The 60,948-nt window shown below is 56.3% G+C and overlaps 1 protein-coding gene across 1 annotated transcript; it reads left to right on the top strand.

Annotated features, from left to right (window-relative positions):
- Nucleotides 1-525: 525 nt before the first annotated feature.
- UBE2D2 (ubiquitin conjugating enzyme E2 D2) lies at nucleotides 526-31,241 on the top strand. The gene is made up of 7 exons (XM_029052948.2): nucleotides 526-647; nucleotides 20,273-20,336; nucleotides 26,405-26,436; nucleotides 26,543-26,620; nucleotides 26,718-26,823; nucleotides 30,193-30,286; nucleotides 31,142-31,241. The coding sequence occupies exons 1-7, from the start codon at nucleotides 624-626 to the stop codon at nucleotides 31,185-31,187; spliced, it is 444 nt and encodes a 147-aa protein (XP_028908781.1). The 5' UTR covers nucleotides 526-623; the 3' UTR covers nucleotides 31,188-31,241.
- The last annotated feature ends 29,707 nt before the right edge of the window (nucleotides 31,242-60,948 follow it).

The following is a 60,948-nucleotide window of genomic DNA, read 5'->3' as shown; positions in this document are numbered from 1 at the left end:
ACCTGCATTCTAGGCGCTTAGCCCAGCGCTGTGCACACAGGAGGCGCTCAATAAATGGGCCTGAATGACTGGCCGAAGGAGGGAAGGCAAGGCCTCAAAGCCACCGCCCTTCAGGTTTCCGGCCGGGCGCCCCTCCCCCCCTCCCCCCTCCCGGCCGTGGCGGGCGCCCTGTTCTCGCGAGACCTGGGTGCGGTGACGTCACCAGGCGGAGCCGCGGCACGCCCCCCCCCCCGCCCGGCGGCGTATCCCTCCGCCCCCGCCGCCTCCCCGGAGCGGAGAACGGCGTCCGGGGAGCCGTCCCGGAGCGGGCGGAGGGGCGGCTTGGAGGCGGGGGCGGGGCGGCGCGTGCGGGGGCGGCGGGGAAGCGGCGGGGAAGCGGCGGGGAAGCGGCGGACTATTTGTCCCGAGGCGGCCGGGCTGAGGGGCGGAGGGATCCGCGGGCGGGGAGGAAGCGGCGGCGCCGCCATCGCGCTGGGGGGGGGGGGGCCGGGAGGCCGCCGCCGCCGCCGCCGCCACGGGCGCTTAGCGCAGGGCTCCGCGCCTGCGAGAGGGCGGCGGGGGCGTCGCCCAGCGGGGGGAGGCCCCTTCCGTGGCGCCGCCATCGCCGGCCGGCCCCACGCGCCATGGCTCTGAAGAGAATCCACAAGGTAAGCGGCGGGGGCGTCTCCCCCAGCCCCCCGCCGGGGGGGGGGCGGCCTCCTCATCCCCCTCACCCCCCCTCTGCCCGACCATTGTCCCCAGCCCCCCCCCCAAAAAAACCCTTTCCTCGAGGGGACCCAGCTGGTCCTGGTCCCCCCCCCCCTCCCTTTTTTATTTTAAAACCCAAACTGGTCCCCGCCTTTTTAATTTTAAAACCCAAACTAGGATCCCGCTTGGGCCCCCCCCTTTTTTGTTAATCCCCCCCCCCCCCAAAATGCTTTTCATTCCCCCAGGGCCCGGCGCCCTGTACAGAGCGAGCGTCCCCCTGAGTAGCAGGGAAAGGAGGAGGGACGGTCCTTGTGGGCCAAGCGTGCGTTCTCAGCGCTTAGCTCAGGGCTCTGCACATGGGAAGCGCTCAGTAAATAGGGCTGAATGAGTAAATGAAGGGAGGGATGGTCTCTGTTGGCCAGGTGTGCGTTCTGAGCGCTTAGGTCAGGGCCCTGCGCACGGGAAGCGCTCAGTAAATAGGACTGAATGAGTAAATAAAGGGAGGGATGGGCCCTGTGATCGGTGTGCGTTCTGAGCGCTTAGGTCAGGGCCCTGCACATGGGAAGCGCTCAATAAATAGGACTGAATGAATAAATAAAGGAAGGGATGGTCTCTGTTGGCCAAGTGTGCCTTCTGAGCGCTTAGCTCAGTGCCCTGCACATAGGAAGCGCTCAGTAAATAGGACTGAATGAGTAAATAAAGGGAGGGACGGGCCTTGTTGCGCGTGTGCATTCTGAGCGGTTAGGTCAGTGCTCTGCACACGGGAAGCGCTCAGTAAATAGGACTGAATGAGTAAATAAAGGGAAGGATGGGCCCTGTTGTCGGTGTGCGTTCTGAGCGCTTAGCTCAGTGCTCTGCACACCATAAGCGCTCAGTAAATAGGACTGAATGAGTAAATAAAGGGAAGGATGGGCCCTGTTGTCGGTGTGCGTTCTGAGCGCTTAGGCCAGTGCTCTGCACATAATAAGCACTCAATAAATAGGATTGAATGAATAAAGGAAGGAGGGACGGGCTCTGTTGGCCAAGTGTGCGTTCTGAGCGCTTAGCTCAGTGCTCTGCACACAATAAGCGCTCAGTAAACAGGACTGAATGAGTAAATAAAGGGAGGGATGGGCCCTGTGATCGGTGTGCGTTCTGAGCGCTTAGGTCAGTGCTCTGCACATGGGAAGCGCTCAATAAATAGGACTGAATGAATAAATAAAGGAAGGGATGGTCTCTGTTGGCCAAGTGTGCCTTCTGAGCGCTTAGGCCAGTGCTCTGCACACAATAAGCGCTCAATAAATAGGACTGAATGTATAAAGGGAGGGATGGGCCCTGTTGTGCATTCTGAGCGCTTAGGTCAGTGCTCTGCACACAATAAGCGCTCAATAAATAGGACTGAATGAGTAAATAAAGGGAGGGATGGGCCTTTTTGTCGGTGTGCATTTTAAGCGCTTAGGTCAGTGCTCTGCACACAGTAGGCGCGCAATAAGTAGGATTGAATGAATAAATGAAGGAGGGACGGGCTCTGTTGGCAGAGTGTGCATTCTGAGCTCTTAGGCCTGTGTTGGGCACACAGTAAGCGCTCAATAAATAGGACTGAATGAATAAATGGAGGGATGGTCTCTGTTGGCGAAGTGTGTATTCTAAGCGCTTAGGCCAGTGTTCTGCACACAGTAAGCGCTCAGTAAATAGGACTGAATGAGTAAATAAATGAAGGAGGGACGGTCTCTGTTGGCGAAGCGTGCGTTCTGAGCGCTTAGGTCAGTGCTCAGCACACAGGAAGCGCTCAGGAAATAGGACTGAGGAAATAAAGGGAGGGATGGGGCCTGTTGGCGGTGTGCATTCTGAGCGCTTAGGCCAGTGCCCTGCACATAATAAGCGCTCAATAAATAGGACTGAATGAATAAATGAAGGAGGGACGGTCTCTGTTGGCCAAGTGTGCATTCTAAGCGCTTAGCTCAGTGCTCTGCACATAGTAAGCGCTCAATAAATAGGACTGAATGAATAAATAAATGGGGAGATGGTCTCTGTTGGCAAAGTGTGCATTCTAAGCGCTTAGTCCAGTGCTCTGCACACAATAAGCGCTCAATAAATAGGACTGAATGAATAAATAAATGGGGAGATGGTCTCTGTTGGCAAAGTGTGCATTCTAAGCGCTTAGTCCAGTGCTCTGCACACAATAAGCGCTCAATAAATAGGACCGAATGTATAAATAAATGGAGAGGTGGGCCCCGTTGGTGTGCATTCTAAGCGCTTAGGCCAGTGCTCCGCACATAGCGCTCAATAAATAGGATTGAATTAATGAAGGAAGGAGGAATGGTCTCTGTTGGCAAAGTGTGCATTTCGAGCGCTTAGTCCAGTGCTCTGCACATAGGAAGCGCTCAATAAATAGGATTGAATTAATGAAGGAAGGAGGGACAGTCTCTTGCTGAAGTGTGCATTTCGAGCGCTTAGCTCAGTGCTCTGCAGATAGTAAGCGCTCAGTAAATAGGACTGAATGAGTAAATAAATGGAGGGATGGGCCCTTTGGTGTGCATTCCTAGCGCTTAGGCCACTGCTCTGCACACAGGACGCGCTCAATAAATAGGATTGAATGAATGAAGGAGGGATGGTCTCTGGCCAAGTGTGCATTTCAAGCGCTTAGTCCAGTGCTCTGCACATAGTAAGCGCTTCATAGGTAGGATTGAATTAATGAAGGAAGGAGCGATGGTCTCTGTTGCTGAAGTGTGCATTTCAAGTGTTTAGTCCAGTGCTTTGCACACAGTAAGCGCTCCATAAATAGGATTGAATGAAGGAGGGATGGTCTCTGTTGCAGAAGTGTGCCTTCCAAGCGCTTAGTCCAGTGCTCTGCCCACAGTAAATGCTCAATAAATAGGATTGAATGAATGAAGGAAGGAGGGATGGTCCCTGTCGGCAAAGTGTGCCTTCCAAGCGCTTAGCCCAGTGCTCCGCACACAGTAAATGCTCAATAAATAGGATTGAACGAAGGACGGGTGGTCTCTGTGGCCAAACGTGCATTCCAAGCGCTTAGTCCAGGGCTCAGTGTTCTCAGCCTCCATTTCCACAGGGAGAAGCCCAGCCCCCCCCCCCCCCCCAAAAAGCAGATTTTGAAAGCGGCCCCCAGTGTCCCAGAGAAGGGTCGGAGCGGGCATTTTCATTCAGTTATATTGAGCGCCTACTATGTGCAGAGCACTGGACTAAGCGCTTGGAATGTACAGTTGGGCAACGGATAGAGACCGTCCCTGTCCGGTGACGGACTCACAGTCTTCCTCCTCCATCTCGATAGTTCCCAATTCAGTCGAAGCCATCGAGCGCCTACGGGGTGCGGAGCACTGCTCTGAGCGCTTGCAGAACACTTAGAACAGCGCTTTACACATAGCAAGCACTTAAATGCCGTCATTATTGCTATCATTGTTATTCAGCAGCAACAATAAGTCTCTTGACGTGGGTTCTAATCCCGGCTCCGCCACTTACAGCTGTGTGACTCGGGGCAAGTCACTTCACCTCAGTTTCCTCATCTGGAACACGTGAGCCCCACGTGGGACCACCTGATTACCTTGTATCTCCCCCAGTGCTTAGAGCAGTGCTGGGCACGTGGGGCTGGAGAAATACCAAAATTCTTCTTATTATTGATGGGCTGGTCCGGTTTTGGGGGGGGCCAGGCTTGAGCAGGGGAACCTGTCGCTCTGGATCTGACCAAGAGCAAAAAGCTTCGCCCGCAACGCGCCCTGCCCGGTGTGGTCTCCCAAAAGTGACCTTAGGGAGGTAACCCGTTCAGAGTTTGACGCTTCGGCTGGTTTCAGATACAGATAGCGATTGGACGCCTGGGCCTTCACCCGGGGCCGTCGGGGCGGGACTCGGAAACATTTCGGGGCGAGTGTCGTTTCCCGGCCCCTCCGGCTCCATTTAAGAGAAACGGCCCCATTTTAGGCCCGGAGAACGGCCGTCGACAGCCAAGCGTCGTCCTCACGCCGGCCCGCAGGATTTTGAGGAGCGCGGCACGGCGGGTTGCCAAGGGGGCGGGCCGGGAAAATGAGAACGAGCACTGAGAACGCTGAGAAGCAGCGTGGCTCAGTGGAAAGAGCCCGGGCTTGGGTTCGAATCCCAGCTCCACCGCTTGTCAGCTGGGTGACTTCGGGCAAGTCACTTCTCTGAGCTTCAGTGACCTCATCTGTAAAACGGGGATGAAGCCTGTGAGCCCCACGTGGGACAGCCTCATCACCTTGTATCCCTCCAGCGCTTAGAACGGTGCTTTGCACATAGCGTTAACAAATTATTATCATTAGTTGGAAGCGAAGCAGAAGATCTCCCTCCCCTCCTCCTCCCGCCCCTCCGATTGGAATTCGGTTCGACTCTTCAAGACGAGTGAAGATTCCCGAGGTCTTGGCTCCGATCGCGTGTGGCTGATGAGCCGTAAGCCCGAAATCCATCGTGAAATCCGTTTGGGAGACGGGACTAGCCTTTCCGGGGGCTTTTAACTCTCCTGAAGCGAGCGTTTTAAGTTAACGTTTTCATTAAGCGGTGCCTTCCTCTTATTGCAGATTATCCAAATGAAAAGGAGAAGGGCCTCGCTAATGCCTGTAGAAATCCTTTTTTTCTTGAAGGTCTCGGGGGCTGGTCCCAGAGGCTCCCCTGCCTCAGAGAAGGGATGGTGAATAAAATTCAGACTGTCAACCCCACACTTCCGTCTTCCCAGCAAACTTGAATCTAATATCTTGAGGCGACTCTGCAAAACTTATGAATTTTTCCTTCAAAACGAGGTCTATGGCCATTGAGAGGGCGAATTGGGGCCACGGTGAGCTGGTTGCCTTAAAATTTTGTCCCTTTCACATCCTTAGAAACGGGAGCTAGGGAATTTTCCAGGTCAGGGTAACATGGCCTCAGTACTTTGAGACCGATAAGACTCCTTGATGTGATTCTTTTCTTCCGGCCGCCTTGGAGCACTTTTAGGAAGAATGTTGTTTGCGGGCGGGGGGGGAGGGGGGTTAGCGATTTGTAACCCTAATTTTTAAAATGGCAAATGGCTCAGTAGAAAGAGCGCGGGCCAGGGCATCAGGAGACTCTGTCAGAGGTCTGCCGTGTGACCTCGGGCAGGTCACTGAACCTCTCCAGGCCTCAGTTTCTTCACCTGTAAAATGGGGATCCTACACCTGTTCTCCTTCCCTCTGAGACTGTGAACCCTGTGCGGGGCAGGAACTGCGTCTGACCTGGTGACCGGTGCTTGTCCCAGGGACCGCTTGAAAAATATCATTGTTTTATCCCTTCTATCTAAAAGCTGCCCTTTCCTCACCATCCACAATGCTCCCACATGGGTCCAGGCACTTATCCTCCCCCGCCTGGATTGCCGTATCGGCCTCTTTGCTGACCTCCCTGCCTCCCGTCTCTCCCCACTCCGGTCCGTACTTCGCTCTGCGGCCAGGATCGTTTTTCTACAGAAACCTTCAGTCCATCTTTCCCCACTCGGATGCCCCGATGGTTTTTCTGCAGAATCGTTCCGTCCACGTTTCCCCACTCAAGAGCTTCCTGTGATTGCCCTTCTGCCTCTGCATCAAACCGAAACTCTTCATCACTGGCTTTAAAGCACTCAATTACCTCGCCCCCTCTTACCTCACTTCGCTGCTCTCCGACTACCACCCAGCCCGCACGCTTCGCTCCTCTAATGCCAACTTACTCACTGTACCACGATCTCTTCTCTCTTGCCATCGACCTCTCGCCCACGCCCCGCCTCTGGCCTAGAGCCCCCCTCCCTCTTCATATCCGACGGATGGTTCCTCTCCCCACCTTCAAAGCTTTATCGAAGGCCCGTCTCCTCCAAGAGGCCTTCCCTGACTGAGCCCCCTTTTCCTTTTCTCCCACTCCCCTGATTCGCTCCCTTCCCAACCCCCCTGCCCTTGTGAACGTCTCCATAATTTATAGTAGTGTCCGTTTCCCCCTCTGCTGTGGGCAGGGAATGAGTCTGTTCCATATGGTTATACGCTCCCGACCACTTAGACCGGTTCCCTGCACGAGTAAATCCTCACTCAATAGGACCAAATGATCCATTGTCATACCGGAGTCTCAGATTTGAGAGACGCCCCTTTTCAGTTCCGAGCTTTTACCCCCACCAAAGACCCCTTTAATCCGGTGTTTCTTCGCCCTTAATGTGGCTTGCCCCAGGGGCCCCAAGAGCTTCCGTTTGGAAAGAGGAATACCAACTGGTGTTTGTCATTCCTTCCCGAAGAAATGTGACCCGTGGCAGTTGTTACCATTGACTGATCTGTGCCTAGCAGGGGCCAAAGCTGATCTTTCTGGGGGAGAATTATATTCCTCGGTGCTCAGGAAAGAAGATCACAAAAATACAGAAGAATCCAAGCCATTCTGTTTCCTGGGCGGGTACCCTGACTTGAGGCCTTCTAAGGCATATTATCTTCTAAATAATAATTATTACCATTCTGGTTAAGTGCTTACTGTGTCCCAGTCGTTGGGGTAGGGAAGCGGTGTGGCTCAGTGGAAAGAGCCTGGGCTTTGGAGTCAGAGGTCATGGGTTCGACTCCGGGCTCTGCCACTTGTCAGCTGTGTGACTGTGGGCGAGTCACTTCACTGTGCCTCAGTTCCCTCATCTGTAAAATGGGGATTAACTGTGAGCCTCACGTGGGATGACCTGATTACCCTGTATCCCCCCCACTCTTAGAACAGTGCTCTGCACATAGTAAGCGCTTAACAAATACCAACATTATTATTACAAGCAAATCAGGTCGGACACAGTCCTTGTCCCATGTGGGGCTAGCAGGCTCAATCCCCATTTTACAGATGAGCCCAGTGCCTGGCACATAGTTAAGCGCTTAACAAATACCATCACCATTATTATTATGAGGTAACTGAGACCCAGAGAAGTTAAGTGACTTGCCCAAGGTCAGACAAGTGGTAGAGCGGGGATTAGGCCCCGTGAACTTCTGATTCGCGGGCCCGGGCTCTATTCACCGAAACATGCTGCTGCACTAAACGTTATGGTTATAGTTACATTTTATATCTTGCGAGAGCAAGAAACGGATCTTGTTTTTTTGATCCCGGTTACGAATGAGCGGCCTAGGTGGCGAAAGTGTCAAAGTTTAGAATAATTGTATTAACGCTTCCTTTGTGCCAAGCACCGTACTAAGCACTAGGATAGATACGAGATCGCCGGGTCCCACGTGGAGCTCACATCTTAAGTAGGAGGGAGGGCAGGTAGTGAATCCCCCCCTCGCAGCAGAGGGGAAGTGAGACGAAGTGGAGTGACTTGCTCAAGGTCACGCGGCAGGTGGGGGATGGGGCCGGGATTAGAACCCAGGTCCTCTGACTCCCACGCCCATGCCCGTTGCACCTGGCCACGCTGCTCCCGGGCAAGCCGGGGTTGATGCCGAAACCCCAACTTTAATCGAGCGGTAGTACTTATTGAGTGGTGACTGTGTGCAGAGCACTGGGCCAGGTGCTTGGGAGAGAACAATATAAGAGTGTTGGCAGACACGTTCCCCACCCACAGTGAACTCATAGTCTAGACGAGTCCTGGAGAGCTAGATTCTCTTGCCTGTTAAGTCTCCCTTTGCATCGATTTAAGGTTCAAATTAAGACCACGTCGCAGCCCAGAGGTGGTGGGACTTGGGTTCAAGGGCACGGGGAGAGGTGGCCTGATAGAAACATCGATCATGGATCCATCGTCAATTCCCTCCTGCCTTTAACCTCCCGCGTCTTTTCTCGATGCCGGGGTGACCCTCTCCCTCCTGTCTGGGTGGGCGAGGCGGGCCTGGGCCCCTTCAGGATTCTGCCCACTCTCCCCTTCCCCTCAGCACTGTGCTCATTTGTATATATTTTTATCACCCTATTTATTTTGTTAATGAGGTGTCCATCCCCTCGATTCTATTTATCGTGATTAAGTTGTCTTGTTTTTGTCTGTCTCCCCCGATTACACTGTAAACCCCTCAGTGGGCAGGGATGGTCTCTCTCTTGCCGAATTGGACATTCCAAGCGCTTAGTATAGTGCTCTTCACACAGTAAGCGCTCAATAAATACTATTGAATAAATGCCCACCCACCGAAAGGACACTCGTCTTTAGAGGGTCCCTTCCATCTTGCTTTCAGAGACATGTGGCAAGCAGGCTTTGTCAGTAGTCCAGAGGCTGCCATTTCAAGTTATGAGGCATTCACACTTGCCTCTCTCTCTCCCTCTCTCTCTCTCTGCCTCGGTGTTTTCACCTGTAAAATGGGAGGGTGAGCAGCAGTTCTCCCTCCTCCTTACTCCGCGAGCCCCACGCGGGCCGGGGACTGTGTCCGAGCTTCGCACGGTGCTGGGCGGATAGTGGTTAACAAATACCAGTAGCGCCCCACGTTTCCTTTCTAGACTCTAGGCTGCTTCGGCACCTGGAGGAAATGTCTACAGGAAGGCCGAATTGGCCACCTCGTAATCGGCCGTTGCAGAGCAGTTCTCGCAAAAAAGCACCTGGTGGTGCAGAATATGGATGTATTTTTTTTTTTAAGGGTGTTTAAGTGCTTACTATAGGCCCGGCACTCTACTAAGGCCTGAATTCGATAAGAGCTTTTCAGGTCGGACACAGTCCCTGTCCCACGTGGGCCTCACGGTCTTAATTCGGATTTTATTGGCAAGGTATCCGAGGCCCAGAGAAGTGGTTTGCCTAAGGTCAGGGAGCAGAGGTGCCGAGCTGGGATTAGAACCCGGGTTCTTCAGATTCCCAGTCCTATGCTCTAGGCCCCGCTGCTTCTTAGGGAAGGTCGTCTTGGGGGTGTTTGAGCACTTCGGGGAGAAACGTCCGGATGTCGCTCGGAGTCTGACCCATCAGTGCCCTCGGGTTTAGAGCCCTGCTATCTTTATTCCTCCGTCTCTTCCTAAGCAGCCAGTGGTTCGATGAGTGGGAATTTCAGAAACCGCTGGAATCCCTTCCTGGGAGCAGGGTGGAGTCCCTTTTAATCCCTTGAAGGCACTTAGATTCTCAGGGTCCTACTCTCCCCACACAGGCCCATGTCCTTAGCAAGCAGTTGCTCCTGAGATTTAAATCAAATAAGTGGCCCAGCTCAAAATGAGCCTCTTGGGGGGAGGAGGATTTGCCATCCTCAATACCCGGTGAGCGACGACATCCCGCCTCGGCTCACTCGCCATCCCAAGAAGAAATCGCCTTTCACCACAGTCCACGCGTGGTTCCAGGCTAAATGTCGGAGGATCCCAGAAGTCCGGAACGGTTTTCCTCTTGCAGTGCCTGGGCGCCTTCTCCGGCATTCTTGGGACAGCGATCGCATCCTGATAGCTGGAAATGGCTTTGCACCATTTCCATATGGTGCTGTCCACTACGGTTAAAAAAAATAACTCTCCCCCAGCCCCCCGCCCCCATCGAAACCTTCACCCACCTCTTTTGTCTGCCGGCAAAGTTTGCGGCATTCACCGCGCGTGCCGTGGTGGCCGAGATGTTGACTTTGTCTACTAAGGGTTATCCGACTCAACCTCTCCCCGGCTGTTTCAAAGCGGAGTTTTTGTTTGTTTTTGTTAAAAGGAAGCAGGAGTGGACTTCAGGTAGAAATAGTCCTTTAGAACCCTGTTTTGAGGTGTACTCCTGATAATTTTCCCAGCGTAATTGAGGAAAATCAGGGCTTTCAGTTCTCAAAACTGCAAATTTATGTTCCGTGACGTTGATCTTTTTTTGTTTGTTTGTAGTTTAGTAATCTAGTCTGGGCACTCTATATGGGTCGTTTTTGTTTTGTTTCGCTTCGTTTACTTGCCTTCCACCTAGCTAGATGCAGCATCCATTTCAGGGTTTGTGTTTTATTTGAAATCTTGTCCTTTGTTATAGACGGGCTGCTTACAAGCTCCAGCTCAGGCTTTTGATCTTGCATTTACGTAACCGCCCTGCAAGTGACTCTCCTCTTTCTGGGAAAGAAAGAGGCAGGGGGCCGCAGCGAAAAAGAGGTGTCGGTGTTTCACGTAAAGAAGCAGTCGTGTGTGCGATAAATACCCCGGGTGCAGCTCTTCGCCGTTCTTCGCACTGGTGGACTTGATGTTTTAATCTAACAGAGCTGGCATCCTCGGGACGTGGAGATGTATCCGATTGGCAAGTTCTTCAGGCCCCAGGGAAAGGCGGACCTTTTCCAAGGAAGGTGGTCCTTCTAGGCCTCATTTTTGTTACTAAATGGGAAAAGGGGTTCCCGCCCTTTGAGCCTTCCTTTAAAAAAACAAAACAAAACAACAACCAAAACACCTAACCAAAGCAAAAAAAAAAAAAAAAACACCCCAAACTGATTCTCAAAGATTTCCTGTAAATCTTGACTTTAGATTTACTCTAGATGGTAAGCCCCCTCTAGACTCTAGCTCGTTGAAGGCAGAGAATGTGTCTGCCAGTTATTCTCCCCATTTTCAAGGCCTTTTTGAAAGCACAACTCCTCTAAGAAGCCTTCCTTGACTAAGCCCTTATTTCCTCTTCTCCCACTCCTTTCTGCGTCACCTTTGCACCATTTTCACCCCTCCCTCAGCACCATAGCACTTAGGTACATATCCTTAATTTATTTATATTAATGTCTGTCTCCCTCTAGACTGTAAGCTCATTGTGGGCAGAGAACGTGGCTACACTCTGTTATATTGTACGCTCCCAAGCGCTTAGAGCAATGCTGTGCACACACTAAGCACTCAATAAATACAGTTGATTGAGATAATAGTAATTGTGGCATTTGTTAAGCGCTTAGAGTGCCAGGAACTGGACTAAGCGCTGGGGTAGCTCAGCCCCGTTTCCCTACAAACGGGAGCCTCTCTGGCAAAGTCCTCGGAAGCTTCGGGGCGGTGGTATTTCTAACCGGTGCATAATGATGATGATAATTGTGGCATTTAAGCACTTACCACGCTCCGGGCACTGTACTAAGCGCTGGGGTGAACACAAGTAAATTGGGTCGGACACAGTCCCCATCCCACGTGGGGCTCACGGTCTTAATCCCCATTTTACAGGGGAGGTAACTGAGGCCCAGAGAAGCGAAGTGACTTGCCTAAGGTCCCACAGCAGGCGAATGGCAGAGCCGGGATTAGAACCCAGATCCTTCTGCTTCCCAGACCCCGGCCTCTCCCCACTAGTCTAAACCCGGTGAGAGGGGCCAGAGTTTGGCGCTTCTGATTGTCAACAGGGGTGACTGTCCTTTTGAGGTCCCGGCTGGGCGCAGGCCACTCTTTGCGCCGTGGGCACTCAGTAGAGTGCTCTGCACACAGCGCTCAATAAATACGGTCGACCGATTGAGCGACATGAGGTGGAAACCCAGATGGGTCCTACGTGCTGTCCTACCTCTTCTAAAAATGGCAAGGGTCCCTGTCAACACCCTCCCTCTCTATATATAGTCGCTGTTGACGGAGGGTTGGGTGTGTATATGTATACCCTTCGTGTACATACACACACACCCCCTGTAGTCCTTCAGCCTGAAATTTAGCCCACATCTTCGGGGATGAACCGGGGTGGTTTAGAAGACTTTTGAGCAGGTCTCGACAGGACTCCTGACTCGATTATTCGCACTTAAAAAGCCAGATGGAAACCTTTGAAAGGAGACACTTTTGTGTTTCTGCGGAACCACTCAGTGGACCCTCAGACTGGACCTCCATTTCCTCATTTGTAAAATAGGGATTAAATCCTACTTAGACTGTGAGCCCCATGTGGGACAGGGACCAAGCTGATGCTCTGGTATCTACTCCAGGGCTTCGCCCAATGCTTCGCACATTGTCGTTGCGGGCGGGGACTGGATCCGTTTATTGTTGTACTCTCCCAAGCGCTTAGTACAGAAGCAGAGTGGCCCAGTAGAGATGTAGCTTGGTCTAGTGACTAGAGCATGGACCTGGGAAACAAAGTCATGGGTTCTGTTCCCAGCTCCACCACTTGTCTGCTGTGTGACCTTGGGCAAGTCTCTTCACTTCTCTCCCCTCTTCCTAATCCAAGCTCTTAGTAGAGCGCATCACACCCAGTGGCCGCTCAGATTGTGTCACTGCTACCGACCCTTGGCAACGGGCAAGCCTCCCTTCAGTGGGAATTTTAACACTCGTAACTGAATATCCGCACCTCGGGGGGTTTGGGACACTGACTTCCCCTTCGCCAAAGAACCTTGGAAGTCGCAAGTAATCGGTGCCACCAGAACGATTGCCGGCTCACGGTGGCCCCCGCCGCCTTCTTGCCGGAAAGCCAGGGTGGTCGGGGGCCTGCGGGTGAAATCTTTATTTCTCCCCAGACCCCATCAGGCAGAGACACACACAGATCCTTTGGAGGGCGAATGTTCTCTCAAAGGCCGGGCTATGATGGCCAAACTCCAACTCAGACTCCCCCAACTTAAGGGGTCGTAATTAGCGATATCTGTTCTTCCTCGTACTTGGTCCGTGAGCCCCATGTGGGACCTGATGGTCTTGTATCTACCCCAGCGCTTAGTACAGTGCTTGACAGTCAGCACTTAACAGATAGCACGATTCTCCTCCCAGGAGAGGAGGTTTCCGCTTCTGACTGCAGTACATCCGATCCAGACGACACCTGCTCATCCCCGGGTTTCTATCTGCCCGCATCCGTCCTCTATATTCAGATCCGGGGGTGGGAGTCCAGAGGCGTGGAAACGGGTTCCGATCCGGAGAGAGTCGGACTCCGGGATTTTACTGCGCTGGTGTATTAGATTTGATTATTTTAATAGCTTCGGGGAGAGTAATTTCCAGTAACCTCAGAACACGCACACCAGCTCTGTTCACGCGGCAAACGGCGCAAGCACATCTCCCCTGCAGCGAGGCCTCCTGAATTCGCTGTGGCTCTTTGGTCTCTTATAACTAGATCGCAAGAGACCGTGTCCGTAAGGGTACGACCTCCACAGGTTCCCTAAGGTTTTTCCAAATAGATGACGGAAAGTTACCGGCCCCCGGGGGCTACGGTGTGGATCTAGAGCTCGTCCCTGTGGCTGTTAGTTTGGGGACCGAGGAGCCGGGCGTGTACCCAGAGGGCATCTCCCAGTGGTCCCCCGATGGGCATTTGCAGGCGGGTGAACAGACGGTTTAATTTTAGGACCGCGAGGGACTAGGGCAGCGTCCGTGATTACGAGAGGATGTATTCAAGGGGAGCCTCAGAGCGGACCGAGGTTATGCCATCGGGTCCGGTTCCGATCCCGCCGGGACTTCCGGATTCGTCCCCGTTTTACAGATGGGGAAGCTCAAGTCTCTCTGGGGGGCGACTTGCCCAAAGGCCACACACGGAAGGCAGAGAGCCGGGAGGAGAACCCCGATCTTCCTGCCTCCCAGCCTCTCGCTCTTTCCACCAGGCCCGGCCGGACCAGGAGGAGGCATCTGAAGGCCGGGCAGGGAAACCGAGGCCCTGAGCGGGATATTCCCAGAAGCCCCCACGCTTGACATGATGAGCTCTAGCAAGGGGATGGGGGGGGAGGAGCAAACCATTTAGAGCAGCGGGCCTGTGGGTAGAAGATCCTGTTGGGAAATAGGTCCACGGCATCCTCACCCCAAATCAGGGCTCTTTAATCTTCCCTCCGTGGCAGGTCTTCTGTGCGAAACTTGAATTCCTTGGCTCTTTCCCAACTCTCCTTCCACCCTACAGGGCGGTGGCCGGGATCTGGGAAGAGGAACTCTTGGGTAGCTGAGCCCTTGGACTTTAAACCAATCCGTAATGCAACTTTTCGTGAGGGTCGTGCTGGAGAAAGCATCTCACTTTTGGCGAAGCCTCGGTATGGTGGTCTGGGGTCCGAGCTGAAGTTATTCGCCCTTCCCAGTCAGTTTCCGACCTCTCTTCATGGGACATTTTTGGGGGCTCGCGTGAGAGGGATCATGTCTCCCAACTCCTCTGCACTGGACTCTCCCAAGCATCGAGAAGCCGCCTGGCCTAGTGGATAGACCACGGACCTGGGTTCTAATTCGGGCTCTGCCACTTGTCTGTGACCTTGGGGAAGTCACTCTACTTCTGCCTCAGTTACCTCATCTGTAAAATGGGGATTGAGACTGGAAACCCCACGTGGGACAGGGACTGGATCCAACCTGATTAGCTTATCAGTGTTCAGTACAGTGCCTGGCACTTAGTAAGCACTTCACAAAAGCAATTTTTTTTTTTTTTTTTGGTAATAAAGCATCCAGCACCATGTTCTGCACGCGGTAAGTGCTCAATAAATACCACTGATCGTTGCTCTCCAGGTGACGCAGCCCAAGCGACCAAAGGGGCCAGTCGACCAGGCCGTGTTTGTTGAGCACTTAGGGTGTGCAGAGCACTGTACTAAGCGTTTGGGAGAATACAGTCCAGCAATATAACAGACGCATTCCCTGCCCTCCCTCTCGCAGACCGCCAGTCTGTCCAGTCTAGCTAGGTCAGCCCCGGGGTGGGCTCAGCAGCTTTCCCGCTGTGCCAACTGCCCACCAGGCCTGCGGAAAACTGCCCCCCCCCCCCCCCCCGGGTATCTCACCACCCTCTCCCCTGCTCAAACCTCTTCCAGGCCCCTGCCGCCTCGGAAACCAAGGGCTGTGCCGAGAACGGGGAAGAGAGCAGGGGGCGGGAGAACGGGCGCTTAATCCCCGTTTCACAGATGAGGAAACCGAGGCGCGGAAGTCGGGCGACCGGGCCGGGGTGTGGAAACCCAAACGTCTGAGGGGGACCGGTCGGGCGTTCGGCTCCTCTGCCTGCACGCCGTCTCCCTCTAACCTCCCACAGCCCGGCGTTGGCGACCTCGTCAGACCTTCGCATTTCACCTGGGGTCTCCGACGAGTCTCTTCAGCGGCTTCGCCTCAAAAAAGCCGGGGCTGAGGGAGGTGGAGGGAGAGGGGAGGGGCTCATAACTTTCTTCCAGAAATGACCCCGGGTACCTGCCTCCCCTGCCCCCTTTTTAAGTCACCTCAGAGAACTCTGTCAGCACCGGCCGCCTGCCGAGCCTGATACTGACGTAAATCACCACAGAAATTCTAGCAGCCGTAGCGCCGCCCACACTGACTCCATCATCCCATCTACCCACCGCTGGCATTTCTCGAGTTCTTACTGGGTGCGGGTCGCTGTGCTAAGCGCCCGGGAGAGTCGACAGTCCTCTAGCAGCAACCTCCATCTCCTCCGTCTCACCGCCGACCCCTCGCTCGTGTCCTTCCTCTGGCCCGGAGCTCCCTCCCCCTTCGCCTCAGACCGGTGTTCTCCCCACCTTCAAAACCTCTCCGAAAATCATATCCAGAAGGCCTTCCCTGACTGAATCCTCATTTCCCTCCCTCCTGCATCGTCTGAACGCTTCGATCCCTACCCTTTGAAGCCCTTGATAGCCACCCCACCTTCAGGACTGTGTACGTAGTCGTAATTTATTCGTTCATGTTACCGTCTGTCTCTCCCTCTCGATTGCGAGCTCACTGCGGGCAGGTGACGTATCTACCGGCTCTGCTATATCCCAGGCGCTTAGTTCGGAGCTCCGCGGACACAGTAAGCGCTCAGATATGATTAGTTGATCGAATAGTGCATTTATCAAGCACCGTTGTAAAAAAAAGTGCATCCGATCGGACATGTTGATTGGTTTGGTGGCTTGAGACTTCAGATGTGTTTCCCACCAAGTATCATCAGCGATGGGGTTTTTTTTAATGGCATTCGTTAAGCGCTTACTACATGCCAGACACTGTTCTAAGCCCTGGGGAAGATACAGAGTCATTAGGTTGGACACGGTCCGTGTCCCACAGGCGGCTCACAGTCTTAAGCCCCATTTTCCAGATGAGGTGACGGAGGCCCAGAGAAGTTAAGTGACTTGCCCAGGGCCACACAGCAGGCAAGGGGTGGAGCCAGGATTAGGACCCAGGCCCGTGCTCTATCCGTGAGGCCACACTGAGCCCCTATTATGTGCGGAGCTATGTACCGAGTGCTATGAGAAGCAGCGTGGCTCAGTGGAAAGAGCCCGGGCTTGGGAGTCAGAGGTCATGGGTTCGAATCCCAGCCCTGCCACCCGTCAGCTGTGTGACTGTGGGCAAGTCACTTCGCTTCTCTGGGCCTCAGTTCCCTCACCTGTAAAATGGGGATTAACTGTGAGCCTCACGTGGGACAACCTGATGACCCTGGATCTCCCCCAGTGCTTAGAACAGTGCCCTGCACATAGTAAGCGCTTAACAAATACCAACATTATTATTATGGGGAGAATTCAGTACAACAGAGTTGCCGGGGGCATCCCAGGGAGGGCCGCCGGAGTTCGCTTGTCGTGGCTCCCTGACTTCAGACTTGTCGATTCTAAATGGCAAAGAAATTAGCCCAGTTTGGGAGTTTCCAGGGGCCCTGGGCTCTGCTAAACAGAAACAGAGAGACCGGGATTCACCACTTCCGTTGGTGCGTGGAATGTGTTGTCATTACCTTGCTCGCAAATCCTCGTCCTCTCGGACAGTACACCGTTTGAAGAACCAGAGCGACAGGCTCCGTCGTTCGAGGATCGCTAGGGTCTACACAGAGAGCCGCACCGTGGTGGTGACCATGGGTGGGGTGTCTGACGAGGAGTCTTGGCAAGACGGAATCCGAAAAGGAGTTTCCGGCCAAGTTCCCACCCCACCGAAATAGCACTTCAAACTTAAATATGGGGGACAGCCTGCAAAGAGATGTCACACTCGTACAAAGCTTGGTGCGCTCTCTTGTCTCCGCTCTATTCCCGTGGCGCGTTCTCCTGTTGTGTCGTCCAGCCGCTCAGTACAGTGCGTTGTAGCAGCAGGCGCCCAATAAGTACCTTTGTAATCTCCTCAACTCCCAGTCTAGCGGTTCCAAAGGTTCGCTTTGTGGCCAAGTTATGGGCCTCACTTCCTTCTCCAGTTTGGGTCTGTTCCGGGGACACCGCCTCTCTCCATTGTCCATCAGTGATATTTATTGAACTCTTATTACGTGCAAAGTACTGTACTAAGCGGAACCGATCCCTGCCCACAAGGAATTTACAGTCTCTTGCCTCTCCCTCAAGCTTCCCATCAGCTTTCCCCTGCCAACCTCCTCCTCCTCTGTGAGGCCTAAAGTTTTACGTCGTGAGCGTCCTACTAGTGATTCTTGTGAGCAACAGCACTTTGAGTACCTCCTTAGGCCCAGAGCACCGTACTGGACGTCTGGGGGTATGGGCGATCTTGCGTCTTCAGTGGTATCTGATGTGAAGATTTCAGTGACCCAGCTGGGTTAATTAAGTCCAAGGGATTGAAAGACTCCCCCACCCTCCCCAGGTCGGGTTAAAATCGCCATGCGAGGAAAGGAGAATTGACCTGCCTTAAAAGAGGCTGATTTTGCACTTCTGATACCTTGTGTGATCTCCCCTTAGCCTGTAAGGTTTTTTTCGTTTTGGGGGTTTTGATATTTAAGCGCTTAGTGTGTCCCCGGCACAGTACTGAGCACTGGGATAGATCGAAGATGATCAGGTGGACACAGTCCAGGTCCCCATTTTGAGGCGGGTGGGAGCCGGGAGCCTTGAGCCTGCATTTGGACTCATTTTTACGTCCCCATTTTGCAGATGAGATACCTGAGGCAGAGAAGGAGTTGACGTGACTCGCCCAAGGGCACACAGCGGACAGGTGGCAGAGCCGGGGTTAGAATTTATGCCTTCTGACTCCCAGGCCCGTGTACTTTCCGCTGGGCGACGCTGCTTCCTGCCTCCTTTTGGGCAGAGAGCGTCTCCCAACTCTGTGGTACTGTACTCCCGCAAGCACAGTGCTCTGCACATAGCAAGGACCGTAGATTGATCCCTTAGACGAACCCAGGCTAGTAGACGCTCACTCAGTGGGCCTCTTCCCCCCCGGGGGTCTCCCGGAGCCTCTATGCTCCCCCATCTTCCCTCCCCCCGCATCCCCAACCTGGGGGAGGAATCACCAGCGTCCAGCCTATGCTCAGTGCTCTCAGGCCAGAGGAACCGAAAGGCGGTGGTCCTCCGGCCTCCACAGGACCCCGGGGGAGGCCGGCCAGCCTCCCGCTGGCCATCCCAAGCTCCAGCGGTGGAGACTGTTAATAATAATTTATAACAATTATTATTATTATGGTATTTCTTAAGCGCTGGAGTAGCCTCCTGCCACCTGTCAGCTGTGTGACTGTGGGCAAGTCGCTTAACTTCTCTGTGCCTCAGCTCATCTGTAAAATGGGGAATAAAACCGTGAGCCTCACGTGGGACAACCTGATTACCCTGTATCTACCCCAGCGCTCAGAACAGTGCTCTGCACATAGTAAGCGCTTAATAAATACTAACGTTATTAGATACAAGGTAATCGGGTTGGACACAGTTCCTGTCCCACAGAGGGCTCACGGTCTCGATCCCCATTTCACTGATGAGGGAACCGAGGCACAGAGACTTGCCCGAGGCCACGCGGCGGACAAGGGGCGGAGTCAGGATTAGAACCCAGGTCCTTCTGCCTCCCAGACCCGTGCACTACCCACTAGGCCATGTGGCTTCTTAGCAGAGGTTTCCTGCTTCCCTCCCCGGGCAAAACCCGGCCCCGGGGGGGCAGAGCCAGGCTCCTGATCCTCAAACGTCCTGTCTTTGACCCTCCTTGAACCAGCAAGGAAGGAAAATGCTTCCTTCCCCGGAAGGGTTTGGAAGAGAACCGTTACCAGCAGCGCTCCGATCCGACTGCTCCGTTCCCTTGGGAAACATCACGTCTTCCTCTCCACGACCTCCCCTTCCCCCCCGCCGCCCCCCAAAAATAATCTTCAAGAACGCTGGAATCGTTTTCTCAACCTCAGAGAGCACCGGCGGTGGGGATAGATAAGATCATCTGCAAATACCTTACGCCCGGGCAGCTCCGATCCATTATTTCCGCTCTTTAATTGTTAATTGCCCACCTCGGAGGCTTCTGTTAAACGACCAAAGCGGGCACCAGACATGAGCGTGGCATCGTGGTTTATAGTTGGCCCATCTGTCCAGCAAGCAAAAAGCGGAGCTGTTTTGGCAACGGGGTTGAAGGCTGACGCTCGATTCGAGCAAACACAGTCTTCTGGGTTTCTTCGGAATTCGAGGCGTTGGCGTGTGTTGCGTGGACTCCGATCTACCCTCTTTCGTCTCGGGGGCGGGGAGGTCTTCCGTAAGCTCGGGTTTTCTGCAAGAGGGGTCGTCCGGGACGTTCCCAGGAGCCGCGTGGGCTCGGAGATGGCGAATGCCATTTTGAAACTCGGCCCCGGGCGGCTCTCCCTTGCCTGACGCCTTCAACCGGCGTAGATCGAGCTCTAAAAGCTCTTTCCGTTGACCCCGACCCGCGGGCTGGCCCTCCGGACGCCCGTGAGGAGTCGCTCAGCTCTTTTCGACGCCCGCGTGACGCCGGGAGCCTCTGACCGAAGAGGAGAGGGCGGCCGGCTGCCTTTAAATCTGGGAGCCCGCCCTGCGCCTAGCCTGCTGCCTAGACGGTCTCCTTAAACGCGAACCTGAGCCCGAAAAGTCCGTCGTGGCCACTGTCGCGTTAAGTCACGGGCCCAGCAGCCGAGATTAGGTGGCATCGGTGAAGGGAAAGGTGGGTGAGGCCGGACCCCGGGTTAATTTTATAGACAACAAAGTCAATATTCTCCCTCTTTTTCTCTCCTTCCCTCCTCCCAACTCTCCCTTTTTCTCTCTCTCCCCCTCCCTCTCTGTCTCTCCTCCCTCCCCTCCCCGTGTCTCTTTCTGTCTCTCTTCCCACCCCCCTACCCTCCTTTCTGAAGGAGCTGAATGACCTGGCCCGGGACCCACCAGCACAGTGTTCGGCAGGTCCCGTCGGAGATGACAGTAAGTACCCCCGCCACCCCCTCCCCCGAGCACCCCGGCCACGGACCCCGCGGGAGTCGGAAGACCCGGATTCTAATCCCGGCCCCTGCCCTTGCCTGCCGGGCGACCTTGGGCAAGTCACTTCGCTTCTCCAGCCAGGCCTCAGTTTCCTCATCTATAAAATGAGAGTTTTACACCCGTCCTCCCTCTCCCCCTCGGAGTGAGCCGCCACGTTGTCCAGGGGCGCTCTCTGACCAGACGATCTGGAATCTCCCCCAGTGCTCAGTACAGTGCTTGACACGTAGTAAGCGCTTAGCCGGGGCCGCCGTTATGGCCGTTGGCGTTATCCGGGCCGGGACCTTGCGGCGTGAACATTCATCGTGCAGCCGCCTTGGCTTTCTGCGCAGACGACTGTTGCCGGGGTCACGGGGTAGGGTGACGACCCGGGCACCTCACGGGGGGAGTCCAAATGCAGGCTCAAGGCTCCCGGCTCCCACCCGCCTCGCGTTGCCCAGGGTCCCCCCAAATCCCACAAGCAAAGGCGGCTCTAATGGTCCTAACGGAGTAGAACGGCCCAGAAGCGGGGCGATTCTGAAACTGAATCAGGCCCGGGGTGGGGGGCTGCCCTGAGAAATGAAGCCTAAGAGACTCGGGGTCCCCCGTGCCGGTGCTGAAGAGAGAACCCCCAGCTCAGAACCAGGCCAGGCTAGATCCTTGCCACTGAGGAGCGTGAGCTGTAGTGGGCGGGGGCGACGGGACCAGGCATCAGTCAGGTCGATGGGACTTAACGGAGGCCTCACTCTGTGCAGAGCGCTGTCCTGAGCGCTTGGGAAGAGTGCAGCACGATGGAGTTGGTAGACATGTCCCCTGCCTTCAAGGAGCTGACGGTCTGCCGTCTCCCGAGCACCGTATCGCACTCGGGAGAGAGCAAGGCCATAGAATTGATGGACGCGATCCCCGCCCTCGGGGAGCCTGCTAAGATTTTAAGCGAGATGAAGGTTCGCCACACACAATTAAGGAACCCAGATGTTTTAAAAATGCCCCTCGTACCGCTGTAGCCGCTTTAAGCCCGCCGGAGAACTGGGTTACGTTCAATCATTCGGCCGATCAGTGGTATTCATCGAGCGCTTATTATGTGCCCAGCACTGTACCGAGTGCTCGAGAGGGTACAGTACAGTAGAGCCGGCAAGCATTAAGATCATTTGAATAAGTAAACGGGATTGTTAGTTTAAGGATAGGTACCCGATGGAAAGATGTGCCGTTAAAAGCTAGGGTGCAGAGAGGGGAGTCTGTAAACCACAATAATAACTGATATTTAAGTGCCAACCATGTGCTCGGCACTGTACTGAGCACTGGAGTCGATTGGAGATCACCAGGTTAGACCCAGGCCCAGGACCACATGGGGGCTTCCAGTCTAGGAGGGTGGACAACTATTAAATTTCCATTTTACAGATGAGGAACCCGAGGCCGGGCCGACTCCCGGGCTGGGCTCTTTTCCCCCAAGGCCGTGCTGCCGGTCGCTTGGTCGATATGAGTAACGAAAAGTTGGCGTAGTGACTGTTTCCCACGGGAAACAGCGTGGCCTAGTGGATAGAGCCCGGGCCCAAAAGTCAGCAGGACCTGGGTTCCAATCCCGGCCCTACCACCTGTCTCCTGTCTGTGACTTCGGGCGAGTCACTTCACTACTTTGCGCCTCAGTTACCTCGTCTGTAAAATGGGGATTAAGACCGTGAGCCCCACGTGTCCCTCCTGATGAGCTTGCGTCCTCCCCAGACTGTAGTTCGGTGTCCTAAGTAAGCGCTCAACAAATGCCATCGTTATGATTATTTACTGAAACTCAGTCGGTTCTCGGCTTTGCGCCTGAAATCCAACTTATCAGAAGTTAAGAACTTAGAGAGGCAGCGTGGCTCAGTGGAGGGAACCCGGGCTTGGGAGTCAGAGGTCTTGGGTTCTAATCCCGGCTCCGCCACTTGTCAGCTTTGTGACTTTGGGCAAGTCACTTAACCACTCTGGGCCTCATTTACCTCATCTGTAAAATGGGGATGAGGCCTGTGAGCCCCATGAGGGACAACCTGATCACCTTGGATCCCCCCAGCGCTAGAACGGTGCTTTGCACATAGTAAGCGCTTAACAAATACCGACATCATCATCATTATTATTATTAGAAGGTGGGGGGGCCGAGCCGAGATTAACTGTCCAAGGAAGACTGGGGTTAGGCTGGGGGGAGAGCACACGTGCGTGTGCCGGGCACCGTACTAAGCGCTGGAATAAGCACGATATGTCCGGGAGGGAGTGCTGCCCCACTTCCCAGCCCCACGCCCCGCCGGGGACCCCACGTGTCAAGGAGGCTCAAAGGCTGCGGGGTTTCAGAGGCCCCCAAGCCTCGAGGACTGGTTGCCTCCCAGCCGGCCGTGGGCCACGGACCTCTCCGTCCCCACCTTCGCAAATGACGTCCCAAACCGGATCGCACACGGGCCAGCCTGGGGCCAAGACGGCTGCCAGACCGCTTCCCTGCCCCACCCATAAGCGCAAGCCTCCAGGCCGGGAAGCCACTGGGGACCATCCCGGGCAGGCAGAGCAGGATATCTTCACTCGGTCATCCCCCGACTCACGGTGCCGGGTCTTGGACCACAGGCGAGCTGTTGGATACACGGCCTTCCAGCCCGTGCTCATTTCTTCTGTCCCAGACCCACGAAAGATGGTTCTTTCTGGTCCCAGGACATATCCCGAGTGCTTTCCTACCCCTCACCTTCTCCATGGACCACCAGGCCTCACTCAATCAACAGTGGTACTTATCAAGCACTTGTTCTGTGCAAAACATTGTTCTGAGCATTGGGGGGAGTCCAAATCCCTGCCCTCTAGGAGCTTCCGGCCTAGTTGGGGAGACCAACGTTGAAATAAATCGCCTCCTCTAGACTCTAATAAGCTCCTCGCGGGCAGCGAATGTGTCCGTTTATTGTTGTATTGTCCTCTCCCAAGCACTCAGTACAGTGCCTTGCACACGGTAAGCACTCAGTACGATCGGGGGAATGAATTGATTAAAATAATCTAGAGATGGGAAGTAATTAGGGGAGTGGTCCCCTCACCCTCCAAATCTGAAACCCGAGTCCTGCCTCACCCATTCCGTCTCTCAAAAAGGGGTGGAACTCGGAGGGCAAGAGGAAGACTACACAGGGGAGTCCGTCTCCTCTTGGGGTTCCTCTGCGTTACCCATATTTCCAGTGTAGTACCACCGTGCCTCTCAGATGCCATTAATAACAACAGACGGGCGTCCGCAACCGCAGAGTCAGGTCGAAGGCCTGTTGAACTGGCGGGTCTTCCAACTTTCCCATCCGGAGCGAATCGCCCACCATCGCCCACGACTTCTGCCTGAAGCTTCCTGAGAGCGAGCACCTCCAGTGCATGCCGCGCTGTAGTCACGGGGCTGCCCTGTAGCGGGCTAAAAATAACTTGGCGTGGCAACCAAGACTCAGTTGGCACTTTGCTTTTTCTTTTTTTTTTCTTTTAAATGGTATCTGTTAAACGCTTACTGCGGGGCCAGGCGCCCTACTAAGCGCTGGGGTAGATACAGGCTAATCCGGTTGGACGCGGTCCATGTCCCACATGGGGCGCACAGTGTAAATCCCCCATTTTACAAGTGAGGTAACTGAGGCACAGAGAAAGGAAGTGAACTGCCCGAGGTCACACAGCAGGCAAGAGGCAGAGCCGGGATGAGAACCCAGGTCCTTTTGACTCCCGTGGCCTGGGCTCTCTCCACTAGGCCACACGGCCAAGGCGTTACCAGCACGATCGGGTTCCTGGCCCGGAAGGAGTAAACCCCACCCGGAAACATCCTGCTGGTTTAAATTCCTTCCCCCCCGCCACCACGAGGGTTGCTGATCCATTTATTTTCCAAGTTGGAGAAATCCCAAGGATCCGGGCAAGCCTGCCACGTACCCCCATCCCATACTTCCATCCGTGCTGGAAACAGCTTGGGGGTCCGGAGGACCTGGATTCTAATCCCGGCTCCGGCACCCGTCTGCCCTGTGACCCTGGCCAAGTCACTTCGCTTCCCTGGGCCTCAGTTACGTCATCTGTAAAATGGGGATTTAAGACTGTGAGCCCCACGTGGGACAGACCCGAAAAGGGACCAGCCGGGGTTGGTCACCGGACGTGTTCTTATGATAATGTTGCCCTTCCTCTTGGGCGTAATCCAAACGTAGACGTGTCAGCAGAGAGAGACCTCGTCGCTAGTATTTTTAAGCCTGGGCGCGGCCAGTTTCCAAGCGCCAAAATGACTGCGGATTCCTCGGTCTTCCAGGATTTCCCTCCCTTAATCCGGTGGAATTGGATTTTGAGTCCTGGGTGAGAGAGCTGAGGAAACTCACACCCTGCAACCCGGCGATAGCACGTTCTCAGCCCATTTCCTCCCTGTTGATCAGTTGGTGGTATTCGTTGAGCAGCCCCTACGGTGTGCCGAGCACTGTGATAAACACTTGGGAGAGATGGAAGGCCCTTAAAGGAGCACCTGCTGCGGGGAGGAGCGGCTCCGGAGAGGGACGAACTGCGAGGGGAGGAGAGGAAGGTGTTTCCCTCCTGAAACAAATGTTTCCAAGGACTCAGTTCCTTGACTTTTTTTTTAATACCCCCAGTGCTTTTTGTTGAGCGCTTAGTCTGTGCCAGGCACTGTATTAAGTGCTGCAGGAGATGAAGAATCATCAGGTTGGACACAGTCCCTGTCCTCCGGGGAGTTCACAGTCTTAATTCTCATTTTACAGATGAGGGAACCGAAGCACAGGGGAAGTAAAGTGCCTTTCCCCAGGTCACACAGCTGACAAGTGGCGGAGCTGAGATTCGAACCCAAGTCCTCCACCTCCCAGCCCCGTGCTCTTTCCACCGGGCCGCGCTGCTGGTCTGAACCGACTCTAAACCTAGAGCTGTTCACTTGAACACTGAGCCTCTGCTCCCTCCAGCCTCAGTTACCTCCCCTGTAAAATGGGGATTGAGGCCGTGAGCCCCCTGCGAGGCGGGGACTGCGCCCAACCCGACGATTGTGTATCTTACCCCAGCGTTTGGTACAGTGCCCGGCACAGAGAGAGCGCTCTGACAAATACCAAAAGCTCCTCTGGGGATCCTAGAGAAAGTGCTCCTCCTTGACACCCCGAAGCAGGGGGCTCGTGGCGGGTCTCCACTCCGGGCCCAGTTAGCCTGCGAGCGAGTGGCTGCTTGAACTCGCTGCCTCTGGCCCGGGAGGTGGCTTCTGCTGCCCTCCTGGCGCACGGGAGTGACTTGGGGGGGCTTCCCAAAGGAAGCCACCCCAATATCTGCCATCATTCATCTCGCCCCTCTGCGCCACCACCGGCCGGCACTTTTTCTTTCAGTGGTTTCGGTTAAGTGGTTGTTATGTGTTAAGCGCTGGGGGAGGTACAGGCTACATCCCGCAGGGGCTGACAATCTCAATCCCCATTTTACAGGCGAGGGAACTGAGGCCCAGAGAAGTGAAGTGACCCGCCCGCGGTCAGACGTCAGTGGTGAAGGCGGGATTGGAACCCAGGTCTTTCTGACTCCTGGGCCTTTGCTCTGTCCATTAGGCCACGCTGCTCCTCGCCCACTGCAGGAGAAACTCGTAGCGGGGCTGAGAGTCGAGCTAGATCCGCTCCCCCACCCCGGATTCATTTGTCCTGGTCCCTTTCTCTGGGGTTCCCGGGAGCAGATGCCAATCGGGGCGGGAGGCCGGGGGGACGGGCGGTCTGGCGACTTGGGACCCCACTGACAATAATAATAATTGGGATTTGTTTAGCACTTGCTACGTGCCAAACACTGATTCAAGCCCTGGGGTAGATCTACGATATTCAGGTCGGTCCCGCGCGGAGCTGAGTAGGAGAGCCAACGAGGGTCGAATCCCCATTTCGCAGATGAGGGAACCGAGGCCCAGCGAAGCCAAGCGACTCCCCCGAGGTCGCCAGGCGGGCGGCCGCGCCGGAATTAGAACCCTAGTCCTCTGACTCCCGGGCCCGGGCTCTTTCCACTAGGCCACGCTGCTTCTCTTAGTGACTGGTGTTCTCTCTCTCTCTCTCTCTCTCTCTCTCGCTCTCTCTCTTGTCTTTCAGTGTTCCATTGGCAAGCCACAATAATGGGGCCAGTAAGTATCCCGACCCCTCTCTCGCCACTGTAAATTCCTCGCGAGAGTCCAGCCTCGTTTCTAATGGTGCTCTCTCCTTTGTCCTCCTCCCCCGCCCCCTCCTCAGAACGACAGCCCCTATCAGGGAGGAGTATTTTTCTTGACAATTCATTTCCCGACAGATTACCCCTTCAAACCGCCCAAGGTGAGTAAGGAGCCCCGACCGCCCCTTCTTCCCCCGGCCCCCCACGACCTCGGGGCCCACTGATCTGAAGGCGGGGGCCTCCTCTCTCTCTCTGCAGGTTGCATTTACGACGAGAATCTACCATCCAAACATCAACAGTAACGGCAGCATTTGCCTCGATATCCTCCGGTCACAGTGGTCTCCAGCACTAACTATTTCAAAAGGTACCGATGGCGAGGGGGAGGGGGATGTGCAATTAATCACGGCGACGATGATCGTGGTATTTAAGCGCCTACTGTAGACCGTAAGCTCGCCGCGGGCAGGGAACGTGTCTGTGGTCGAACTCCACTCTCCCGAGTGTTTAGCTCGGGGCTCTGCGCACGGTAAGCCATAGATGGATTGGATGAATGAATACGTCCGGCGCCGTAGTGAGCGCCGGGGTGGATACAGGCGAATCGGCTTGGACACGATCCCTTCCCCCCACGGGGCTCCCCGTCTACGTCCCCGATTTGCAGATGAGGCCGGGGGAAGTGACTGTCCCAAGGTCACCCAGCAGCAGGCGAGGCCGGAGTTGGACCGCAGGTCCTTCAGACTCCCAGGCCCGAGGTGTCGCTGCTCCTCTCTGTCCTGCTCCTCCCGTGCCCGATCTACCAAGCCGGTAGTTCGCGAGCCCCTGCTGGGTACCGAGCACCGTACTGAGCACCTGGGAGTCCGTCGGACTCGAACCCCCACCCTCAAGGAGCTGATAGTCACCTTGCCCTCCGCCGGCAGGACGCCCCTAGGGAGGAGCCGAGTCTCTGGTCCCGTCACCCGCGGTGGGCTGTCGAGGCGAAGGTCGCGACTAGGCCGGGCAGACCCCTGCCCCACGACCGGTTCCCCCGGACGTTCCCACTCGGCTGGTTTCATGCCTCTCGGGCTAGGCACTGTACTAAACGCTAAGGTGGATACAAACAAACGGAGTCGGGCACAGTCCCCGTCCCACACGGGGCGTACGGTCTCGAGCCCTCTTTTACAGATAAAGTAACTGAGGCCCAGATAAGGGAAGCGGCTTCCCCAAGGTCACCCACCGGACAAGTGGCAGAGCCGGGATTAGAACCCATGACCTTCTGACTCCCCAACTGACTGACTCCCCAACCCGCCCCCCATTCCCCTGGCCGGCTGATGGGCAGCGGTGGGTCCAGGGGGTCCTCGAGGAACGAGCTAGACTCGAACCTCTAGACTGTAAACCCGGTGTGTTCAGGGATTGTCTGTATTGCTGAATTGTACTTTCCAAGCGCCTAATACAGCGCTCTGCGCACGGTAAGCGCTCAGTAAATAAGGTTGAATAAATAATGTACGAACGAACCTCGGGCATCCTCTCAGCCACCAACCAGTTGGACGCCACGAGATGCTTCTCTTCCTCTCGGCGGGGCAAGTGGTCATGATAAGAGAGAAGAAGAATAATAGAGAAGCTGCGTGGCTTAGTGGAAAGAGCCCGGGCTTGGGAGTCAGAGGTCGTGGGTTCGAATCCCGGCTCCGCCGCTTGTCTGCTGTGTGACCTTGGGCAAGTCACTTCTCTGTGCCTCAGTTACCTCATCTGTAAAAATGGGGATTACAAAATGTGAGCCCCACGTGGGACAATCTGATTACCCTGTATCTCCCCCAGCGCTTAGAACAGCGCTCTGCATGTAGTAAGCGCTTAACAAATGCCATTATTATTATTAATAAGCACGATATGTGCCGTCCTCGCTGACATACAGTGAAACCCCCCCCCCCCCCTTCAGCCGCCTGTGGGGACCTTACTCCCCTAGGGAAGGCGGTTTTTTCCACCAAGGGAACATGGCTGTCGGCCCATCTACAATGGTATTCAAGTGCTTACTGTGTGCCAAGCACTGTGCTAAGCCCAGGGGTAGATTTCAGGACAGTCAGGTCACACACGGTCCCTGTCCCGCATGGGACTCACAGGCTAAGTAGGGGGGAGACCAGGAATGAAATCCCCATTTCACAGGTGAGGAAAGTGTGGCACTGAGAAGCGGAATGACTCGGCCGGGGTCAGCCAGCGGGCGGGGACGGAGCCAGGATTAGAACCCGGGTCTTCCGACTCCCAGGCGTGAGCTCTTTCGGCTAGGCCGTTCTGGTCCCCAGCAAGATGGCGCGTCTGGGGAAAAAAAACGGTCCTAAGGCGGAGGAGGCTCGGGAATCGGTGCGGCCAGCCCACGGGGACCGCTTTGGACCACTCCCCGACCCCGGGGGGACGGGGGCAATCTGCAGTCCGGAGGGCCGGATAGCAGAGCGGTCCCAGAGGGAGCCTCTAGCCAAGCGGTTAATGCTTCTTTCCTTCCGGGCTCAGCGTCTGTGGGCTGTAATCTGGACCGTAAACGTGTCGTGGGCGGGGAACGTGTCTGTTTACTGTCGTATCGTACCCTCTCGCGCGCCTAATACAGTGCCCTGCACACAGTAAGCGCTCGATAAATACGATCGAATGAGCAAAGGAAGGTAAAGCCGCCCCTCACCCGGCGGAGGTGCCCAACCCATACGCGTGCCTCCGTTCAACCCCCCCTCCGGCTCCAGACGTCGCCGGGGTCTTGGCTGGAAGGCCGGAGGCGGCAGACCGGACCCCGACGGCACGAACCGCCGGACCTGTAGCGAGGCAGACCCGGAAATGGAGATTTCGGTGTCTCGTGTCCGGCTGGGGACGGAGGGGATGGGCCCGGCCCTGGCAGACCCGGTGTTCGCTGGGGAGGGCGGGGCGGCTTCCTCCGGGCCTCGGCTCCGGAGCTGACCGATGCGTGGGTTCACCGTGGAGGTCGTCCCTTCTGGCCGCGGGGCAGGAATGGGGCGCTGGGAGACCACGAGAACCAGCACGGGCTGGTGGCCGGAGCCCGGGCCTGGCGGTCGGGGTCCTGGGTTCCGATCCCGGCTCCGCCACCCGTCTGCCCCGCGGCCCTGAGGAAGTCCCTTGGCTCCTCCGGGCCTCGGTTCCCTCGTCTGTAAAATGGGGATAGAGACTGGGAGCCCCACGGGGGACAGGGACTGTGTTCGACCCGATTTGCTTAGTTCATTCAACAGTATTTATCGAGCGCTTACTATGTGCGGAGCACCGTTCCACCCTAGCGCTTAGTACGGTACCTGGCACACAATGAGTGCTTAGCAAATACCACCTCGCTGGGACGGATCCTTTCTGGAGAACTGCCCCGGGTCCCTCGAAGGCGTCCGAGCCCTCCCGGTTTCAGATGCACACGACCCCTCGGCTTCCGACGTGGGCGGCGAGGGGGTGGTAGCCGGGGCGAGCCGGAGCCCGAGCCGAGGGGGTCCCATCCGTGCGCCCCCCTCCCCAGCAAACATCGGGTGAACCGCGGCGGGGGCAGGCCACCTTCGGGCTCCTCGCCGAGAGTGGCCCCGTCGGGTTCTTGTCCGGCGGAGAGTTGAGTCTCCGGCTCTGTCGGTCAGGGGCGTTTATCACGGCCCCTTCTGGACGCAGACCCCCGTCCCCAGCGCCCGGTCCGCGTCTTGAGTCTGGGCAGGAAATCCCAGTCGGCCAGCCTCGTGTGACCGCTCTCGGCAGCTGACCGGTGTCCATTTCTGTGTGTGTCTCTCTCTCGCTCTCTCCCCAGTACTCTTGTCCATCTGTTCTCTGTTGTGTGACCCCAATCCAGATGATCCTCTAGTGCCTGAGATTGCCCGGATCTACAAAACAGATAGAGAAAAGTGAGTAGGGAAAGGGCAGGCCCCGGCCGAGGCCCGGGCCGGCGGGGCGAGGAGGGGTGGCCGGCCAGCCTCGGGGCCGGCTCGAAGGCGTCGAGGATTTTCAGACGCGGGGACCTGCGCGTCCCCCACCCCGCGTCTCCGCCAGAACGGTGTCCCGCGCTCGGTCCCGCGGCAGGAGGAGGTTGCTCGTTGGGCAGGACGGGGAGGGCTGGGTTTGGGTACCGGACCGGTACGGTCCGGGGGCGCGTCTCCTGTTGGGTCCTCTCCCCGCCCCCCCCCGGCCCGTCTTCGCCTCTCCCGACTCCCCGCTGCCAAGTTGGCGGAAACCTGAGCGGAAGCAGGTCGTGCGATTATGGAGGGTGGGGCCGGGCGCGCCGCTGGGTCGGCTTCCAGAACGTGAGGGCTCTTGGCGGCCTCCCCGGGGGGTAGGGACGGCCAGTAGCCGGGGGCCGGAGGCGGGACCGTCCCATTCCCGCTCGACTGCCCTCGGCGGTCCACGCCGCGGTTGAAAGGGACCGTGACAGGTAAGTGGGAGAAAGGAGGGCCGCCCCTGTGCCCCGGACTCTCCCCCAGCCCCGCTCGCAGCGGGGATCGGGGCTCGTGCGAGGCGGCGGAGCTTCCCGGTCGGCCCCGATCCCGTGGCGGAAATCCCTCCTCGCCGAGGCCCGGGGGGTCTTCCCGTCCCCCCGGGGCCTTCCCTCTCCCCTCCGCCTCCCCCCCCCCCCCCCGGATCGGGGTGGGGGGGCCCGGCTTCGCCGAGGCCAGAGCGATGGGCGGAGCCTCGGCTACCCAGCCCCCGTCCCCCTCGCGTGGCCGGGCGGGCGTCGCTAGCCGTCCGCCTCTCTGTGTGCGCAGGTACAACAGGATAGCTCGGGAATGGACTCAGAAGTACGCCATGTAATCACCGCCGCGGCCGGATCGACCCCGCTCCCAGATAAAGCCGGGGGAACTCTGACAGAGAGAGGATCCTTCCGATTTCCATCCGAGCGCTTTCGACGAGCCCACGCCTCCCCCGCCCCCCCCCCCCCCCGGCCCCCCCCCGTGCACATGTTTACCTGATCCAGCAGTGCTGCGTGTCGTCCGTTCTTGGAACAACCGAATAGAGATACTGTTTCCCGTTCCCCCCGCCCCCCGCCCCCCTCCGCCCTTCCTCCCCCGACGTCCCCGGTCCCCACGTCGGCTCCTGGCAAAGAAGTGCGTGCGTGGGGGTGTACACACGTGTGGGGGGGTGTGTATGTGTGTGTGCAAGAAGCCAATTCTCCAGTCATAACCTAGTTGTGAGACTAAAAACCTTCCCCACCCCGGGCGATTTCAAATTCGAGGCCGAGGTTGGGGTAGGGGGGTGGGTGGGCGGCGGGGGGAGGGAGGGGGGTACGGTGCCACTCACCTGCTGGGGGAAGTGCTTTTTTTCTTCTTCTTTTTTTTAAAATACACCAAGCGAAAGCGCAAACCTTCGAAACTCCTAACAGTTATGAAAGGCAACCGTTTCTGTGTTCGTTTCACCCCAGGGGAGCCGTCCTCTCTCCGCAAAGACTGAACCCCGACCCCCCCCCTCACCCCACCCCGCATCCTTTGTTCCAGGTCTAAGCCTAACTGATCAATGTTGAAATGGATTGGAGCTATTGGTTACATTAAGTGATTGATGGGTTTTGTTCACAAACCAGCTCCCTTCCCCTTTCCGTCTCCCCCGCCCCCTCCACCCCCACCCCCCCCAAAATACTTTGGGTTTGTATGTGGTCTCTCAGTTACTACATAGCTAATAGCTCATATTTTTCTTATTTTTTTTTTAACTGCTTAGGTCTCTGGATGTAAGGGTTAAAAAAAAAAACAAAACTCGTTTGACGGAAACCTTGTGTATATTTAAAAGATCCAGCCCACTCCTCTGGAGCTTGTACGTTCGAGAGATTAATCTGTGTAATAAACTGATTACTACAGTCATTACATATAACTCTGTGTGAATAGGCTTTTTAATTGGAAAATCAGCGTGTCCAGATTCGGGGGTGGGGTCCCCACCCACCCGGCACGGCCGCCTCATTTCATCTCCGGCACGAAACCGGTTCCGTGGCCCGGCCCGCGAGGGTCTCGCCGCCGAAAGCCAGGCGGGAACTCCGTCCCGGTCACGTCCCTCGGGCTCCGGCGCGGAGAGTCGGCAACGCGGCTGCGGAAGTGAGAGACCGGCCCTTCTCTAAGAGGAATCCGAGCGGCACGTCGCGTCCGTCGCTATAAATCTCTCTTCCCCGGCCCCCGACCCCGCCGGGGGCCGCGATAAGCCCGTGGGAGGTCGCCGGGGAGACCCGAAGACGGCGGCGCGAGTTCGTAACGTAGTTTCTCCGCCGTCGGCGCCAACCCCTTGCAGAAATGCGTCTCCCCGGCCCGGTCTCGGATCGTAAGTGTGCGGGGCTCGCTTTCGGGGGGCGCCTTTCCGAAGCTCTCGTGCGACTCCGGTGATCTGACGTAGCTCGAGACTCGTAAGCCGGCGGAGGAGCCAGGATGGTCGTCGGCCGCGTGATTTAGCCGGGCTTCCGTTCTCGGCTCCGGTTTTAGAATTGTAAACGGGCCCCAGAACAGAGGAGAGGGACCGGCTGCCGCCTCTCCAGCCCCGAGGCCCCGTCCCAGCCACTTGGAAACGCTATCATTTCACTCTTGCACAAAATCCGAGGAATAAAATGTCCAGTGCTTTTGGTCTAAATACCTTCCGCTTGTCTCTCCTCTCTTTCGTTGCCGCTGTTCCCCGGTAACCCACTGCCTCGTCGGTGCTGACGTCGCTCTGGGGCGGGGACCGGCGTGGGGGAACTTGCCAGGCTGCAGGGCTTTTTGAGAAGGAATCGTTCTTTCCCCGAAAAAAGGGTAAAATTGAGGCACAGAGCAGTAACCGCACCCCGGCGTCAGCGACGTATGCGGCCCCGTGGATGCCCCGGGACGGAGTCCGGTACCGTGCCGTCCTTGACCGTGCGTCTTCCTCGCCCTGGCCTCTTTCACCGTGTGAAGGCACTTGGCCTAGGGGAAAGAGCACGGGCCTGGGAGTCGGAAGACCTGGGTTCAAATCCCAGTTCCGCCACTTGCCGGCCGGGTAACCTTGGGCAAGTCGCTTCTCTTCTCCATCCCTCAGTCCCCTCTTCTGCAGAATGGGGATTCAGTCCCTGTTCTCCCTCCTACTTAAACTGTGAGCCCTTTGTGGGGCCTGATTAAGTTGTATCTACCCCAGTGCTTAGTACAGTGCTTGGCCCGCAGCGCTGAAACGTCACAGTTACTGAGTTACTTGTAAGCCTCAGTCTTCTCATCAGTGGCCTCCTGGAGTCTTATACGCAGGTTCTGCATTTTTCAAAAAAAATATATTTCCGCTGCTTAAGGGCATAGTACGTGCCAGACGTTCTGCTAAGCGCCGGTGTAAGAAAGTGCTCGATAAATTCCATTTAGTTCAACTGAATGAATGGTGTCGAAGCAAGCTAATCTGGACGCCAAGCCTCACGTGACGCTCCGTCTTAATCCCCCTTTTGCAGATCATTGAGGCCTAGAGAAGTGACCCAAGACAAGTGGCGGAGCGGAGATTCGAACCCAGGTCCTCCCGGACCCCGTCGAGAGGCAGCCGCCCGGGTTCCGCTGGGGACCCTTCCCCTTCGAGCCCCCTCCCCTCCCCCCCCCCGCAGCCGATAGCTCCGTCCCATTCCTCCAGCGGGGAAGGACCCACTCTCCTGGCGTGGAAGCCGGAGCGGAGTTGGCATCACCTGGGCGCTCTTTAGGAGGCCTCTGCGATCTGAGGTGACTTGGCGGACGCCCCGACGGGCCCACGCTGTTGCTGTCGGAGGCAACGACCCTCCCCTCTCAATCGAAACCCCTTGACGCCCCTAAACCGTGCACCCCAACTCGGGCGAGGCCTCCGGGGTGCCCCTACCCCAGGTCACCCTCCCCCTCCGCCCCGGTTTGAGTGACAAGTCGCCGTTGAAGCGACTTTAAAAGTGACGCCCACCTTCTCCGCTCCGCAAACTGTGAGCCTGGCTCTTCCGGGCCAGTTGTGTCAGGACGTGGTAATTCTCTCGGTGGCGTTATGTTCAGAATTTGCTGCGCGTCGGACACTGTGCTGAGCACTGGGGTGGATACAAGGCGGGCAGGCGGTGCACGGTCCGTGGGGGAAGGAAAGCAGCTGCCTAATCCCCCTTTTACAGGTGAGGAAACTGAGGCCCAGAGAAGTCAAAGGGGCTTTGGGTGAAGGTCCCACAGCGGGTAATAATGTCGGTGTTAAGCGCTTCCTAGGTGCAGAGCACTGTTCTAAGCGCTGGGGGAGATACAGGCTCAGCAGGTGGTCCCCCGTGAGGCTCCCGGTCTTGATCCCCGTTTGACAGATGAGGTCACTGAGGCACAGAGAGGTGAAGCGGCTTGCCCACAGTCGACCAGCCGCCAAGTGGCAGGGCCGGGATTCGAACCCGTGACCTCCGACTCCCAAGCCCGGGCTCTTTCCACTGAGCCACGCTGCTGCACCAGGTAAGCGGTGGAATTGGAATCGAAGGGCAGAGCGCGCGATCCCCGGCCCGTGTGCCTGCCGTCGGGCCGCACCGCCCGCTCTCTCTGGGCTCCTACTGAGTAGTAATAATAATAATGTTGGTATTTGTTAAGCGCTCACTATGTGCAGAGCACCGTTCTAAGCGCTGGGGTAGACGCAGGGGAATCAGGTTGTCCCACATGGGGCTCACGGTCTTCATCCCCATTTTACAGATGAGGTCACTGAGGCCCAGAGAAGTGAAGTGACTTGCCCACAGTCACACAGCCGACAAGTGGCAGAGTATAGAGTATAGAGCACCGTACCGAATGCCTCCAGTGTGGAGAGTGCCGCGGCGGGCACCTGCTGAGAAACAGCGCGGCTCCGTGGATTGAGCGCGGGCCTGGGAGTCCGAAGGAACCGGGTTCTGATCCTGCCTCCACCTCCCGTCTGCTGCTGTGGCCTCGGGCCGCCTCTCTGCCTCGGTTCCCTCATCCGCCAAATGGGGATTAAGCCCGTGAACCCCGTGTGGTCCAACCCGATCAACTCGTATCTACCGTGTGCTTGGCCCGGAGCGCTCAACGGGTACCGTAATTATTAATCAAAGTTATTACCGAGAGCGGAGTGCTGTACTGAGCACCTGCCGAGCGCAGAGCTCTGCGCTGAAGCAGTCGTCGCCCGTGGGGCTCGTGGCGGGGACGTTCTGGGACCTCGGGGGATTGGGATGGCGCTTCTTCCTTTTCTGCCTCTGTTTCCCCTTTCCTCCGGGTCTTTGGAAGCCTTAGCCTCCGGCACGGAGTCCGCCCCCCCCGCCCCCGCTGTGAGCTCCCCAACCTTAGAGATGGCGTGGCCCGTCGAAGAGCCCGGTTCTCCCGCCGCCACTTGCCGCGTGGCCTCGGACGAGCCACCGAACCTGGGCCTCGGTTTCTCTATTAAAATGGAGATCGATGCCCGTTCTCCCCACCCCCCGGGGGGCCGGCGTGGGCCGGGGACCGTATCCCACCCGATGGAGAATAATTTAGCTATTTAAGTGCTTACTACAGGCCGTAAAGCTCGGGCCGGGAATGTATCGTATTGTCCTCTCCCAAGTGCTTAGCACAGTGCTCTGTACCAGTAGGTGCTCAATAAATGCGATTGAATGAATTATCCCAAACTTACCCCGACGCTTAGCGCACTGCTTGGCACATAGTAAGCACTTCCAAAAGACTTTGAGAAGCAGCATGGATAGAGCACAGGCGTGGGAGGGAGAAGGACCTCTGTCAGTTTTGCCTGCTGTGTGACCTCGGGCCTGCCATTTAACTTCTCTGTGCCTCAGTTTCCTGGTCCGTTGTCAAATGGGGATTAACAATAATGACCTGAATCGTCATCATAATTGTATTTATTAAGCGCTTACGGTGTCCTAGGCAGTTTTGTCTGCTGTGTGACCTTGAGTGGAAAGAGCACGGGCTTGGGAGTCAGAGGTCATGGGTTCGAATCCCAGCTATGCCAGCTATGTGTGACTGTGGGCGAGTCACTTCACTTCCCTGTGCCTCAGTTCCCTCATCTGTAAAATGGTGATTAAGACTGTGAGCCCCACGTGGGACAACCTGATTCCCCTGTGTCTACCCCAGCGCTTAGAACAGTGCTCTGCACATAGTAAGCGCTTAACAAATACCAACCTTATTATTATCATTTAACTTCTCTGTGCCTCAGTTCCCTGGTCTGTCAAATGGGGATTAACAATAATGACATGAATCATCATCATAATTGTATTTATTAAACGCTTTACAGTGTCCTAGGCAGTTTTGTCTGCTGTGTGACCTTGGGCCTGCCAATTAACTTCTCTGTGCCTCAGTTCCCTGGTCTGTCGAATGGGGATGAACAATAATGACATGAATCATCATCATAATTGTATTTATTAAGCGCTTACAGTGTCCTAGGCAGTTTTGTCTGCTGTGTGACCTTGGGCCTGCCAATTAACTTCTCTGTGCCTCAGTTCCCTGGTCTGTCGAATGGGGATGAACAATAATGACATGAATCATCATCATAATTGTATTTATTAAGCGCTTACAGTGTCCTAGGCAGTTTTGTCTGCTGTGTGACCTTGGGCCTGCCAATTAACTTCTCTGTGCCTCAGTTCCCTGGTCTGTCGAATGGGGATGAACAATAATGACATGAATCATCGTAATTGCATTTATTAAGCGCTTACTGTGTCCTAGGCACCGTATTGAGCGCTGGGGGGGGATACAAGCGAATCGGGTCGGACACAGTCCCTGTCCCACGTGGGGTTCACAGTCTTCAGCTTGAGAAGCCGCGCGGCTCAGTGGAAAGAGCCCGGGCTTGGGAGTCCGAGGTCGTGGGTTCTAATCCCGCCTCCGCCACCTGTCAGCCGCGTGACCTTGGGCGAGTCACTTCTCTGGGCCTCCGTTCCCTCATCTGTCAAATGGGGATGAAGACCGGGAGCCCCACGGGGGACGATTCCCTCTTATCTACCCCAGCGCTTGGCACAGAGTAAGCGCTTAACGAATACTAATATCATCATTAAGTGGAGGAGCAGGGAACCCATGACCTCCGACTCCCAAAGCCGGATTCTACCCGCTAGGCCGCACCGTTCAAATCTGGGGTGCCGGGGGCGGGACCGGGGGGGGGGGGGGGGCCGCTGCCCCGGCTCTTTTTATTTTGAGGGTATTTGTTAGGCGCTTATTTGGTAACTATTTGCTAAGCGCTCTGTGGGGAAGGATCCCCAGCAAAAGGGCTAAGAAAGTGAGGGGGAGAAGCCCAACGCCCCCCGACTCTTTAAGTCACCTCGCTTCTCAGTTTCCTCGTCTGTAAAAGGGGGAGGAAGACTGCGAGCCTGACGCGGGGGCGGCCTGATGACCCTGAATCTCCCCCAGCGCTTAGAACAGCGTTTCGCACAGAGTGAGCGCTTCAATCCCAACGTTTTGATGAGGGTGATTTTTCTTTAGGGAGACCAGCAGAGGGCAGTGTTGACCCACGGCGCCCACCAGTGCAGCCCCAAAGGCCGCACCCTGGTCGGGGGGTTCAGTGGTCAGCGCCGGGGCCGGGCACCGGGGGTCGGACCACCCAGAAAAACCTACCGCCCCTCCCCAGGACCTGGGCCCAAGTGAAATCTGACTGAAGTGATCGTGATGGTGATGATGAGGATAATAATAATGGTCATAATAATACCACAGGTCCTGGGATGGGGGGAGGAAGTGGGGAGGGGGCTGGACCACCCACAGAAGGCTACTGCCCCTCCCCAGGACCTGGGCCCAGGTGAAATCTGACTGGGGTAATGATGACGATGATAATAATAATAGTCATAATAATACCACAGGCCCTGGGATGGGGGGAGGAAGTGGGGAGGGGGCTGGACCTCCCACAAAAGGCTACTGCCCCTCCCCAGGACCTGGGCCCAGGTGAAATCTGACTGGGGTAATGATGACGATGATAATAGTCATAATAATACCACAGGCCCTGGGATGGGGGGAGGAAATGGGGAAGGGGCTGGGCCACCCACAAAAGGCTACTGCCCATTCCCAGGATCTGGGGCTAAGTGAAATCTGACTAGGGTAATAATGATGGTGATGATAATAGCAATAACAGTAATAATAATGATAATAATAATACCGCAGACTCTGGGATAAGGGGGAGGAAATGGGGAGGGGGCTGGTCCACCCAGAAAAGGCTACTACCCATTTCCAGGACCTGGGGCTAAATGAAATCTGACTAAGGTAATAATGATGGTGATGATAATAACAATAATAATAATAATAATACCACAGACCCCGGGAGAGGGGGGAGGAAATGGGGAGTCTGTGAGCTCGTTGTGGGTAGAGATCGTCACTGATTATTGTGGTATTGTTCCTTCCCAAGCGCTTAGGAGAGTGCTCTGCACACAGTAAGTGTTTAATAATTAAGATTGAATGATTAAATGAATGAAGGAATGAATTGATATTCATCAATATAAGCTGACCAGGGTGATAATGATGATGATGATAACAATAATAATAATATCACAGACCCTGGAAGAGGGAAGAGGAAATGGGGAGGGGGTGGTCCACCCAGAAAAAGCTACTGCCCACTTTCAGGACCTAGAGCTAAATGAAATTTGACCAGGGTAATAATAATAATCGTTAAGTCCTTACTCTAATTGCGGTGTTTGTTAAGCGCTTAGTACGTGCCAGGCGCTGTACTAAGCACTGGGGTGGATACAAGCAAATCGGGTGGGACACAGTCCCTGTCCCACACGGGGCTCACGACTTGCCCAAGGTTCACCCGGCAGATGAGGGTCGGGGTCGGGATTAGAACCCAGGTCCTCTTGCCTCCCAGGCCCGGGCTCTTTTCGTTAGACCATGTGGTGAGCGGTGGCTAGTGGAAGGACTCGGGGGGAGGAGGGTTGCCTGGCTGGAATCAATCAATCGATCGCGTTTAGTGAGAGCTGACTGTGTGCATAGCACTGTCCTAAGCGCTTGGGAGAGCACAATGTAACAGAGTTGGTAGACGCGTGGTCAGCTCTGCGGCAGAAGCTGTGTCCTTGTCCCCGCCCTGTGCGGGTTTGGCCCTAATTGATGAGGCCCAGGTAGTTATCGATCCCATGGCCTAGAGGCAGGAGCCCGTGCTTGGGAGTGAGAGGTCGTGGGTTCTAATCCCGACCCCGCCACTTGTCTGTGGGGCAAATCGCTTCGCTGGGCCTCAGTGACCTCATCTGTAAAATGGGGATTAAGACTGTGAGCCCCATAAGGGACAACCTTACTTGCATCTATCCCAGCGCTTAGAACAGTGCTTGGCACATAGCAGGTGCTTAACAAATGTTATTATAATTATAACAATAATAATAATTATTATTATTATAACCCGCTTCTGGAGGCGCGGTGACACCGAGGGTGGCCGCTGGGGGGCGCTGGGGGAGACCGGACCCCCCCCGACACTTTGTCTTCGAGCGCCACCTCGCGGCAGGATGCGCCCACTGCAGGCCGGGAGGGAGGAGGAGGAGGATGGAAGGAGGGAGAACGGGGAAGAGGAAGATGGGGAGAAAGAGGAGGATGGGAAAAGGAAGAGGATGAGAGGAGGAGGAGGAGGATGGGAGGAGGAAGAGGATGGGAGGAGGAGGACAGGAGGAGGAGGAGGGGGAGAAAGGAGGAGGAGAGGAGGACAGAAGGAGGAGGAGGGGGAGAAAGAGGAGGATGGGAGGAGGGAGAGGATGGGAGGAGGGAGAGGATGGGAGGAAGGAGAGGATGGGAGGAAGGAGAGGATGGGAGGAGGGAGAGGATGGGGGGAGGGTGAGGATGGGAGGAGGAGAAAGAGGAGGATGGGAGAAGGAGGACAGTAGGAGGAGGAGGGGGAGAAAGAGGAGGACAGGGGAAGGATGACAGGAGGAGGAGGAGAAGGAAGCGGAGAAGGAGAAGCAGTGTTAAAGTGAGAAGCAGGGTGGTTATGAGAAGCACTGTGGCTTAATGGCAAGAGCCCGGGCTTGAGAGTCAGAGGTCGTGGGTTCTAATCCCCACTCTGCCACTTGTCAGCTGAGTGACTTGGGGATAGGTACTTGACTTCTCTGGGCTTCCATTCCAGCATTTGGAAAACGGGGATTGAGACTGTGAGCCCCACGTGGGACAGACAACCTGATCACCTTATATCTACCCCAGTGCTTGGCACGGTGTAAGTGCTTAACAGATACCATTATCATTATTGAGGAGGAGGCCGGGAGGGAAAGAGGACAGGAAGGAAGAGGAGGACGGAAGAAGGAGGAGGATGGGAAGAGAAGGAGGAAGAGGAGGAGGATGGGAGGACAGGAGCAGAAGGAGCGGGAGGAAGGGGAAAAGAGGATGGGGAGAAAGAAGACGGGAGAGGGAGGATGAGGAAGGTGGGGAAGAGGGGGAGGATTCCCCCTCCCCTCGTTTGAAGGGTGTTGATTCAGGAAGCCAGATAATAATAATAATGGTATTTGTAAAGCACTTACTCTGTGTCAGGCGCCGTTCTAAGCCTTGGGGTAGATATAAGGTTATCAGATTGTCCCCCGTGAGGCTCACAGTCTTAATCCCCATTTTCCAGATGAGGTCACTGAGGCCCAGAGACGTGAAGCGACTTGCCCCAAATCCCACAGCTGACAAGTGGCGGAGTGGGATTAGAACCCACCCCCTCTGACTCTCTCTTCTCCCCTTCCCGCTCTGAGACTGCACGGGTCCGCCGCGGGGCAAGCCTCTTCCCCGTCCGGTGCCTCAGTTTACCTCTGTCGAAATTAGAGGCGGGCTCCCCGGGGGTGGGGGAGTGGGATGGGGGTGGGATCCGAGGGCGACGTGGGGCGGAACACACCTGCCTGGGGGGGGGGGGGTCGTCTCTGGGCCCGGGACCCCTTTGGCCCCACAGGACGCCCCCCGCCGGGGAAGGCCGGGGGGGGGGGAATCATAAGGCGGATCGGCTCATTAGTCTTAATTGGGTCAGGATGGGGAGGTCATTAGCATAATGAGCGGAACCCCCAGCTGCTGCGGGTGAAGCTGGTGAAGGGGGAGGGGACGGGGGAGGTCGAGAGGTGAGGGGGATGTTTCTCAACCGCCCTTTCCCCCCCAAAATGGGGCAGTTCTCCCCAAGATGGGCAAGAGGGAGGGGGCCGAGACCAGGCTGGGCCTTCCTAACTCATGCCAGGGCACCCATCTCCCCCCCCCCGGGGGCACCCACCCATCCCTGCCGGGGCAGCCCTGCTAGGGAGCTGCGAGGCCAAGGCCCCGGGCCCGGGCCCGGGCGGGCCGCAGCTGTCTCATCCCGGGAGAATCCTGTGACATTCCAGAGCCTGCCATCTGGGCTATGCAAATGTCTCTCCCTCGGACGGCGAGAGGGAGGAGGGGGGCGGGAATGGGGGGGCTTCCGGCCCCCGCCGCCAGAGCTGAGATTATCTCCTGTCCTCCCCCACCCTCCTCCCCATCTTCCGTCGCCTCTCCGTCATCCCTCCACAACCTCCCCGTCCTCCTCCTCCATGTCCTTCTCCTCCTCCCCATCCTCCCCCACCCTCTTGCCCTCCACCCTCTTGCCCTCCATCCCCCTGCCCTCCATCCCCCTGCCCTCCCTCCTCCTCCTCTCCCTCCTCCTCCTCCGACTACTCCCTGTCCCCTTCCTCCCCTCATCCTCCTGCCCTCCCTCCTCTTCCTCCCCCTTCTCCTCCCCATCCTCTTCCTCCTCATCCCTCCTCCTCCACCCCACTGACCCCATCCCACCAGGCCGGACCGTGCCGACCGTCGTCGGGCCATCCCTAGTGGACAGAGGGGGCTCGGAGAGGCGTATCGCCGGGGTTGGGGGCCGGGGAGAGAGAGAGGGCAAGGGAGGTGGGTTACCCTGCCCGGGAAGAGAAGGCTGAGGGGATGAGGCGAAAGTCACCAATGGGAGGGACGGGGCCGACCTTCCAGGCCGGGAAGGAAGGGGATCCGAAGCGGCACGGAGGACCTAAGTAAGATCGAAGGAAGAACTTCCAGGTGGTCGGGAACTCCGGGCCTGGGGTGGGAGGCAGGGGGCTGGACCCTTTGACCTAAGACACCTGGGCCGTCAGGAGTCTCGTCCTCCTACCGAGACCCCTACGCTGCCCCGTGTTCCAGGAGTGGGAACGGGAACTACCGCTGAGCCTCTTCCTCTCCTGCAGGGAGCCCGGAGACTGTGCCCGGAGTGGCCCGTACCGGGCCCGAGAGCCGGAGGCCCGGCCGACCCCCGCCCGACCTGGCTGCACCCCCTGCCCGCGCTGCCCGGTGCCGTCCGCCAAGAGGCCAGGTAGGAGGGAGAGAGCGGAGGTGGGCGGAGGACTGGGATCTGGGCACCTGCTGGAGGGAGAAAACTAACCTATCCCGCTGGCGAAGAGGGAGATTGAGATTGATGGAGATGGAGGAAATTGCGATTGTCTCTAGAACGGGATGGCATTTGCTTGGGTAAACTGCGGTGGGGGAGGAAGAGTCCTGAACCTAGGCTCTCTTTTTTTTTAAATGCTATTTCTCAAGGGCTTATGAGGTGCCGGGCACTGCGCTAAACACTGGGGGAGATATGATACCATCAGGTGGAACACAATCCCTGTTGCCCCACATGGGGCTCGCCGCCTTTATCCCCGTTTTACCGTTGAGGTAGCCGAGGCTCAGAGAATAACAATCATAATTATGGTACTGTGAAGCTCTTACTGGGTGCCAGGCACCGTACTAAGCAGTGTACAAAGCGCTTAGCACAGTGCTGTGCACACAGTAAGCGCTCAGTAAATGCGATTGAATAAATGAGTGAGCGCTGGGGTAGATCCAAGTTAATCGGGTTGGACGCAGTCCCCTTCCCAAGTGGGGCTCACGGTCTTAATCCCCATTTTACAGATGAGAAAAGTGAGGCCCAGTGAATTGACTTGGCCAGGGTCACACGGCAGACGAGCGGCGGAGCCAGGATTAGAACCCAGGTCCTTCTGACTCTCAGGCCCGGGCTCTATCCACTAGGCCAAGCTGCTTCTCTTCCTCCTCTGGTGTCTGCCACTTTATCCTCCTGGACCTTGGGTTTCCTGACCATTTGACTGAAAAATCTTCCCCCGCCCTCTTGGCCGTCCCTGCCCGTGAAGCCCTTGGGGGTGAGACGGAGGAGGAGGCCGGTGGGTGAGGCCACCCCACCCTCCCAGGCCTGGCTGGGACGGGGCCGGAGGCCGGAGCGGGCCAGGACTTTGGGTCTTGAGCTGGTGGGGGGGGGGGGGGGGGCAGGGACCCCCCAAGGCGGCCCCCGCTTGCGAGCTCCTGGGGTCACCCGGGGTCCTGCCTCTGCCGCGTCCTGGACGCGGAAGGGAACGGAAGGCGCGCCGGGTTGATCTACCACCGCCAGCCCCTAACAGTAATAATGATAACTGTGGCATTTCATTCGTGATAATGTCGGTGTTCATAATAATGTTGGTATTCATTCATTCAGTAGTATTTATTGAGCACTTACTATGCGCAGAGCACTGTATTAAGCACTCGGAATGGACAGTTCGGCAACAGATAGAGACCATCCCTGCCCAGTGACGGGCTCCCAGGATAATGGGGGGAGACGGACGGACAAAAACAAGGCAACATTTGTTAAGTCCTTACTGTGCGCCGAGCGCTGTTCGAAGCACTAGGATAGACACAAGTTAATGAGGTTGGACACGGTCCCCGTTCCACATGGGGCTCAGTCTTAATCCCCAGTTTAAAGAGGAGGTAACAGGCCCAGAGAATAATAATAATAACAGTGATAATGGTACTTAAGTGCTTACTGTGCACTAAGCGCTATTCAAAGCACTGGATACGAGGATATTAGGTTGGACAGAGTCCCTGCCCCACATGGGGCTCACGGTCGTAATCCCCATTTGTCAGATGAGGGAACCGAGGCGCGGACGTGAAGCGACTCGCCCCAGGTCACCCGGCAGACGGGTGGAGGAGCCGGGATCAGAACCCAGGTCCTCGGGCTCCCAGGCCCGGGCTGCTTCCGCTAGGCCACGCCGCTCCTCGTGCCACGCCGCTCCGGCCCCGGCCCACCCGTTCGGTGCCCCCCCGGCGGACTGCTCGTCGCCACGGCGGTGCCCGAGCCCGAGGCGATGCCAACTCCCGGCAGGCCCGGGCAGCGATGCCGGCCGGGCACCGGGCCACGGGCAGGGCCAGAAGCCGCCAGGCTCCACCGGAGCCAACAACTCTGGGCGCCGCCCGGGCCGGGTGACATCACTCCAGGGCCTGGGACGGTGACATCACTCCAGGCCGGGGGTGGGGAGGGATGGACGGGGGACCAGCTGTCGCCCCCAGCTTCGCCCCAGGAGGGGGGCAGGGCCTCAGGGGAGAGGACCCAGGTGTCCCAACGCCGCCCTCCTGCCCGGCCTGGTCCCCGAGGCCTTCGCGGGCTGCCCCCTCGCCAGCCAGAAGTCTCCGATGGCCTGCCCTCCTCCCCGGCCCCGCTCTCCCTCCGTCTCGGAGGGGGACGCCGACGACCCCCACACCCGGGAGGTTCGGATCCCGCACCCCCACCCCGCCCTCTCCAGTTGCCCTTAGCTGGGGGCAGTGCCCAAGCGCCTCGCCCTTGCCGGGGAGGGAGGTCCGCCCCTCTCCTGTGCTGGGGGGGAGGACGATGCGAGGAGGGGGTCCCCAAGACCCCAGGGATGCAGATCTCTGCCCTGGTCAGCGGCCCCCTCCCCACCCCCGACTGGTCTCGTCCTCCAGCCGAGCCATCTGCTTCCTGCCCCCGCACCTCCCAGACCCCCCTCCCACCCCGCCCCAGATCATTTTCTCTGTCTGTTGCCGAATTGTACATTCCAGGTGCTTAGCACAGTGCTCGGCGTACGCTCCGCCACTTGTCAGCCGTGTGACTTCGGGCAAGTCACTTCACTTCTCGGTGCCTCAGTTACCTCATCTGGAAAATGGGGATTAAGACTGCGAGCCTCATGTGGGACAACCTAATTACCTTGTATCTCCCCCGGCGCTTAGAACGGTGCTCGGCACATAGTAAGCGCTTGACAAAGACCATTCTCATTATTATTATATAGTAAGCGCTCAATAAATACTATTGAATGAATTTTCTCTTCCTCTCCTCCTCCTCTTTCTCCTCCTCCTAATGATCGTGTGACAATCAGTGGCCCATACTGAGCACTTACTTTGTACAGAGCACTGTACTAAGCACTAATAATAATGATAATGTTGGTATTTGTTAAGCGCTTCCTATGTGCAGACCACCGTTCTAAGCGCTGGGGGAGACACAGGGACATCAGGTTGTCCCCTCTGAGGCTCCCAGTCTTCACCCCCATTTTCCGGATGAGGGAACTGAGGCACAGAGAAGTGACTTGCCCACGGTCAGCTGCCAAGTGGCAGAGCCGGGATTCGAACCCATGACCTCTGACTCGCAAGCCCGGGGTCTTTCCACTGAGCCACGCTGCTTCTCTGTTAAGACTGTGAGCCTCACGTGGGACAATCCAATTACCTTATATCTACCCCAGTGCTTAGAAGAGTGCTTGGCACATAGTAAGCCCTGAACAAATACCATAATAACAATAATTAATAAGATTGAATGAATAAATACAATTAACTGACCCCATCTAGACTGCAGAAACCCCTCTGACCCCCAGGCCCTGGGCCGTATCCACTGGGCGGTGCTGCTTAATATTTTTAATAATAATATCTGTGGTACTTATCAAGTGCTTACTAAGTACAAAGCACTGTTCGAAGCGCTGGGGTAGAGTCAAGTTAGGTGGGACACGGTCCCTGTCCCACCTAGGGCTCACGGCCTTAATCCCCATTTTACAGATGAGGGAGCCGAGGCCCAAGGTCACCCAGCAGACGTGTGGCAGAGCCGGGATTAGAACCCGTGACCCGGTGGCTCCCACGCTGCTTCCCGTGACACTGAGGTGACGCAGCCTGGTGGAAAGGGTAGAGGACTGAGAAAAGAGAGACCCGGCTTTCAATCCCGCCTCTTCCCTGTGCTCTCTGGGCCACCTTGGGTAATTCTCAGTTTCTTCATCTGTAAAATGGGAATTCAGTAGCCATCTTCCCTCCTCAGGCTGGGAGCTTCTCGTTGGAAGAGGAACTGTGCCATCCCGGGGTTCAGCACACGGTAAGCCCTCCCAAAGCCGCCCAGTTATCGTTCTCATTAGCGTCTCTCATTCGACTGCTTTTACTGAGCGCTTTCTGTGCGCAGAGCGCTGTGCTAAGCGCTTGGGAGAGGACAGCGTAAGAGTGAACAGACACATTCCCTGCCCCCGGACGAGCTTCAAGTCCAGAGGTCTCGGGGGGAGAGGCGGGGGACGTGCGGGGCCGGACCTGAGTATCGAAGACTTTGGCGGGTGGGTTTTCGTGTGTTTCGATGGGCCTGGGGGGGTAGAGGGCACCTCTGCAAGAGGATGAGGGGATGGAGTCTTTATTGAGCGCTTACTATGTGCAGAGCACTGTACTGAGCGCTTGGAATGGACAATTCGGCGACAGACAATCCCTGCCCAATGACGGGCTCACGGTCTAATCGGGACGTGTGTGTTGCACAGGAGCGGGTGCGAGTCTAGGGTTGTCCGTGGCGTGCGGGGTGGGGTATGGATGGAACGCAAAGGGGTGAGCGTGTAATAACGTTGGTATTTGTTAAGCGCTTACTATGTGCCGAGCGCTGTTCTAAGCACTGGGGTAGATACAGGGTAATCAGGTGGTCCCACGTGAGGCTCACAGTTAATCCCCATTTTACAGATGAGGTAACTGAGGCACAGAGAAGTGAAGTGACTCGCCCACAGTCACCCAGCTGACGAGTGGCAGAGCCGGGATTCGAACTCATGACCTCTGACTCCCAAGCCCGTGCTCTTTCCACTGAGCCCACGCTGTATCGAAGCGTGGGCGCGTTTGTGTGTTGTCTGCGTGCGTCTCGTGGTGTGAGGGAGGTCTCTGCGAGTGCGTGTAAGCAGGGGTAACAATAATAATAATAATAATAATAATAATGTTGGTATTTGTTAAGCGCTTACTACGTGCCGAGCACTGTTCTAAGCGCTGGGGGAGATACAGGGGCATCGGGTTGCCCCACCTGAGGCGCTCAGGCTTAATCCCCATTTTACAGAGGCATCTGGAACAGCTAACTGAGGTGACTGAGGCACCGAGAAGTGAAGTGACTTGCCCAAAGTCACACAGCTGACAAGTGGCGGAGGTGGGATTAGAACCCGTGACCTCTGACTCCTAAGCCCGGGCTCTAGCCACTGAGCCACGCTGCTTCTATACGCGCTGACTAGGTGCACTGTTCTAAGCACCGGGGGGGATACAAGGTGATCAGGTGGTCCCACGTGGGGCTCCCAGTCCTCATCCCCATTTGACAGATGAGGGAACTGAGGCCCAGAGAAGTGAAGCGACTCGCCCAAGGTCACCCAGCTGACAAGTGGCGGAGCCGGGATTCGAACCCACGACCTCTGACTCCCAAGCCCGTTCTCTTTCTGTCAGACAAGCAGCGTGGCTCAGTGGAAAGAGCCGGGGCTTGGGAGTCAGAGGTCATGGGTTCGAATCCCGGCTCTGCCACTTGGCAGCTGGGTGACCGTGGGCGAGCCGCTTCACTTCTCTGTGCCTCGGTTCCCCCATCTGTAATAATAATAATGTTGGTATTAAGCGCTTACTATGTGCAGAGCACCGTTCTAAGCGCTGATCCGTCAAATGGGGGTGAAGACCGGGAGCCCCACGAGGGACGACCCGATGCCCCCGTCTCTCCCCCAGCGCTTGGAACGGTGCTCTGCACATAGTAAGCGCTTAACAAATACCAACATTATTATTACTTTAGCGTACTCTCCCAAGTGCTTAGTACAGTGCTGTCATACAGTGAGCGGTCCATAAATGCGGGCAAGTCACTTAACTTCTCTGCGCCTCAGTTCCTCATCTGTAAAATGGGGATTAACTGTGAGCCTCCCGTGGGACCACCTGATGACCCTGTATCTCCCCCGGCGCTTAGAACAGTGCGCGGCACAGAGTAAGCGTAGAGAAGCAGCGTGGCCCGGTGGCAAGGGCACCGGCTTGGGAGTCCGAGGTCATGGGTTCGAATCCCGGCTCTGCCACCTGTCCGCTGTGTGACTGTGGGCGAGTCGCTTCACTTCTCGGTGCCTCAGTGACCTCATCTGTAAAATGGGGATGAAGACTGTGAGCCCCACGTGGGACATCCTGATTCCCCTGTGTCTCCCCCCAGCGCTTAGAACGGTGCTCGGCACACAGTAAGCGCTTAACGAATCCCAACATTACCATTATTATTATTCTCTGTGCCTCAGTTCCTCCTCTGTAAAATGGGGATTAACTGTGAGCCTCCCGTGGGACCACCCGATGACCCCGGATCTCCCCCGGCGCCTCGAACGGCGCTCGGCACAGAGTAAGCGCTTAACAAATACCAACCTTGATTATTCTTATTAAATGCAGATGAATGATTGAAGGAATGAAGATTTCCAAGGGACCGGGACCGGGCAGGCCGGGCTCCGCGGTTCGAGGGGTCTCTGTCTCTCTGTCTCTGTCCGTCTCTCTTTCCCAGATCTTGGGCGGATCTTGGCCCCGGCCTCCACGGCCGGGAATGGCACAGGCCGTTGGCCCTGCCGGGCCCCGAGCCCGAGAGTCAGATCTGGGCATCGTGCCCGCCCCGGCCGGCCTGCGCCGCCTCAAGCTGCCCGGGCTGGGGGTGGGGCTGAGGGGAAGGGCCGGGGAGGGGGGCAACCGGAGCAGGGGGAAGCGGAGAAATTCCGGAAACACGGGGAATTAGGGATAACGGGAATACCGCTATTAATAACGAGGAAACGCCGAGATCTTCGCGTCGTCTGGGGTCCGATGCTTTGGGCCGGGCGGGGCCTGCTCCCTTCCCGCCACCTTCAACTCCCTCCCCGAATTCAGGACCTTGCTCGATCCCGGCTCTGCCACTCGTCAGCCGGGTGACTGTGGGCGAGTCGCTTCGCTTCTCGGTGCCTCAGTTACCTCATCTGTAAAATGGGGATTAAGACTCGCGTCCGACACTGCTCGGCACATAGTAAGCGCTCAATAATAATAATAATGTTGGCATTTGTTAAGCGCTTACTAGGTGCAGAGCACCGTTCTAAGCGCTGGGGGAGATACAGGATAATCAGGTTGTCCCACGTGAGGCTCCCAGTTCATCCCCATTTTCCAGATGAGGTAACCGAGGCACAGAGAAGTTAAGTGACTCGCCCACAGTCACCCAGCTGACAAGTGGCAGAGCGGGGATTCGAACTCATGACCTCTGACTCCGAAGCCCAGGCTCTTTCCACTGAGCCACGCTGCTTCCCCTAACAAATACCAACATTATTATTAAAGCAGGGAGGGCCCCTTCTAACTCCACTGTGCTCTCCCAAGCACTCAGTACAGTGCTCTAAACGTAATAGGTGCCCAGCACAAAACCCTGAATCACTAGTAATAATTATAATTATGGTACCTGTTAAGTGCTTGATGATAATGTTGGTATTTGTTAAGCGCTTACCATGTGCAGAGCACTGTTCTAAGCGCTGGAATAATAATAATGTTGGTATTTGTTAAGCGCTTACTGTGTGAGGTTCTAAGCGCTGGGCTGGGTACAAGCAAATCGGGTTGGACACAGTCCCTGTCCCATGTGGGGCTCACAGTCTCCATCCCCATTTTCCAGATGAGGGAATTGAGGCCCAGAGAATTAATAATAATAATGCTGGTATTTAAGCCCGGGCTTTGGAGTCAGAGGTCATGGGTTCGAATCCCCACTCTGCCACTTGTCAGCTGCGTGACGGTGGGCGAGTCACTTCACTTCTCGGTGCCTCAGTTACCTCATCTGTCAAATGGGGATTAAGACTGTAGCCCCATGTGGGACAACCTGATTCCCTTGTGTCTACCCCAGCGCTGAGAACGGTGCTCTGCACATAGTAAGCGCTTAACAAATACCAACATTATTATTAAGCGCTTACTACGTGCAGAGCACCGTTCTAAGCGCTGGGGGAGATACAGGGTCGTCGGATTGTCCCATGTGGGGCTCACATTTTTTAATCCCCATTTTTACAGAGGAGGTCACTGAGGCCCAGAGAGGTTAAGTGACTTGCCCAAGGTCACACAGCAAAGTGGCAGAGCCGGGATTAGAACCCACGACCCCTGACTCCCAAGCCCGGGCTCTTTCCACTAAGCCACGCTGCTTCTCAAGAGAAGTGAAGTGACTCACTCAAGGTCACCCAGCAGACACGTGGTGGAGTCAGGATTAGAACCCATGACCTTCTGACTCCGGGCCTGTGCTCTATCCACTACACCATGCAGTAGGTACCCAGTACAGTACCCCGAACATAGTAGATATTCAGTGCTGTGCCATATAACAGTTTCTGCACACAGTATGCATTCAATGAAGTGTCTGCATACAGTGGGCACTCAGTACAGTCTCTGCACACAGTAAAGCCTCGGTACAGTGCTCTGCGAACAGTAGGCACTCAATACAGTCTCTGCACACCGATCCTCCTTGCAGTCTCTGCACAAAGGTCTTCAACAGAGCCTTTGTACACGGTGGGTCTTGAGGGCAGTGTTCTGCACACCGTGGACACTCAGTATATTCTTCGCACCCAGGCTCTGTACAGTCTTTGCACGTAGTGGGTCCTCAGTGCAGTCTTTGCCCACAGACAGTCCTCAGTACAGTGCTCTGCAGACGGTAAGCACTCAGTACAGTCCCCGTTCCCGGTAAATCGCCTAGAGCAGCGCTCTGCAGGGAGTAGGAACCCGATCGATCCCTCCGATCGTCGGAACCGGGGTCCTCAGGGGAAGCGGAGGAATGGGGCAATTTCCCGGGAGAATTCAGACCCGCAGACCCCCTCCTGCCCTGGAAGGTTGGAAGAGAAACGTCTTTGGAAGCCATAAATACTTCAGGATTTCTCCACTCCACCTTGGGCACGGAGTTCTGACCTTGCCGTTTCTAATTCAGGAATCCCGGCGGTGCTCGGGACGAATCCTGTGACTTTCCTGGGCCGCTCAAGCCCCACGAGGAGAGGAAGGCTGTCGGGAGTGGATAAAGCCCTGGCCCGGGAGTCAGAAGACCCCGAGTTCCAAATTATTCATTCAGTCGTATTTATCGAGCGCTTCCTGTGTGCGGAACGCTTGGAGTGTACAGTTCGGCAACAGATAGAGACCGTCCCCTGCCCGACAACGGGCTCGCGGCCCGAAAGGGGGAGACAGCGAAACAAGACACGTAGACGGGCATCAATAAGTAGAATCATACATATCTACACATCATTAATAAAATAGAGTAATAAATAATATATATAAATATGCACCAGAGTTGTGGGGAGGGGGGAGAGCAGAGGGAGAGTGTAGGGGGAATGGGGAGGGGCGGAGGGAAAGGGAGGGCTCCATCTGGGAAGGCCTCCTGGAGGAGGTGAGCCCTCAGGAGGGCTGTGAAGAGGGGAGGCGAGTTAGTTTGGCGGGTGTGAGGAGGGCACCTGCCTGCTGTGTGACCTTGGACAAGTCACTTCCCTTCTCCGGGCCTCCGTTTCCTCATCTGTAAAATAAGGTTTCAATACCTGTTCTCCCGCCTGCTGAGACCGGGAGTCTCACGTGGGACAGGGACAGCGTCCCAGCTGATTAACTTGCGTCTACCACAGTTGCTTAGTACACGGAGCAAATCCTTAACAAATTCCACAGTGTTTTTATTATTCTCCTCTTCTTCCACTTTTCCTCCTCTTCTTCCCTTTCTCAACCTCTTCCTCCCTCCCTCCCTTTCTCCTCTCTCCCTTCTCCTCCCTTCCTCCTCCTCTTCCATCTTCCTCCCTCCCTTTCTCCTCTCTCCCTTCTCCCGTCCTCCTCTTCTTCCATCTTCCTCTCTCCCTTTCTCCTCTCTCTCCCTTCTCCCCCCTTCCTCCTCCTCTTCCATCTTCCTCCTTCCCTTTCTCCTCTCTCTCCCTTCTCCCCCTCTTCCTCTTCTTCTTCCATCTTCCTCCCTCCCTCTCCCTCTCTCCCTTCTCCCCCCTTCCTCCTCCTCTTCCATCTTCCTCCCTCCTTTTCTCCTCTCCCTTCTCCCCCCTTCCTCCTCCTCTTCCATCTTCCTCCCTCCCTTTCTCCTCTCTCCCTTCTCCCTTCCTCCTCCTCTTCCATCTTCCTCCTTCTCTTTCTCCTCTCTCTCCCTTGTCCCCCCTCTTCCTCCTCTTCTTCCATCTTCCTTCCTCCTCTTCCTCCTCCTCCCCTCCCTCTATCAGGCAACACACACACACACAGAGTCATGAGAGGCTCTGTGCGTCTGGAGGGAGGGGATTTTTTCTCCGGGGGGGGGGGGGGGTCCGACTAGGCCGTGGGAAAGGGAAAGCTGGGAAGTAAGGATTCCGCATGGGAAGGGGCAGCAGCCTGGAGTTTTCCCAGGCTCCGAATGCGGTATGTGGGGGGGATTGGGCCCGAGGGAGGGGGAAGTTGGGGGGTAGGGGCTGAAAACACTGGGAGAAGGGCAAGGGAGCTGGAGACGCGGTGGGTGAGATTTCCTTTCTCACCTCGACGATCAAATGCGATCCATATTCCCCTTTTCAGGACTGTGAGCCCTTTGTTGGGGAAGGATTGTCTCTCTCCGTTGCCGAATTGTACTCTCCAAGCGGTTACTACAGTGCTCTACACACAGTGAGCGCTCAATAAATACGATCGAATGAAGGAATGAATGAATATGCCTCCATAATTATGAATGAACTCCAATTCCGCCCCTCGGGCCGAGCAATCTCACCTCCCCACATAAAATGGTGGGAAAGGCTGCGTGGCCTGGTGACTAGAACCTGGGCCTGGGAGTCAGAGGGCCTGGGTTCCAATCTAATCTAATCTACTCCGAGCTTGTCCTGGGCAGGGAATGTCACTGTTTATTGTATTGTCCTTTCCCAAGAGTTTAGACCAGTGCGCTGCACACACTCAGCGCTCTCTAAATACGATTGAATGGATGCACGCAGTACGTGCCCGATAAATACGATCGAATGAATCCCACTCGTCTGCTGTGTGACCTTAGACGAGTCACTTTGCTTCTTGGTGCCCTTGGGCAAGTCACTTCACTTCTCTGGGCCTCAGTTCCCTCATCTGTAAAATGGGGATTAAGACTGTGAGCCCCATGGGGGACAGGGACTGTGTCCAACCTGATTATCTTGCATCTACCCCCGGGCTTAGAATGGTGCTTGACTCCTACTGAGCGCTTAACAAATACCATCGTTATTACCCTTTGTGCCTCAGTTTCCTCAACTGGGATTCAATCCCCCTTCTCCCTCCGACTTAGGCTGCGAGCCCTACGTGGGGTGGGGACTGTGTCCCGCCTGATGAACTGGTGCCTATCCCAGCGCTTAGAAAAATGCTTGACACATAGTAAGCCCTTAACAAATACCATTTCATTAATTAATTAAATGAATTAAATATGATTGAGAGCAGGAGTTCCTTCAGTCAATTAGTCCGTCATTAGAGAAACAGCATGGGCTTAGTCTCCTCCTTTTAGACTGTGAACCCGTCGTCGGTCAGGGATTGTCTCTATCCGTTGCCGAATTGTACATTCCAAGCGCTTAGTACAGCGTTCGGCCCACAGTAAGCGCTCAATAAATACGATCGAACGAATGAATGGGAAGAGCGCGGGCCTGGGAGTCGGAGGACCTGGGTTCTAATCCCAGCTTGGCCACCTGCCTCCTGGGTGTCCTTGGGCAAGTCATTTCACTTCTCTGGGCCTCCATTTTCTCATCTGCAAAATGGGGGTTTAATAACCCATTTTTTTTATCCCCCTTCTCCCTTAGACTGTGAGACCTAGGAGAGAAAGGGATGGTGTCCCACCCGATTATTGTGTATCCACCCCAGCACTTAACAGATGGCATTATTATTATTATCATCATCATAATCATTATTCTTTCGACTGGTGCCTCCTAGGTACGGAGCGTCGGGGAGAGTCCAATTAGAGGTGGTATTAATGTTGGTGTTTAAGCGCTTACTCTGTGCCAAGCACTGTTCTAAGCGCCAGGGTAATCGGGTTGTCCCACACAGGGCTCACAGTCTTCATCCCCATTTTACAGATGAGGTGACTGAGGCCCAAAGTCACCCAGCTGGCTAGCGGCGGAGCCGGGATTAGAACCCACGACCTCTGACTCCCAAGCCCGGGCTCTTTCCACGGAGCCACGCCGTCCTCAAGGAGCTTCCGATCTTGTCTCCTTCCACCGTGTGGGTCCCGTGGGATTGGCCACAGATCTGGGAGGGGGGGGGGATTTGGGATGGATTCCCAGGAGGTTTCCGGGAATTCCCGGTCACCCCCAGAGGGCCTGAGGGAGAGGGGCTGGAATTCCAGTGGGGAAGCCCCCAGTCTGACCTGTTGGCTCCCTGGAATTAGGGATTTGATTTGTGGGTCCAGAGACAGGCCGTACTAGCCCCCAACCCTCCCCCTCCCCCAAATTCCTACTCCCTGCCGGCTGAGGAGGGGGAGGGAAGAGGCCTTTCCAGGCTGGGGCTAGAGGGGGGATGACTTGTTCATTCCGAGCGCTTAGTACAGTGCTCCGCACATAGTAAGCGCTCCATAAATACTATTGAATGAATGAATGAATGAGGAATTATCCCGGGGGAGGTTGGGATGGGAGCTGGAAGCTTAGTTGGGCAGAATCCCCAAACTAGGGTCTCAGTTCCTCTTCTCCCACTTTCTTTCGGATTTGCATTCGGATTTGCTCCCTTTAATAATCATAATGTTGGTATTTGTTAAGGGCTCACTATGTGCAGAGCGCTGGGGGACATACGAGGTCATCAGGTGGTCCCACGTGAGGCTCACAGTCTTAATGCCCATTTTCCAGATGAGGTAAATGAGGCACAGAGAAGTTAATAATAATAATGTTGGTATTGGTTAAGCGCTTACTATGTGCAGAGCGCTGTTCTAAGCGCTGGGGGGAGATACAGGGAGATCAGGTTGTCCCCCGTGGGGCTCACAGTTAATCCCCATTGTACAGATGAGGTAACTGAGGCACAGAGAAGTGAAGTGACTCGCCCACGGTCACACAGCTGACAAGTGGCAGAGCGGGGACTCGAACCCATGACCTCTGACTCCCGAGCCCGGGCTCTTTCCACTGAGCCACGCTGCTTCTCATAAGTTAAGTGACTTGCCCTCTTGATCGGCCCCTCCCTCTGCCCCTCAGCATCCACGTCCACGCCGTGGCGCAGCGGGTGGAGCACGAGCCTGGGAGCCGGAAGGAGCTGGGTTCTAATCCCGCTCCGCGTCTGCCGTGGGACCTTGGGCGGAGTCACTCCGCTTCTCTCTGCCTCAGTCACCTTATCTGTAAAACGCAGATAAGAGCTTGAGCCCCAGATGCGTCCAACCTGATTAACTCGCACCTACCCCAGCATTTAGAACAGTGCTTGGCGCATAGTAAGCACTTAAGTGCCACTATTATTATTAATATCCTTATTTCCATCGTTTATATTAACGTCTGCCTCCCCTCTCCAGATTCTAAGCTTGTTGTGGTCAGGGCACCTGTCTACCAACTCCGTCATCAGTCAATCATATTTATTGAGCACCTAATAAATGCAGGACTAAGCGCTTGGGAGAGCTCAATATAACGCTCCAGCAGACACCTTCACCCTTGGTATTCTTCCGTGTGCTTAGTACAGTTCTCTGCACACAGAGAGCGCTCAATAAATGTGATTGATTGCTTGATCGATTGGAGTTGGACTCTCCTCCGTAGCCCCCCTCGCCTCGCAAGCGGTGTGTGTCAGTGGGGGGAGGAGGGCGGTCAGTGGGTGTGATTCTAAGGGGGTCAGTGTGTGTCGGTGTGGATGCCGAGGTGCGTCGGTGTGTGTCTGCGCGACTGGGGGGGCTCAGTGTGTATATGTGACTCCGAGGGGTCAGCGTGTGTGACGCCGAGGTGTGTCGGTGTGTGTCTGCGCGACTGGGGGGGGGCTCGGTGTGTATACGTGACTCCGAGGGGTCAGTGTGGGTCGGTGTGTGGGACGCCGAGGTGTGTCTGCGTGTGTCTGTGTGGCTGGGGGGGGGCCTCGGTGTGTATATGTGAGTCCGAAGGGTCAGTGTGTGTCTGTGCGACTGGGGGGTGGGCCTCGGTTTGTATACGCGACTCTGAGGGGTCAGTGTGGATCGATGTGTGTGACGCCGAGGTGTGTCAATGTGTCTGCGCGACTGGGGAGGGGGGCCTCGGTGTGTATACGTGACTCCGAGGGGTCAGTGTGGGTCGGTGTGTGGGACGCCGGGTGTGTCTGTGTGGCTGGGGGGGGTGCCTCGGTGTGTACATGTGAATCCGAAGGGTCAGCGTGTGTGACGCCGAGGTGTGCCAGTGTGTGTCTGTGCGACTGGGGGGTGGGCCTCGGTTTGTATATGCGACTCCGAGGGGTCAGTGTGGGTCGATGTGTGCGACGCCGAGGTGTGTCAGTGTGTCTCTCTGTGGCTGGAAGGAGGCTCAGTGTGTATATGTGACTCCGAGGGGTCAGCCTGTGTGACGCCGAGGTGTGTCGGTGTGTCTGGGCGACTGGGGCGGGGGGCCTCGGTGTGTATATGTGAGTCCGAAGGGTCAGCGTGTGTGACGCTGAGGTGTGCCGGTGTGTGTCTGTGCGACTGGGGGGCGGGCCTCGGTTGGTATATGTGACTCTGAGGGGTCAGTGTGTGTGACGCTGAGGTGTGTCAGTGTGTGTCTGTGAGACTGTGGGGAGACTCGGTGTGTATATGTGACTCCGCAGGGTCAGCGTGTGTGACCCTGAGGTGTGTCAGCGTGTGTCTGTGCGACTGTGGGGAGGCTGGATGGGTATATTTGAGTCCGAGGGGTCAGCGTGTGTGTGACGCCGAGATGTGTCAGTGTGTGTCCGTGCGACTGCGGCGGGGGGAACTCGGTGTGTATATGTGACTCCGAGGGGTCAGTGTGAGGCAGTGTGTGGGACTGCAAGGGGTGTCAGCGTGTGTGTTAGCGTTGGCGTTTGGGATACGGAATGGTGTCAAGTGTGTGGGACTGAGCGGTGTCGGTGAGTGTGACGTGGAGTGTCGGTGTGTACATGTGTCATCCGGGGGGAGGGGGGGAGATCAGTGTGTGTGTGTACGTACATGTGTGACACAGAGGGGGTCAGTATGTGGGACTGAGTGGTGTCAGTGTGTGATCTGGAGGAGTGTGGGTGGGTACATATGTGACCTGGAGGGGGTCAGTGTTTGTGTGTGTGTGCGTGTGTGACCCAGAGGGGCTCAGCTGTGTGTGACCCAGAGGAGTGTGGGTGTGCACATGTGTGACCCGGGGGCGGTGTGTGTGTGCACATGTGAGCCGGAGGGGGTGTGTGTGTGCATGCATGTGTGACCCAGAGGAGTGTGGGTGTGCACGTGTGTGACCCAGAGGGGGTGTGGGTGTGCACATGTGAGCCGGAGGGGGTGTGTGTGCATGCATGTGTGACCCAGAGGAGTGTGGGTGTGCACGTGTGTGACCCAGAGGGGGGGGGGGGTGTGCGCACATGTGAGCCGGAGGGTGTGTTTGTGTGCATGCATGTGTGACCCAGAGGAGTGTGGGTGTGCACGTGTGTGACCCAGAGGGGGGGTGTGTGTGTGCACGTGTGTGACCTGGGGGGGGGGGGGTCAATGCGTGTGACTGGGCGGCGTGGTTGCGATTGTGTGACCGTGTGACTGTGTGTGCGCGGAGGCGATCGATGGTCATCGATCGCGTCCCCGACGAGCTGCTCCACTTTGCAGCCAATGTGAGGCCCGGCCGGGGGGAGGGGCGCCGGGGCTGCGCTCAAGACCCGGACTGGATTCCCGCACCCCTCCGCCCGCCCCAAGGACCCCGGGAGTCCGGGATCCGGAGCCTGGAGCGCGGGCCGCGGAAAGCCCGGACCGCGGAATACGGAGCCTGGAGCGCGGGCCGCGCAGCCCGCGGAGCGCGGAAAGCGCGGAGCGCGGAATCGGGAGCCTGGAGCGCGGCCCGCGGAAAGCCCGGAGCGCGGAATCGGGAGCCTGGAGCGCGGAGCCCGGAATCCGGAGCCTGGAGTGCGGTCCGCGGAAAGCCCGGAGCGCGGAATTCGGAGCCTGGAGCGCGGACCGCGGAAAGCGCGGAACCCGGAATCCGGAGCCTGGAGTGCGGAGCTCCCCAGTAATAATGGTGGTATTTGTTAATTCATTCAATAGTATTTATTGAGCGCTTACTATGTGCGGAGCACTGTACTAAGCGCTTGCAATGTACAATGTGCAGAGAAGCAGCGTGGCTCAGTGGAAAGAGCACGGGCTTTGGAGTCAGAGGTCATGGGTTCGAATCCCGGCTCGGCCACTCGTCAGCTGTGTGACTTTGGGCGAGTCACTTCACTTCTGGGTGCCTCAGTTCCCTCATCTGTAAAATGGTGATGAAGACTGTGAGCCCCACGTGGGACGACCTGATTCCCCTGTGTCTACCCCAGCGCTTAGAACAGTGCTCGGCACGTAGTAAGCGCTTAACAAATACCAACGTTATTATTATTATTACAAATCGGTAACAGGTAGAGACAGTCCCTGCCCTTTGATGAGCTTGTTAAGCACTTATTATGTGCCGAGCACTGTTCTAAGCGCTGGGGGAGGTACAGGGTCATCGGGTTGTCCCACGTGAGGCTCACAGTTAATCCCCATTTTACAGATGAGGTCACTGAGGCACAGAGAAGTGAAGTGACTCGCCCAAGGTCACACAGCAGACAGGCGGCGGAGTCGGCATTAGAACCCACGACCCCTGATTCCCAAGCCCGGACTCTTTCCACTAAGCCACGCTGCTTCTCTAATACTAATGGTGGTATTTGAGAAGCGCTTACTACGTGCCGAGCACTGTTCTAAGCGCTGGGGGAGATACAGGGTCATCGGGTTGTCCCGCGTGGGGCTCACATTTTTTAATCCCCAGTTTACAGATGAGGGAACTGAGGCCCAGAGAAGTGAAGTGACTCGCCCAAGGTCACGCAGCAGACAGGCGGCGGAGTCCGGGATTAGAACCCACGACCTCTGACTCCCAAGCCCGGGCTCTCTCCACTGAGCCGCGCTGCTTCTCTGATCGCGGAGTCCGGACGGTGGACCCGCCAGACTGCTTGTTTTGGTGTCTTTCTCCCCCACTTTTAGACTGCGAGCCCGTTGTTGGGCAGGGATGGTCTCTATCTGTGGCCAAATTGTCCCTTCCAAGCGCTTAGTACAGCGCTCTGCGCGTAGTCAGCGCTCAATAAATACGATTGAATGAATGGATGCCCAACCGCCACCCTCTCCGGGCCCCAGCTCTCCCGGGGTCATTCGGTGACCCCGTCTCTAAAATGGTTACGGGACAATCAGGTGGTCCCACGTGAGGCTCCCGGTCTTCACCCCCGTTTTCCAGATGAGGTCACTGAGGCCCAGAGGAGGGTAGTGACTTGCCCAAAGTCACACAGCTGACAGGTGGAAGAGCCGGGATTAATAATGTTGGTATTTGTTAAGCGCTTCCTATGTGCAGAGCACTGTTCTAAGCGCGGGGGGAGATACGGGGTAACCAGGTTGTCCCTCGTGAGGCTCGCAGTTAATCCCCGTTTTCCAGATGAGGTCACTGAGGCCCAGAGAAGTGAAGCGACTCGCCCACAGTCGCACGGCTGACGAGTGGCCGAGCCGGCATTCGAACCCGTGACCTCCGACTCCAAAGCCCGGGCCCTTTCCACTGAGCCCCGCTGATTAGGACCCACCACCTCTGACTCCCGGTCCCGTGCTCTTCCCACCGAGCCACGCTGCTTCTCGGAGTCACTTCACTTCTCTGGGCCTCAGTTGCCTCATCTGGAAAATGGGGATCGAGACTGGGAGCCCCATGTGGGACAGGGACTGGGTCCGACCTGGTTACCCCAGTGCTTAGAACAGTGCTTGGAACATAGTAAGTGCTTAAATACCGTCATCATCATCATCATTCTTTTTATTTATTATTATTATGATTTATTTAGAGAAGCAGCGTGGCTCAGTGGAAAGAGCCCGGGCTTTGGAGTCAGAGGTCGTGGGTTCGAATCCCGGCTCGGCCACTCGTCAGCTGTGGGACGGTGGGCAGGTCACTTCACTTCTCTGTGCCTCAGTTACCTCATCTGTAAAATGGGGGTGAAAAAATGTGAACCCCACGTGGGACAACCTGATTCCCCTGTGTCTCCCCAGCGCTTAGAACAGTGCTCTGCACATAGTAAGCGCTTAACAAATAACATTATTAGAATTATTATTACTTAGAGCGCGGGCTTGGGAGTCAGAGGTCGTGCGTTCGAATCTCAGCTCCGCCACTTGTCTGCTGTGTGCCGTCGGACGAGCCGCCTAACTTCTCTGCGCCTCGGTTGCCTCATCTGGAAAATGGGGCTGGAGACTGTGAGCCCCACGGGGGTCCGGGACCGACTCCAACCCCATTTGCTCGTACGCACCCCAGCGCTTAGAACAGTGCCTGGCATGTAGTGAGCGCTTCACAGAAACCGGTACTCTTCTACACTGTGGGCCCGTTGATGGGCGGGGCTTGTCCCTGTTGCTGAATTGTACTTTCCAAGCGCTTAGTACAGTGCTCCGCCCACGGGAAGCGCTCAACAAATACAATCGAACGAATGAGTGCGGCGTTTCCCCCGGCCTCCTGATTGACAGTGTAAACAACGCTACAATAAGCGCTTCATCTAATGAACCCGAGCAGGCCGGGAGGAAGATACTAAGCGGCGTGACTTAGTGGAACGAGCCCGGGCTTGGGAGTCAGAGGTCGTGGGTTCTAATCCTGCCTCCCCCGCTGTGAGACCTTGGCCAAGTCACTTCTCTGGGCCTCAGGTATCTCGTCTGTAAAACGGGGATGAAGACCCGGGAGCCCCACGTGGGACAACCTGATTCCCTTGTATCTCCCTCA

Source organism: Ornithorhynchus anatinus, chromosome X2, assembly GCF_004115215.2.
Source record: "Ornithorhynchus anatinus isolate Pmale09 chromosome X2, mOrnAna1.pri.v4, whole genome shotgun sequence".
NCBI classification, from domain to species: Eukaryota; Metazoa; Chordata; class Mammalia; order Monotremata; family Ornithorhynchidae; genus Ornithorhynchus; species Ornithorhynchus anatinus.
This window is presented reverse-complemented; position numbering and strand designations above follow the sequence as displayed.

What these genes read in the sequence shown, in the direction of transcription:
- UBE2D2 (XM_029052948.2), top strand. Translation starts at nt 624, where the DNA reads ATGGCTCTGAAGAGAATCCACAAG. An exon ending in AGCACTAACTATTTCAAAAG is followed by an intron (nt 26,824 to 30,192) that starts GTACCGATGGCG and finishes CTCTCTCCCCAG; the next exon opens with TACTCTTGTCCATCTGTTCT. An exon ending in TACAAAACAGATAGAGAAAA is followed by an intron (nt 30,287 to 31,141) that starts GTGAGTAGGGAA and finishes CTGTGTGCGCAG; the next exon opens with GTACAACAGGATAGCTCGGG.